The following is a 72,089-nucleotide window of genomic DNA, read 5'->3' as shown; positions in this document are numbered from 1 at the left end:
TCCATATTTCGACTAGGGCCGTAAATATGGACTCCACCGAGTCCGTCAACTCTCTAAGAGTTGGTGCACGTGCCATTCGTGAACATCCATAGTGCTTTTGAAATAAAATGCATGAATCATATAAACAGGATATTGCATGAATTCAAACTATATGATATGCATCCTAGTCTAAGCAGGAAATTAAATCTCTTATTCCAAAATTTACATTATTACATTATTAAATAAATGAAATTGCAGACTTCAGCTCCTTCTTTTGAATGTCCTTGCCAAATCTTGAAACAAGGTTAGCTCAAATATGTGAGTTTTTCCAAGATTTTCCAATAATATTATAAAATTATTGGACTTAATTGGATATAAACCCTATTCTCATGCTTACTTGATATTTGAAATGATGTAAATGCAAGAAATTCAGTAGAAAATAGTTTGAAATTCGAAATGGTGGTCAAAATGACCAAAATACCCCTAATTATAAAGTTGTACCTTTAAAATCAGGGTTTTTTGAAGGAAAACTTGGTAAAATTGAGATTTCGAAATTCAAATTGAATCAAATGATAATGAAATGCAGTATGAGGCATGATGAAATGTTGCTAAACACATTAGGACTGTAAAATCAGAATTTGACATTTTGCAATTTATCCAAAATAACGAATTTCACTTGTTTTTCGCTTGGATCTGGGTCCCGCGGGGCCCTGTTTTGATGATATGGCTAAATCAAACCTCAAATGAATTCAAAATTATACCAAATTCGGTATGAAACATCTACATTCTCTGATAAACAGCCTAGAATGCTAAACATCACGAAATGATATGATTTGAATACTAAAATTTAAAGAAAGTCCTAAAATGGTGGATTTCGCCTACGCACCCGAACCAAATGCAATGCTTAATAAGATAATGCAAAATTTACACCATAAAAACTTTTGATATTTTTCAGACTGCTAAAGGACCCGAAATGGAACATTTTTGGTTTTTACAGCCCCGGGATTTGAGCCATGGTGAGTTCGGTAGCAGGAATTTGGTTCTGACGGAGGTAAATTTGATGTCTTCTTTTAAATTGTTGTAATTTTGAAAAGATTTTTAAATGTAAAACATGTGAAAACCAGACATCAAATAATAAAAACCGGTTCTCACTAGTGGATGAGACCGGGTCGAACTCAGGGAACGGGAATATATCGTATTCAAGTACACAAATCTAAACAATTATTTATTGCCGAATTATTTGAAATGTAAAATGTTCAGAAAAGGTAACAACAACTAACTATTACAACAAATGAATACCCTTCGTAGAGGGCGTAAAGTGCAATATTTACAAACCCAATTAAATTCCTAATTCTAAACTAAAACGTAAAAAGAAGCTTTATTCTTCGTACTTCGTGTCACGTAATCGCTTCCGCTCCAGTCCTGTGCTATCCTGCACAAGTCCAACAAAACACGAGCAGTACACGAAAGAAAAACAAAAACTAACACCTAGTTATCAGAATATAAACATAAAAGCAATCCATGCATCCACCCAAAAAATCTGAAATCATGTCATCAATGGACACCAAAAATTCTAGCTGCAATGAGGATCATTGAACAATGACAGCGATTGGTAGCATCACCGAAAAACTTAACCAATATATCTGGATCAAATAATATCCAAGTCAACTAATCACAAATCAGATTTTTAAATGATCCAGCTCCTCATTTATTCAAAAAATCATTAATTTTCACACTCATATCGGATTCAGACATTCGATCAAAAACATTCATCAAAACTTGAAATCACAAACCGGAAGATATACTATCCAAAATATTAATGAAAATCTTGATCCTCAATTTCAGTACAAGAAATCACAAATTATGCAACAAAGGTTATAGTTCAGCAGTGATTAAATGCTCAACAGCACTCCAGATTACTAGATAGATCAGACAATCTATTGCCTGTAGCAAAGATATCCAAAATTTTTCTCACGGTTGCCGGACTTCATTCATCTTCAGCCACCGAAGTGATATCGCCGGAAAACCTTAAAAATCTCCTTGAAATTTATCAGATTCATTCATGAATCATGGATGAAATTCTCAAGTTTCCTGCTTACGCAGGTGGACTCATTTGGAATTCAAATGTTACACCTCTTGGAGATCATTAAAACACAACACTGAATTGAATTCCAACAATCGATCATTAAGAAAAAAAATCAATAGCCACTGGAAAATCAGAAAATTGAATCACAAAATAGTCACCGGAAAAAAACAGTAAACTGATTCAAAAATCAGTCTCTCTCTGGTTAACGCAGGGGATTCCGGCAACATCTACAGCAAATCCATAGTTTCAATTGCAGGCAACTCTCTTTTAAGACGATTTAAAAAGTGAACACCGGAAAAATTATCGCCGGATAAAAAACAGAAATCGATCCAAATGATCGATCAAAATTTTGAATATTATTGGAATCCGGCAACAAATGTTTAAATCAAAGAAACTATGGATTTCAGAATGTACTGGAATTTAAAATCAATCGTTCATCTAACATCAATTACAGAATTAAAAATCGGGGGAAAAAAAAAATCAGAAACAACAATAATCGAGTTTAATTTTTTTCTTTCTGTTTTTTTTTACTACACAGAAACATTACTTAAATTCCTTAAACGAACCAGAAGAAGAATATTACTGTGGAAAAAGAAGAAGAAGAAGAAGTTGCAGAATACTCACCGTGAACCTGAGGGGTTAGAGGAGAATGGCCGGCCTCCTCCCGTACGTCGCTGCCGTTGCTGGAAGTCTCTCCACCGAAAAACAGGGAAGAAGAGAGAAAGAGGAAGAAGGGGAAGAAAAACTCAGGAGAAGTGGAGAGGAAGGAGAAGAAGAGAGGGTTGTAGCTTCAGGAAGGGGGAGACGCCGATTTTTGCGTTTTTGGGGGATTTTAAAAGAGTTCAAACCGGTTCACCGGTTTGAAACATTTTTATTATGAAAAGCAAACCGGTTAAACCGGTTTGTGTTTATTTTTTTTTTGCAATTTTCAAAAATCAAAAACTATGTACCAGTTTATTATAAAATTTTCAAAGATTTAAAAACCAAACTTATTTATGAATAACTAAAAAAATAAAAAAAACTATTCTAACAATTTATATTTATATTTAAATTTTTTTTCTTTTTTTCTTTTTTTAAAAAAAACAAACACTTAAAATGAATATAAAAATATTTTTCTCTATTTTTTTTTTATTTTTGATTTCATTTTTAATTGAAAACTAGAACTAAACTACTATGAATATAACAAAAACTAAAATATGCATAAAAATGTAAAATGAAACTATTTTTCATGTATTTTCTATTTTTAAATCATTTTATCACATTTACTCGAAAACTAACATAAAATTGAATTTTTGAAACATTATTTCATAAAATCATGCATATTTCAATGTTAATTAACCCTGAATTATATGCATGATCAAATACCCCCATGCTTATGTTTTGCTAGTCCTCGAGCAAACTAGAAAAATGCAAGAAATCAAACTATCACCTAACTCACTTTCGTAGGAATCACGGTTGCATTTAGCTCATGCAACAAGCCCTTTCAACCCCTGGGTTACCCCAGTGGACGAGTAAGGTCTCGTGAGGGTTTGCAGTGATGCTACCCACAAACATCTCTGTCATGTATGCATAATATTACACATCCTCACAATCAGTCGGTAATTAAAGACTTTATTTTCACAAATATTTCCTATTATTTCAAAATCGAAATATAATTAGATTCTTTTATATACCACCACAGAAAAAGAATTTCTTTCACTTTTCTAAATATCACAATTATTTATGTTTTATTCTTAGAAAATCCAATAAAAACATATTATTATTTACTTATCCTCACTCATATGTTTTCTACACAGGTTTTCTCAATCGCACTTCTAAGCACTGAACTTTTCTTTCTTTTTAAGCTCTTTTCTCTCTCTTTTTTTTTTCATTTTTTCACGCTTTTTCTTTTTGCGCACTTATTTTTCTCTTATAGCTTGCGTGTGGTCTGCTTTTATGCCTTGTGCAATGTCAATATCTTCTATACTTTTTCAATACATACCAAAAGATATCAACTAAGACATAAAAGTGACTTCCTTCATTCACCCTTATAACATGAGAGTCAAACATTTCAACTTATATCTGTTCTCAGTTACTTAGGATCACGAAGTTTTCCACTCTCCTTTTCGAAAATGGAATTAAAAGTTTCAACTTACATCTAAGTTCCATCTACTAAGGATTATGGAATTATCCAAACAACCTAACGCATGCTATTTTTTTCTCTTTTGAGCTCATTTTTTTACGCTTTTGTTCATTTGCTTAGTTTTTCAAAAATAGAACTGTGCATATTCATATTTATGATTCAAAATAAATTCTAACATGTATCTATCATCATTTCTTTGAAATCCATATAAACAACCATAATTTTTAGATTTATGTCAGAAAAAAAAATTCATGGGGCTTAAAAATCCTCTAAAAACATCAGATTTGAAATAACATTCATATAAGTTCCAAATATTTCTTTAAAAATCTACTTTTCATGAGAGATGTGTAAACATGTGCAAGAACGTAAACATAAATATCAAGGTGTGCAAACTACACCCTCCCCCATGCTTGAATGACACTGTCCCAGTGGCACTCCCCCATGCTTATATGAAACTAAGTGAATGCACATGAGAGGAAATAAATGAGGGAAAAGAGTAGAATAACCTGACATGAATTAAAAATACACATTCTATGAATGTAATAAATGCAATGTATACATGACAAAACATGAAACTCATACAAAAAAAATAGAAAACGAAAAATAAAACCAAATAAAATCTACAAATCCTAACAACAAATGTAATATTGTACAGAATATGGGTTGCCTCCCATAAAGTGCTAAGTTTCACGTCCCCAGCCAGACGGATCCCTAGAAAACCCTTCATCGTCCATGAGATCAATGGACATGAAGTGAGACTCAACCGGGATCTATGAAGAAAAGAGTGTCATCTGTGACACTACGCACTGTGTTTCCATCCCTTCTACCTCCAAATGTAGTATCATGACTCTCTTGACATGAAGAATGGAGATTAGTCTCATCTGAGAGACTGGTCAAGAATTGAGAGTCTAGGACCGACCGAGTACCAATGAATGCAACTTCAGACAAGTGGTGAATATGATCATGCTTGACTTGGTCAAGCACCTTCTGCATCTGCACCTCTTGCTTACTAAAAACAATCGGTGATCCTAAAGGCTGAGAAAATGGGGCTTTATATGATGATAATGCATGCTGTGAGTAAGGCCCCTTCTGTTGAGGTATCATGGAGATCGACTCGTCAGCAGAAATGATATGAGGTTCATGAGTCGATTCCTGAGTGGAGTGACATGCCTTCCCATACTGAAGGGATGTAACAGATTCGACTTGCTTATGATGTGAATCAGTGGGTTGCAAGTCAAATGACATGGAATCCTCTCCCTTTGAGACAACAGACTGACTATGAAGGTTTCTCTGGCTTTGCCTAGTGAAAGTCTCAACCAACTGTCCCATTTGAGTCTCTAGCTTGGCTATTGACTGCGTATGGGAGCTCAAAAGTTGTAATATCCTATCTTGGAAGGATTGACTAAATGATGGCTCATGAGGATGGGGTTGAGTATAAGCATGTTGGGCTGGGGGATGAACCTGTGAAAAAATGGGATGCGAGTAACATTGTGAAGGGTTACTGGGTCTATACTGTGTCTGGGAGGGCTGATGGGATGAGGAAATAAACTGGTTTTGCCAACCTAGGTTATATGAGGATGTAAATGAATCGGGCATGGGTTTAGCGAAACCTTGGGCAGCATTCACCTGCTCCTGAACGAATTCAGGATATAATGGCGCTGCCGGACAATCTGAAACACAGTGTGCAGGGCTAGCACATAGCTCGCACACTCTTTCTACTGGATTTCTCGAGGAATTAACTAGGAATTGATCTAACTTCCTAGTCAACTGGTCAACCTTGGTACGTAATTCTAACTCGGACCCAACTTCGGAAATCCCAACTTTCCTAGGACCACTAGACAGAGATGTAGTCCTATCGAGCCGTGAAGACAAGGTATGATGCATCGTGTTTTCACTCAAGGTCTCGAATAGAGACCACACCTCGTCCTCACTCTTGAGCATAAAAGTGCCCCCACAAGACGAATCAACCATTTGACGATGCTTTTCAGTAAGCCCGTCATAAAAATACTGCACCAACTGCCAACGAGGCACCTGGTGATGGGGACACTTGCGGAGAAGATCTTTCAATCTCTCCCAAGACTCTTGAATATGTTCTCCCTCAATTTGAGAAAAACTGGTTATAGCTTTACGAAACTGGTTCATCTTACCAATTGAGAAATATTTTTTTAAAAATTCTCTTTGCATTCCTTCCCAAGTAGTAATACGAACCGTCTCAAGAGATTTTAACCAGTGCTTGGCTTTATCTTTGAGAGAGAATGGAAACAAAGTTAACCTCATAGCGTCGTCTCCAAAGTTATTGATTCGCATAGTCGAGCAAATCTCAAGGAATTCGTCGAGATGACGATATGGGTCCTTATTGCTAAGGCCATAAAACGAAGGTAACATTTGAATCACACTGGCCTTAATCTCAAAATGGCTCGCTCCTACATCAGGTCTCGTGATGCAGGAGGCGGGAGTATACGTATTTGGCATGAAGTACTCCCTCAAAGGACGGATCAATTGATGATCGTCAGCCATTGCGTACACCTTAGAGTAGACCGGTGTAGCACCCATCCTAACTTTGGGTTTTCTACCTAACTAACGCACTAAGCGGCCAAACCACGCAAACCACAAAGCGAGTGAACTAAAAACAACAAAAACTAAACAAACACCACGCAGTTACACATAACAAAGATTATGCAAAGAAATATGAAATCTATGTGTACGGTACCAATTGTACACAGTCACCTCTAAGGGGATCCTAATAGGTGGGCTGTGCAGAAAAGTAAGCTCTTCTCTAAGATATGCACATACGTGGTTCTAAACCTAAATGCAACACAAACACTAGGCAATAAAGTGAATACTAATATTACGTCGTTCCCCGGCAACGACGCCAAAAATTTGATGTCTTCTTTTAAATTGTTGAAATTTTGAAAAGATTTTTAAATGTAAAACATGTGAAAACCAGACATCAAATAATAAAAACTGGTTCTCACTAGTGGATGAGACCGGGTCGAACTCAGGGAACGGGAATATATCGTATTCAAGTACACAAATCTAAACTATTCTTTATTGCCGAATTATTTGAAATGTAAAATGTTCAGAAAAGGTAACAACAACTAACTATTACAACAAATGAATACCCTTCACAGAGGGCGTAAAGTGCAATATTTACAAACCCAATTAAATTCCTAATTCTAAACTAAAACGTAAAAAGAAGCTTTATTCTTCGTACTTCGTGTCATGTAATCGCTTCCGCTCCAGTCCTGTGCTATCCTGCACAAGTCCAACAAAACACGAGCAGTACACGAAAGAAAAACAAAAACTAACACCTAATTATCAGAATGTAAACATAAAAGCAATCCATGCATCCACCCAAAAAATATGAAATCATGTGATCAATGGACACCAAAAATTCCAGCTGCAATGAGGATCATTGAACCGTGACAGCGATTGGTAGCATCACCAAAAAACTTAACCAATATATCTGGATCAAATAATATCCAAGTCAACTAATCACAAATCAGATTTTTAAATGATCCAGCTCCTCATTTATTCAAAAAATCATTAATTTTCACACTCATATCGGATTCAAACATTCGATCAAAAACATTCATCAAAACTTGAAATCACAAACCGGTAGATATACTATCCAAAATATTAATGAAAATCTTGATCCTCAATTTCAGTACAAGAAATCACAAATTATGCAGCAAAGGTTATAGTTCAACAGTGATTAAATGCTCAGCAGCACTCCAGATTACTAGATAGATCAGACAATCTATTGCCTGTAGCAAAGATATCCAAATTTTTTCTCACGGCTGCCGGACTTCATTCATCTTCAGCCACCGAAGTGATATCGCCGGAAAACCTTAAAAATCTCCTTGAAATTTATCAGATTCATTCATGAATCATGGATGAAATTCTCAAGTTTCCTGCTTACGCAGGTGGACTCATTTGGAATTCAAATGTTACACCTCTTGGAGATCATTAAAACACAATACTGAATTGAATTCCAATAATCGATCATTAAGAAAAAAAATCAATAGCCACCGGAAAATCAGAAAATTGAATCACAAAATAGTCACCGGAAAAAAATAGTAAACTGATTCAAAAATCAGTCTCTCTCTGGTTAACACAGGGGATTCCGGCAACATCTACAGCAAATCCATAGTTTCAATTGCAGGCAATTCTCTTTTAAGACAATTTAAAAAGTGAACACCGGAAAAATTATCGCTGGATAAAAAACAGAAATCGATCCAGATGATCGATCAAAATTTTGAATATTATTGGAATCCGGCAACAAATTTTTAAATCAAAGAAACTATGGATTTCAGAATGTACTGGAATTTAAAATCAATCATTCATCTAACATCAATTACAGAATTAAAAATCGGGGGAAAAAAAAATCAGAAACAACAATGATCGAGTTTAATTTTTTTCTTTCTGTTTTTCTTTTTTTTTTTACTACACAGAAACATTACTTAAATTCCTTAAACGAACCAGAAGAAGAATATTACTGTGGAAAAAGAAGAAGAAGAAGAAGAAGAAGAAGTTGCAGAATACTCATCGTGAACCTGAGGGGTTAGAGGAGAATGGCCGGCCTCCTCCTGTACGCCGCTGCCGTTGCTGGAAGTCTCTCCACCGGAAAACAGGGAAGAAGAGAGAAAGAGGAAGAAGGGGAAGAAAAACTCAGGAGAAGTGGAGAGGAAGGAGAAGAAGAGGGGGCTGTAGCTTCAGGAAGAGGGAGACGCCGATTTTTGCGTTTTTGGGGGATTTTAAAAGAGTTCAAACCGGTTCACCGGTTTGAAACAGTTTTATTATGAAAAGCAAACCGGTTAAAAACCGGTTTGTGTTTTTTTTTTTTTGCAATTTTCAAAAATCAAAAACTATGTACCAGTTTATTATAAAATTTTCAAAGATTTAAAAACAAAACTTATTTATGAAGAACTAAAAAAATAAAAAAAACTATTCTAACAATTTATATTTATATTTAAAATTTTTTCCTTTTTAAAAACAAAAAAAAAACAAACACTTAAAATGAATATAAAAATATTTTTCTCTATTTTTTTTTTTTGATTTCATTTTTAATTGAAAACTAGAACTAAACTACTATGAATATAACAAAAACTAAAATATGCATAAAAATGTAAAATAAAACTATTTTTCATGCATTTTCTAATTTTAAATCATTTTATCACATTTACTCGAAAACTAACATAAAATTGAATTTTTGAAACATTATTTCATAAAATCATGCCTATTTCAATGTTAATTAACCCTGAATTATATGCATGATAAAAAATCAACCTAATCTAATATAAAATACTAAAAAAATAGAAAACTGCCTTGGAAATTTCTGATATTTAACAGAGCTACTCACGACACCTTTAGGGACAACTTTCATGTTCATGACTTTGGCATTTGATCAACAAAAACATGGATACAAATATAACATTTCATTCCTAAATCGACAGAACAGACAAATGTGATCAAACAGGTGACTGACAAGAAAAATCCGAAACAGATATCACAACTATGCTAAAAATCACAGGCTTTCTGAGGATTATGGAATTATCCAAACAACCTAACGCATGCTATTTTTTTCTCTTTTGAGCTCATTTTTTTACGCTTTTGTTCATTTGCTTAGTTTTTCAAAAATAGAACTGTGCATATTCATATTTATGATTCAAAATAAATTCTAACATGTATCTATCATCATTTCTTTGAAATCCATATAAACAACCATAATTTTTAGATTTATGTCAGAAAAAAAAATTCATGGGGCTTAAAAATCCTCTAAAAACATCAGATTTGAAATAACATTCATATAAGTTCCAAATATTTCTTTAAAAATCTACTTTTCATGAGAGATGTGTAAACATGCGCAAGAACGTAAACATAAATATCAAGGTGTGCAAACTACACCCTCCCCCATGCTTGAATGACACTGTCCCAGTGGCACTCCCCCATGCTTATATGAAACTAAGTGAATGCACATGAGAGGAAATAAATGAGGGAAAAGAGTAGAATAACCTGACATGAATTAAAAATACACATTCTATGAATGTAATAAATGCAATGTATACATGACAAAACATGAAACTCATACAAAAAAAATAGAAAACGAAAAATAAAACCAAATAAAATCTACAAATCCTAACAACAAATGTAATATTGTACAGAATATGGGTTGCCTCCCATAAAGTGCTAAGTTTCACGTCCCCAGCCAGACGGATCCCTAGAAAACCCTTCATCGTCCATGAGATCAATGGACATGAAGTGAGACTCAACCGGGATCTATGAAGAAAAGAGTGTCATCTGTGACACTACGCACTGTGTTTCCATCCCTTCTACCTCCAAATGTAGTATCATGACTCTCTTGACATGAAGAATGGAGATTAGTCTCATCTGAGAGACTGGTCAAGAATTGAGAGTCTAGGACCGACCGAGTACCAATGAATGCAACTTCAGACAAGTGGTGAATATGATCATGCTTGACTTGGTCAAGCACCTTCTGCATCTGCACCTCTTGCTTACTAAAAACAATCGGTGATCCTAAAGGCTAAGAAAATGGGGCTTTATATGATGATAATGCATGCTGTGAGTAAGGCCCCTTCTGTTGAGGTATCATGGAGATCGACTCGTCAGCAGAAATGATATGAGGTTCATGAGTCGATTCCTGAGTGGAGTGACATGCCTTCCCATACTGAAGGGATGTAACAGATTCGACTTGCTTATGATGTGAATCAGTGGGTTGCAAGTCAAATGACATGGAATCCTCTCCCTTTGAGACAACAGACTGACTATGAAGGTTTCTCTGGCTTTGCCTAGTGAAAGTCTCAACCAACTGTCCCATTTGAGTCTCTAGCTTGGCTATTGACTGCGTATGGGAGCTCAAAAGTTGTAATATCCTATCTTGGAAGGATTGACTAAATGATGGCTCATGAGGATGGGGTTGAGTATAAGCATGTTGGGCTGGGGGATGAACCTGTGAAAAAATGGGATGCGAGTAACATTGTGAAGGGTTACTGGGTCTATACTGTGTCTGGGAGGGCTGATGGGATGAGGAAATAAACTGGTTTTGCCAACCTAGGTTATATGAGGATGTAAATGAATCGGGCATGGGTTTAGCGAAACCTTGGGCAGCATTCACCTGCTCCTGAACGAATTCAGGATATAATGGCGCTGCCGGACAATCTGAAACACAGTGTGCAGGGCTAGCACATAGCTCGCACACTCTTTCTACTGGATTTCTCGAGGAATTAACTAGGAATTGATCTAACTTCCTAGTCAACTGGTCAACCTTGGTACGTAATTCTAACTCGGACCCAACTTCGGAAATCCCAACTTTCCTAGGACCACTAGACAGAGATGTAGTCCTATCGAGCCGTGAAGACAAGGTATGATGCATCGTGTTTTCACTCAAGGTCTCGAATAGAGACCACACCTCGTCCTCACTCTTGAGCATAAAAGTGCCCCCACAAGACGAATCAACCATTTGACGATGCTTTTCAGTAAGCCCGTCATAAAAATACTGCACCAACTGCCAACGAGGCACCTGGTGATGGGGACACTTGCGGAGAAGATCTTTCAATCTCTCCCAAGACTCTTGAATATGTTCTCCCTCAATTTGAGAAAAACTGGTTATAGCTTTACGAAACTGGTTCATCTTACCAATTGAGAAATATTTTTTTAAAAATTCTCTTTGCATTCCTTCCCAAGTAGTAATACGAACCGTCTCAAGAGATTTTAACCAGTGCTTGGCTTTATCTTTGAGAGAGAATGGAAACAAAGTTAACCTCATAGCGTCGTCTCCAAAGTTATTGATTCGCATAGTCGAGCAAATCTCAAGGAATTCGTCGAGATGACGATATGGGTCCTTATTGCTAAGGCCATAAAACGAAGGTAACATTTGAATCACACTGGCCTTAATCTCAAAATGGCTCGCTCCTACATCAGGTCTCGTGATGCAGGAGGCGGGAGTATACGTATTTGGCATGAAGTACTCCCTCAAAGGACGGATCAATTGATGATCGTCAGCCATTGCGTACACCTTAGAGTAGACCGGTGTAGCACCCATCCTAACTTTGGGTTTTCTACCTAACTAACGCACTAAGCGGCCAAACCACGCAAACCACAAAGCGAGTGAACTAAAAACAACAAAAACTAAACAAACACCACGCAGTTACACATAACAAAGATTATGCAAAGAAATATGAAATCTATGTGTACGGTACCAATTGTACACAGTCACCTCTAAGGGGATCCTAATAGGTGGGCTGTGCAGAAAAGTAAGCTCTTCTCTAAGATATGCACATACGTGGTTCTAAACCTAAATGCAACACAAACACTAGGCAATAAAGTGAATACTAATATTACGTCGTTCCCCGGCAACGACGCCAAAAATTTGATGTCTTCTTTTAAATTGTTGAAATTTTGAAAAGATTTTTAAATGTAAAACATGTGAAAACCAGACATCAAATAATAAAAACTGGTTCTCACTAGTGGATGAGACCGGGTCGAACTCAGGGAACGGGAATATATCGTATTCAAGTACACAAATCTAAACTATTCTTTATTGCCGAATTATTTGAAATGTAAAATGTTCAGAAAAGGTAACAACAACTAACTATTACAACAAATGAATACCCTTCACAGAGGGCGTAAAGTGCAATATTTACAAACCCAATTAAATTCCTAATTCTAAACTAAAACGTAAAAAGAAGCTTTATTCTTCGTACTTCGTGTCATGTAATCGCTTCCGCTCCAGTCCTGTGCTATCCTGCACAAGTCCAACAAAACACGAGCAGTACACGAAAGAAAAACAAAAACTAACACCTAATTATCAGAATGTAAACATAAAAGCAATCCATGCATCCACCCAAAAAATATGAAATCATGTGATCAATGGACACCAAAAATTCCAGCTGCAATGAGGATCATTGAACCGTGACAGCGATTGGTAGCATCACCAAAAAACTTAACCAATATATCTGGATCAAATAATATCCAAGTCAACTAATCACAAATCAGATTTTTAAATGATCCAGCTCCTCATTTATTCAAAAAATCATTAATTTTCACACTCATATCGGATTCAAACATTCGATCAAAAACATTCATCAAAACTTGAAATCACAAACCGGTAGATATACTATCCAAAATATTAATGAAAATCTTGATCCTCAATTTCAGTACAAGAAATCACAAATTATGCAGCAAAGGTTATAGTTCAACAGTGATTAAATGCTCAGCAGCACTCCAGATTACTAGATAGATCAGACAATCTATTGCCTGTAGCAAAGATATCCAAATTTTTTCTCACGGCTGCCGGACTTCATTCATCTTCAGCCACCGAAGTGATATCGCCGGAAAACCTTAAAAATCTCCTTGAAATTTATCAGATTCATTCATGAATCATGGATGAAATTCTCAAGTTTCCTGCTTACGCAGGTGGACTCATTTGGAATTCAAATGTTACACCTCTTGGAGATCATTAAAACACAATACTGAATTGAATTCCAATAATCGATCATTAAGAAAAAAAATCAATAGCCACCGGAAAATCAGAAAATTGAATCACAAAATAGTCACCGGAAAAAAATAGTAAACTGATTCAAAAATCAGTCTCTCTCTGGTTAACACAGGGGATTCCGGCAACATCTACAGCAAATCCATAGTTTCAATTGCAGGCAATTCTCTTTTAAGACAATTTAAAAAGTGAACACCGGAAAAATTATCGCTGGATAAAAAACAGAAATCGATCCAGATGATCGATCAAAATTTTGAATATTATTGGAATCCGGCAACAAATTTTTAAATCAAAGAAACTATGGATTTCAGAATGTACTGGAATTTAAAATCAATCATTCATCTAACATCAATTACAGAATTAAAAATCGGGGGAAAAAAAAATCAGAAACAACAATGATCGAGTTTAATTTTTTTCTTTCTGTTTTTCTTTTTTTTTTTACTACACAGAAACATTACTTAAATTCCTTAAACGAACCAGAAGAAGAATATTACTGTGGAAAAAGAAGAAGAAGAAGAAGAAGAAGAAGTTGCAGAATACTCATCGTGAACCTGAGGGGTTAGAGGAGAATGGCCGGCCTCCTCCTGTACGCCGCTGCCGTTGCTGGAAGTCTCTCCACCGGAAAACAGGGAAGAAGAGAGAAAGAGGAAGAAGGGGAAGAAAAACTCAGGAGAAGTGGAGAGGAAGGAGAAGAAGAGGGGGCTGTAGCTTCAGGAAGAGGGAGACGCCGATTTTTGCGTTTTTGGGGGATTTTAAAAGAGTTCAAACCGGTTCACCGGTTTGAAACAGTTTTATTATGAAAAGCAAACCGGTTAAAAACCGGTTTGTGTTTTTTTTTTTTTGCAATTTTCAAAAATCAAAAACTATGTACCAGTTTATTATAAAATTTTCAAAGATTTAAAAACAAAACTTATTTATGAAGAACTAAAAAAATAAAAAAAACTATTCTAACAATTTATATTTATATTTAAAATTTTTTCCTTTTTAAAAACAAAAAAAAAACAAACACTTAAAATGAATATAAAAATATTTTTCTCTATTTTTTTTTTTTTGATTTCATTTTTAATTGAAAACTAGAACTAAACTACTATGAATATAACAAAAACTAAAATATGCATAAAAATGTAAAATAAAACTATTTTTCATGCATTTTCTAATTTTAAATCATTTTATCACATTTACTCGAAAACTAACATAAAATTGAATTTTTGAAACATTATTTCATAAAATCATGCCTATTTCAATGTTAATTAACCCTGAATTATATGCATGATAAAAAATCAACCTAATCTAATATAAAATACTAAAAAAATAGAAAACTGCCTTGGAAATTTCTGATATTTAACAGAGCTACTCACGACACCTTTAGGGACAACTTTCATGTTCATGACTTTGGCATTTGATCAACAAAAACATGGATACAAATATAACATTTCATTCCTAAATCGACAGAACAGACAAATGTGATCAAACAGGTGACTGACAAGAAAAATCCGAAACAGATATCACAACTATGCTAAAAATCACAGGCTTTCTGAGGATTATGGAATTATCCAAACAACCTAACGCATGCTATTTTTTTCTCTTTTGAGCTCATTTTTTTACGCTTTTGTTCATTTGCTTAGTTTTTCAAAAATAGAACTGTGCATATTCATATTTATGATTCAAAATAAATTCTAACATGTATCTATCATCATTTCTTTGAAATCCATATAAACAACCATAATTTTTAGATTTATGTCAGAAAAAAAAATTCATGGGGCTTAAAAATCCTCTAAAAACATCAGATTTGAAATAACATTCATATAAGTTCCAAATATTTCTTTAAAAATCTACTTTTCATGAGAGATGTGTAAACATGTGCAAGAACGTAAACATAAATATCAAGGTGTGCAAACTACACCCTCCCCCATGCTTGAATGACACTGTCCCAGTGGCACTCCCCCATGCTTATATGAAACTAAGTGAATGCACATGAGAGGAAATAAATGAGGGAAAAGAGTAGAATAACCTGACATGAATTAAAAATACACATTCTATGAATGTAATAAATGCAATGTATACATGACAAAACATGAAACTCATACAAAAAAAATAGAAAACGAAAAATAAAACCAAATAAAATCTACAAATCCTAACAACAAATGTAATATTGTACAGAATATGGGTTGCCTCCCATAAAGTGCTAAGTTTCACGTCCCCAGCCAGACGGATCCCTAGAAAACCCTTCATCGTCCATGAGATCAATGGACATGAAGTGAGACTCAACCGGGATCTATGAAGAAAAGAGTGTCATCTGTGACACTACGCACTGTGTTTCCATCCCTTCTACCTCCAAATGTAGTATCATGACTCTCTTGACATGAAGAATGGAGATTAGTCTCATCTGAGAGACTGGTCAAGAATTGAGAGTCTAGGACCGACCGAGTACCAATGAATGCAACTTCAGACAAGTGGTGAATATGATCATGCTTGACTTGGTCAAGCACCTTCTGCATCTGCACCTCTTGCTTACTAAAAACAATCGGTGATCCTAAAGGCTAAGAAAATGGGGCTTTATATGATGATAATGCATGCTGTGAGTAAGGCCCCTTCTGTTGAGGTATCATGGAGATCGACTCGTCAGCAGAAATGATATGAGGTTCATGAGTCGATTCCTGAGTGGAGTGACATGCCTTCCCATACTGAAGGGATGTAACAGATTCGACTTGCTTATGATGTGAATCAGTGGGTTGCAAGTCAAATGACATGGAATCCTCTCCCTTTGAGACAACAGACTGACTATGAAGGTTTCTCTGGCTTTGCCTAGTGAAAGTCTCAACCAACTGTCCCATTTGAGTCTCTAGCTTGGCTATTGACTGCGTATGGGAGCTCAAAAGTTGTAATATCCTATCTTGGAAGGATTGACTAAATGATGGCTCATGAGGATGGGGTTGAGTATAAGCATGTTGGGCTGGGGGATGAACCTGTGAAAAAATGGGATGCGAGTAACATTGTGAAGGGTTACTGGGTCTATACTGTGTCTGGGAGGGCTGATGGGATGAGGAAATAAACTGGTTTTGCCAACCTAGGTTATATGAGGATGTAAATGAATCGGGCATGGGTTTAGCGAAACCTTGGGCAGCATTCACCTGCTCCTGAACGAATTCAGGATATAATGGCGCTGCCGGACAATCTGAAACACAGTGTGCAGGGCTAGCACATAGCTCGCACACTCTTTCTACTGGATTTCTCGAGGAATTAACTAGGAATTGATCTAACTTCCTAGTCAACTGGTCAACCTTGGTACGTAATTCTAACTCGGACCCAACTTCGGAAATCCCAACTTTCCTAGGACCACTAGACAGAGATGTAGTCCTATCGAGCCGTGAAGACAAGGTATGATGCATCGTGTTTTCACTCAAGGTCTCGAATAGAGACCACACCTCGTCCTCACTCTTGAGCATAAAAGTGCCCCCACAAGACGAATCAACCATTTGACGATGCTTTTCAGTAAGCCCGTCATAAAAATACTGCACCAACTGCCAACGAGGCACCTGGTGATGGGGACACTTGCGGAGAAGATCTTTCAATCTCTCCCAAGACTCTTGAAATTGTTCTCCCTCAATTTGAGAAAAACTGGTTATAGCTTTACGAAACTGGTTCATCTTACCAATTGAGAAATATTTTTTTAAAAATTCTCTTTGCATTCCTTCCCAAGTAGTAATACGAACCGTCTCAAGAGATTTTAACCAGTGCTTGGCTTTATCTTTGAGAGAGAATGGAAACAAAGTTAACCTCATAGCGTCGTCTCCAAAGTTATTGATTCGCATAGTCGAGCAAATCTCAAGGAATTCGTCGAGATGACGATATGGGTCCTTATTGCTAAGGCCATAAAACGAAGGTAACATTTGAATCACACTGGCCTTAATCTCAAAATGGCTCGCTCCTACATCAGGTCTCGTGATGCAGGAGGCGGGAGTATACGTATTTGGCATGAAGTACTCCCTCAAAGGACGGATCAATTGATGATCGTCAGCCATTGCGTACACCTTAGAGTAGACCGGTGTAGCACCCATCCTAACTTTGGGTTTTCTACCTAACTAACGCACTAAGCGGCCAAACCACGCAAACCACAAAGCGAGTGAACTAAAAACAACAAAAACTAAACAAACACCACGCAGTTACACATAACAAAGATTATGCAAAGAAATATGAAATCTATGTGTACGGTACCAATTGTACACAGTCACCTCTAAGGGGATCCTAATAGGTGGGCTGTGCAGAAAAGTAAGCTCTTCTCTAAGATATGCACATACGTGGTTCTAAACCTAAATGCAACACAAACACTAGGCAATAAAGTGAATACTAATATTACGTCGTTCCCCGGCAACGACGCCAAAAATTTGATGTCTTCTTTTAAATTGTTGAAATTTTGAAAAGATTTTTAAATGTAAAACATGTGAAAACCAGACATCAAATAATAAAAACTGGTTCTCACTAGTGGATGAGACCGGGTCGAACTCAGGGAACGGGAATATATCGTATTCAAGTACACAAATCTAAACTATTCTTTATTGCCGAATTATTTGAAATGTAAAATGTTCAGAAAAGGTAACAACAACTAACTATTACAACAAATGAATACCCTTCACAGAGGGCGTAAAGTGCAATATTTACAAACCCAATTAAATTCCTAATTCTAAACTAAAACGTAAAAAGAAGCTTTATTCTTCGTACTTCGTGTCATGTAATCGCTTCCGCTCCAGTCCTGTGCTATCCTGCACAAGTCCAACAAAACACGAGCAGTACACGAAAGAAAAACAAAAACTAACACCTAATTATCAGAATGTAAACATAAAAGCAATCCATGCATCCACCCAAAAAATATGAAATCATGTGATCAATGGACACCAAAAATTCCAGCTGCAATGAGGATCATTGAACCGTGACAGCGATTGGTAGCATCACCAAAAAACTTAACCAATATATCTGGATCAAATAATATCCAAGTCAACTAATCACAAATCAGATTTTTAAATGATCCAGCTCCTCATTTATTCAAAAAATCATTAATTTTCACACTCATATCGGATTCAAACATTCGATCAAAAACATTCATCAAAACTTGAAATCACAAACCGGTAGATATACTATCCAAAATATTAATGAAAATCTTGATCCTCAATTTCAGTACAAGAAATCACAAATTATGCAGCAAAGGTTATAGTTCAACAGTGATTAAATGCTCAGCAGCACTCCAGATTACTAGATAGATCAGACAATCTATTGCCTGTAGCAAAGATATCCAAATTTTTTCTCACGGCTGCCGGACTTCATTCATCTTCAGCCACCGAAGTGATATCGCCGGAAAACCTTAAAAATCTCCTTGAAATTTATCAGATTCATTCATGAATCATGGATGAAATTCTCAAGTTTCCTGCTTACGCAGGTGGACTCATTTGGAATTCAAATGTTACACCTCTTGGAGATCATTAAAACACAATACTGAATTGAATTCCAATAATCGATCATTAAGAAAAAAAATCAATAGCCACCGGAAAATCAGAAAATTGAATCACAAAATAGTCACCGGAAAAAAATAGTAAACTGATTCAAAAATCAGTCTCTCTCTGGTTAACACAGGGGATTCCGGCAACATCTACAGCAAATCCATAGTTTCAATTGCAGGCAATTCTCTTTTAAGACAATTTAAAAAGTGAACACCGGAAAAATTATCGCTGGATAAAAAACAGAAATCGATCCAGATGATCGATCAAAATTTTGAATATTATTGGAATCCGGCAACAAATTTTTAAATCAAAGAAACTATGGATTTCAGAATGTACTGGAATTTAAAATCAATCATTCATCTAACATCAATTACAGAATTAAAAATCGGGGGAAAAAAAAATCAGAAACAACAATGATCGAGTTTAATTTTTTTCTTTCTGTTTTTCTTTTTTTTTTTACTACACAGAAACATTACTTAAATTCCTTAAACGAACCAGAAGAAGAATATTACTGTGGAAAAAGAAGAAGAAGAAGAAGAAGAAGAAGTTGCAGAATACTCATCGTGAACCTGAGGGGTTAGAGGAGAATGGCCGGCCTCCTCCTGTACGCCGCTGCCGTTGCTGGAAGTCTCTCCACCGGAAAACAGGGAAGAAGAGAGAAAGAGGAAGAAGGGGAAGAAAAACTCAGGAGAAGTGGAGAGGAAGGAGAAGAAGAGGGGGCTGTAGCTTCAGGAAGAGGGAGACGCCGATTTTTGCGTTTTTGGGGGATTTTAAAAGAGTTCAAACCGGTTCACCGGTTTGAAACAGTTTTATTATGAAAAGCAAACCGGTTAAAAACCGGTTTGTGTTTTTTTTTTTTTGCAATTTTCAAAAATCAAAAACTATGTACCAGTTTATTATAAAATTTTCAAAGATTTAAAAACAAAACTTATTTATGAAGAACTAAAAAAATAAAAAAAACTATTCTAACAATTTATATTTATATTTAAAATTTTTTCCTTTTTAAAAACAAAAAAAAAACAAACACTTAAAATGAATATAAAAATATTTTTCTCTATTTTTTTTTTTTGATTTCATTTTTAATTGAAAACTAGAACTAAACTACTATGAATATAACAAAAACTAAAATATGCATAAAAATGTAAAATAAAACTATTTTTCATGCATTTTCTAATTTTAAATCATTTTATCACATTTACTCGAAAACTAACATAAAATTGAATTTTTGAAACATTATTTCATAAAATCATGCCTATTTCAATGTTAATTAACCCTGAATTATATGCATGATAAAAAATCAACCTAATCTAATATAAAATACTAAAAAAATAGAAAACTGCCTTGGAAATTTCTGATATTTAACAGAGCTACTCACGACACCTTTAGGGACAACTTTCATGTTCATGACTTTGGCATTTGATCAACAAAAACATGGATACAAATATAACATTTCATTCCTAAATCGACAGAACAGACAAATGTGATCAAACAGGTGACTGACAAGAAAAATCCGAAACAGATATCACAACTATGCTAAAAATCACAGGCTTTCTGATGCAAACATAGGACATCTCGGACATAACATTCATTTTTTACAGATTTGGATTTGGATCAATACCGAAAGAGAACCCGTCGACCTAAGTCAATCCAAAGTCTCAGAGGCCCAAATCAGGCTCTGACACGTGTCCCGCACTCTCGGATTTTTGTCAGACATTAACAAAAATCCAAAAAATCAGAGAAACTCATGTTAAAAACTAGACATCCTCTTGAGTTCCGAACATCTTTCGGATCGAAAATAGGACCTCTCACAAGAGAGATCTCGATTTTATAAATCGGCAAAGACATTTTAAAATGCATTCCAGGTAATAAAACCCGACTCACCTTTTTGAACGTTTACCGCAGTAAACGAATTCAAATCTCTCCTAATTTTTGGCACATTTTTAGGGACACCTAAAGGCGCATTCCATGATTTTTTTGGATTTTTTAAAGGAAAATAAATGCATGAAATGACGTGTGGACTGACTGACAAAAACAGAGAGCTACTGAAATTGAGCAGAATTGAAATAAATGCTTAATTAAACCTAATTAACCTATAAAACATGCTAAATTAATGAAATAAAATACAAATTAAATCTAGCTAAATGCATGAATGCTAAAAATCATCAAGGAAGCATAATTATGTATTTTTATATTTGTCATTTTATGAGAATAGCTCAATCCATCCCTCGGATGAGCTCTTTCTTCAAACGACACCCGAATCAAATCATGATATGAAATCAAGATGAAAAGAGGTGCACCTTGCTTCGTTACGCAACTTTGAAACTCTTGAAAGGGACTGCTAACAAGGGCTTCGTTCGCCCTTCGATCCGGGCTTCGGATGATTCACCAAGATCGACCCACGCTTGAATCGAATTGGCCACAACACGAGCAATGTAGGTACTTCACTGCACCTTCTACACTTAGCCCAAGGGGGGCGTGAATTCCAAAGTTCAAAATCGTGTTCTTAAGAAAGTCTAGGTTGAATTTCAAAGTTTAAAAAAAGCTCCTCTAGGCTGGGCGTGAAGCCTTGTTTTTATAGAATTTTTCTGAAAATTTTGAATTTCAAACAGGCTCATTCTGAGCCCTCCATGTGGCGCCATCTTAGGGGGTGCTATTTGGGGTTTGAAATTCAAATTCTGCTTTATTCTGGAAGGAGGAGAGACTGCCATGTGGCGCCATCTCAGAGCATCCACGTTGACATGTGTCAGAAGGAAAGGCAGAGGATTCAGATGGTGCCACCTCATAGAGAGTTTGAAATTTAAATTTCAACTTTTTCTAGAGGAAAGGACAGACTGACATGTGGCGCCACCTCAGGGTGGCTTCACATTGACATGTGTCAGGAGGCAGGAGCTGAAGAAGCAGAAGACGCTACCTTAGAGGGGAGTTGTTCCTACTTTTTCTGATGCAGGGAGGTCTGGACATGAGGCGCCACCTTAGGGTGGCTCCTACAATGCCATGTGGCAGGAAGGAGGAACAGGAGGGAAAGGGACACGTGGCACCATCTCAAAAAATGAATTTAGGGAGGAAACTTCAGGATTTGCGCCACCTCAGCCTGGAGTTTGAATATTTGAATTGTTGCTTTTTCTGAAGGAGGCAGAGAGAGACACGTGTCCCTTGCTTTTTCTGAGAAGAGCAGAGGGTGACATGTGTCACTTGCTTTTTCTGAGAAAAGCAAGGAGTGACATGTGTCACTTGCTTTTTCTGAGAAGAGCAGAGAATGACACGTGTCACTTGCTTTTTCTGAGAAAAGCAGGGAGTGACATGTGTCACTTGCTTTTTCTGAGAAGAGAAGAGAATGACACGTGTCTGCTGCAGGAGAGAATACCTCAGATGGCGCCACCTCAGAAGGAGACAACTCTACTTTTCTGGAGGAAGCTAGGAGTGACACGTGTCTCCTACTTTTCTGAGAAAAGTAGGGAGAGACATGTGTCAGTCTACTTTTCTGAAGGAGGTGGAGGTTGACACGTGTCCTCTGTAGGAGACACACTCCAAATGGCACCACCTCAGAGGAGATAAGTTTTACGTTTTCTGGACAGGACAACATATGACACTTGGCATCTCAGGGTGAACTTGGAATGACACATGGCACAGGGTGAAGATGGTGGATACTGACACATGGCATGGAATGACATGTGGCGGCTTCTTAAGGTAGCCCCACACTGACACTTGGCAGATAAATGGGAGGAGAGAGAAAAGAAAAGTGGCGCCAATCCAGAGGACAAGGCTCCTATATTTTTGGGTTTTTCAAAATTCAGGTTTTTCAAAAGAAAAGCCTGTGTGACACCACCTCAGTGTGGGTCCCACATTGCTTCTTTATTGAAATAAGGACAAAACAACAACCTCTTTTTGGAATTTTCATAAAATCTGGACTAATTGGTAAAACAGAAATTTTTGGAAAGAGTTGGCCCCTGTAGGGCGATTTTGTAAAAGAATGATAGTTGAAATAGCTGATAAAAGGGCAAAATCTGAGGTGAAGTGGCTGAAATTCATATTGAAAACTATCCAGATCGTTTTCCTGAGGAAATATTTTGAAATTCAGAGCCCTGGGGGTAAAATGGGAAGAATTGATAATTTTGAAGACCTAGGGTTTTGAAATCAATTTTGAAAAGAGTTGAAATTCAAATCTGGATTGACAATTTTGAAAATCGAGAGTTCTGGACCTCGAAATGACATGTTGTGCAGTGCAGTGATTGTTGAGAAACTCTGTTTTGATGTCACACAATATGATACACTGTCGTATTTGATTTTATATGATATGATAATATGTCCTCTTGAAAAATGTTATATTATGACTGAATATGTTTTGCCATAAATCTAACGAGTATTTGATGCAAGGATATCTCACCCAAAAAGGTTGGAGACTTCCTGTTCAAGTACAACTATGGTGCAATCATACTCCTTGAAGAAAAAGCTTGATGAGCCATGCATTCCTAAAGATCAACTGAAGAGATCGGCTACCTCAAGATGAAGATTTTTTCTTCTTTAGAGTCATATGTAACAGAACCTTCAGGAACATGCATATTGCATATTACATACTCATTCATAAAAGCTATATCATAAAGTATACGATAATTTCAAAAAGCTCCTTTTTGAAAACTAATAATTGTACCTTCTTACAACCATTTATGAAAAAGGTATTTTGACATGATTTCAAAATGTAATAATTGTACCTTATATCATATACAAGACAACTTGAAAAGTAATGTTTTTAAAAGTAGGAAAAAGACAAAACATGAAATCGGCTACACAAAGAAAACAAATATAATATGTTTTGAAAAGACTCTAGTTACCCTCTTTAAAGAAATGATTTCAAATATAGGAAAAAGACAAAACATGAAATCGACTACACAAAGAAAACAAATATAATATGTTTTGAAAAGACTTTAGTTACCTTTTTACAAACTCATAGAATGTCGACTTACTTAAAGTCATCATTCTCTTTGTATAGCATTAAATACCTTCTGTAAAGAATCCTTGTTAAATATCCTTCTCAAGAATGTTGACTTACTTGTAGTCTTCATTCTCTCTGTAGACTTTGAAATACACAACATAAAGAAAACACTTGACATGACTATGTACAAATAAATATCTTAAAGCACTCATTGTACTTACACTCATTTAAAGTAAAGAAGTACTTATGTACCTCAAATCATTAATTAGAATAAAGACTAAACTACATAATAGCCTACAATCCAACGTTCAATGTACTATTGTAAGAAATCGACTTTTTACATAAAATATGTATTACCTAAAATATTACAACGACTAGTGTACCCTACATTTTACTTTCATGGAAAGAAGACTTTCTCGAATTTCTCTAAAGATGTTTTTGAAATGACATAACATTTCACATCTCAAAAAGGCTACGATTTCAAAAAGTAACGACTACTTTTTTAAAGCTATATAAACACACTCAAATAAACTATTCAACATGGAATGGACATGTGAGCTTACAACGAGAAAAATTCCTATTCAATATTTGAAAAGAGAGCCTTGAAAAAGAAAAAGAAAAAGAAAAGAAAGAAAAGAGAAAAAGTCAAGTCTAGCTCTTTGACAAAGATTATCCTCTGAGTGACAAACAGAACATTCTGAGAATCCTTTATTCGTGCATTCATATCATTCTGAAGGTTCTATAGGAAGTATTGTAACTCTGTTATTCACTGTTTTCGTTCTTTGTTGAAAGAAGTAGACCTCTGTGAAAGAGGGTGTTGCCCTTCTCTGTTGAGAGAAGAAGACCTCTGTTAAAGAGGGTGTTGTCCTTCTTTGTTGAGAGAAGAAGACCTCTGTAGAAGAGGGTGTGCCCCTTCTCTGTTGAGAGAAGAAGACCTCTGAGGAAGAGGGTGTTGTACTATTTATCCGGTGACTCGGATGTTATAGTGAAAAGCTCAAGTGGTTTGCTTGGGGACTGGATGTAGGTCTGGGTTTTGACCGAACCAGTATAACTTCTGTGTTTGATGTGTTGTGCCTTATTGTCTGATTATTTTATTTTATCGATCTGCATCGTATTTCACTATTCACCCCCCCTCTAGTGGAATTTCATTTGGTATCAGAGAAGGTTTGCTGGTTTCGACATAACAAGTCTTCCAGCACAAATGGCATCTACTTCTTATGCTCGTGATATTGAAGGTCAACACGCATCTCGTCCTCCTTTCTTCAACGGCTCCAACTATGGATACTGGAAGTGCAGAATGGCTATATTTCTCAAATCCATAGATTTTGCTGTATGAAAAATTGTTGAGCATCCATACACATCTCCATCCGCAGACTATAACTTATGGTGTGATGAAGAAAAGAAAATGGCAAACCTAAATGCAAAGGCTATGAATGCCTTATATTGTGCCATTGATCAGAACGAATTCAATAGAATATCTATATGTGAATCTGCATATGATATTTGGCATTCTTTAGAGGTTATTCATGAAGGAACCAACAAAGTGAAAGAAGCCAAAATCTCATCTCTTGTTGGAAAATATGAGTTGTTCAAAATGAACAAAGATGAACCCATCACAGAGATGTTTACCAGATTCACCAACATCACCAACGATCTGAAATCTCTGAGTGTAACATATTCCCAGACAGAAAAGGTGAAGAAAATCTTGAGATCTCTCATAACTGATTGGGAGAAAAAGACTACAGCTATTGAAGAAGCTCAAGATTTATCTAAGCTTACTCTGGACGACTTAATAGGCAATCTTATGGCCTATGAAGTCCACATGAAAGAAAGAAGGGAAGAAGAACAACTGATAAAGAAAACTATAGCTTTCCTAGCTCTATCTGAGAATGAAGACTCAGATAAAGAATCCGAAATTGCGCTACTAACCAGAAAATTCCAGCGCTTCATGAGAAGGAACCAGCTTCCAAACAAGCACAAGGAAAGAAAAGATCCAAAGGAAGATCCCATGTGCTACCAGTGTAATAAGCCAGGTCACTTGAGGCGTGACTGTCCCCTTCTCAAAAGAAAGTCCAAGACCAAGGAACCAAAGAAGAGGTTCTTCAAGAAAAAGGCTCTGCATGCTCAATGGGATGACTCAGAACCATCCACCGGTGAAGAGTCAAGTGATGATGAAGCCGAAACTGAAAACATGTGCTTCATGGCAAACGAAAGTTCTGTAAGTGAAATTTTTGATTTTTCCTTTGAAGAACTTCTAGATGCTTTTCAAGAACTATTTTAGAATCTAGAAAATTAAGCTTCAAAAATAAAACTTTAAAATCTGAAAATTTAGAGCTTTCCCAGAAAAATGAAAAACTCAGCAGTGAAAACTCTGAGTTGAAAAAGAAAAATCTTCTTATTACTTCTGAAATCTCATCTACTAGCTTCAAGACTAAAAATCTGCAAGGAGAAATTTCAGAATTAAAAAGTAAAACTGAAAACCTTATGAAAACGGTTTTCAAGTTTACTAAAGGAAAAGAGAACTTGGATAAACTTCTATCTTCTCAAAAAGTCTCTTTCTACAAGAATGGTATTGGCTACTCTCATTTCAACAAGCCTTCTTGTATGAATCAAAAGACCACTTTTGTGAAAAGTTCGTCTGAACCAAATAAGGAGTATTATAATTTTAATTTTTTTAACTCCTCTAAAGCTGTAGACAAACCCAAATCCAAATGGATATGGGTTCCAAAGTCTAACAAAAAGGGACCCGATTGGGTACCAAAAAGAAATTTTACTTAATGATTTGCAGGCTCCAAACAAGAAGAACAGATGGATTCTAGACAGTGGATGTTCAAAACACATGATTGGACATTCAGACCTCTTTGTTGTTCTTCATAAAAAGGAAGGAGGAACCGTCACCTTTGGAGATAACAACAAAGGTTTGATAATAGGTATTGGTAATATTGGAAATATAGATAAACCTCTTATCAAAGACGTTCTCCTAGTTAAAGGCTTAAAACATAACCTTCTAAGTATTAGTCAAATGTGTGATACAGGTTATAATGTTAGCTTTAATCATAATGCCTGTCTTATAGCAGACACCAACGAAAATATTATCTTAAAAGGCATAAGAAAAAATAATATATATGAACTATACCTAGAAAACATCACAGAACATTGCCTCATAGCTAATAATGACTCTCAACATCTATGGCACATGAGAATGGGTCATGTCAATTCTAAATACATGTCTAAATTAGCTAAAGGTAAGTTAGTACGTGGGTTACCCAAAATATCTTTTAAAAAGGATTATTTTTGTGATGCATGTCAATTAGGAAAACTGTCCAAATCATCTTTTAAATCAAAAAATATCATTTCAAGCAAAAGACCTCTAGAGCTTCTCCACTTGGATCTCTTTGGTCCTTCTAGAGTAGCTAGTCATAATCACAATAAATACGTTTTTGTCATTGTAGATGACTACTCAAGATTTACTTGGGTGATATTTTTGAAAAACAAAAGTGATATGTTTTGTCAATTTGAAATTTTATGTAAAAAATTACAAAACGAAAAATCCTGTTCTATTGTTAAAATCCATAGTGACCATGGAGGAGAATTTGAAAATGAACTTTTTGAAAATTTTTGTAACTTGCATGGTATTTCTCATAACTTTGCCTTTCCTAGAGCTGCACCTCAAAATGGTGTAGTAGAAAGAAAGAATAGAACCCTTCAGGAATCTGCTAGAACTATGCTCCAACACAATAATCTTGCTAAATCTTTTTGGGCAGAAGCTGTTAATACTGCATGCTACATAACAAATAGAGTTCTCATTAGACCCTTATTAAATAAAACTCCCTATGAACTATTCTATGACAGAACTCCAAGAATAGACTATTTCAAAGTCTTTGGTTGTAAATGCTTTATCCTAAACACAAAAGATAGCCTAGATAAATTTGATGCTAAATCTATTGAAGGCATATTTTTAGGATATTCAAGTCATAGTAAAGCATACAGGGTTTTCAATAAGTGTTCTAAGTCTATTGAAGAATCTATGCATGTTAGTTTCTGTGAATCTATTGATCAATCTGTTCATAAGCAAACTAACGATGATGATATTGAAAGTACAAATTTATTTTTAGATAACATAGCTAAGTCTAATGAAGATGATCATCAAAGAACATTTGTCGATATCAAAGATCATCCTCAAAAGCAGATTTTAGGAGAACTGACAAAGGGGGTTCAGACTAGAGCTCAGCTAGAACGGATTGCAAATATGACATTCATTTCTCAACTTGAACCAAAGAAGATTGATGAAGCCATCATCGATGAGTTCTGGATGCTAGCCATGACTGAAGAACTGAATCAATTCCAAAGGAATGAAGTTTGGGATCTTGTACCAAGACCAAAGGATCATTGGGACAAGATGGATCTTCAGAAACAAGCTAGATGAAACAGGTAATGTTATAAGAAATAAAGCAAGACTAGTAGCTCAAGGATACAACCAGGAGGAAGGTATTGATTTTGATGAAACATTTGCTCCTGTTGCTAGACTTGAATCTATTAGAATGTTTTTAGCATATGCAAGCTATATGGATTTCAAATTATATCAAATGGATGTTAAAAGTGCCTTTTTAAATGGTTTTATAAATGAAGAAGTTTATGTAAAACAACCTCCAAGATTTAAAAATGAACAATATCCAGATCATGTTTTCAAACTCAAACGTGCTTTGTATGGATTAAAACAAGCACCTCGTGCTTGGTATGATAGACTTAAAACCTTTTTATTAAAAATTGGTTTTTCTGTAGGCAAAGCAGATTCTACTTTATTTGTGAAAATAGTGAATAATCATACCCTAATTGTTCAAATATATGTGGACGATATCATCTTTGGATCTTCTAACAGCACTCTTTGTGAAGAATTTTCTAAGTCCATGCAGAAAGAATTTGAAATGAGTATGATGGGAGAACTCACCTACTTTCTTGGACTGCATATTAAGCAAACCAAAGATGGAGTTTTCATCAATCAGTCTAAGTATGCTCGTGAACTTCTGAAGAGGTTCAACATGAACTCAACTGCTTCAAAATCTACTCCTATGAGCACTACTACTGTTTTGGACAAAGATGAAGATGGTAAATCTGTTGATACAAAGGTATACCGAGGTATGTTAGGATCACTTCTCTATTTAACTGCTAGCCGTCCAGATATTATGTTTAGTGTGTGCTTGTGTGCTAGATTTCAGTCAAATCCAAAAGAATCACATCTTAAGGCTGTAAAAAAAATAATGAGATATTTAAAAGACAGTTGATTTTGGATTATTCTATTCAAAATCCTCTACATTTGATTTAATCTCATACAGCGATGCTGACTTTGCTGGAAGTAAATCTGACAGAAAAAGCACAAGTGGAACATGTCATATGCTAGGGCACTCACTTGTATCATGGTTCAGTAAAAAACAAAATTGTGTATCCTTATCAACTACTGAAGCCGAATACATTGCTGCTAGCCTAGCCTGTACACAAGTTATCTGGATGAAACAAACCTTAAAAGATTTTGGTTTAAATTTTGAAAATACAACTATTTCTGTGATAATACTAGTGCTATAAACTTATCTAAGAATCCTATTTTACACTCACGAACTAAGCACATTCAAATAAGACACCACTTCTTAAGAGAACAAGTCTTAAACAACATAATTAAACTCGAATTCATACCCACTAATCAACAGTTAGCAGACATATTCACTAAACCATTGAAACATGAAGACTTTACACGAATTAGAAGAGAACTAGGAATATGAAAACTAAGTGACTTATAAATTAATCACACTTATTATAATACTTCTTATAAGTTTTGTTAAAATCTTATTTTAAAAGTTTTTTTTCTTCTTATCGATTTTTGTTTAGTCAAACTAGATTTCCATATTCACGTATACTCTAAAAACTCATATAAGACACATTCTTAATGTCTTTCAACTTGTCATCTTTCAAGTACACATCCATTATGACTCCTTGTCCTATCTCCTTTCACTCATATCCATAAAAACTAATTATATTAAAAGCTATCATGACATTGTTCACATCACTCATCTCATAACTCCTTTATTATTTTTGTCCTTTTGTGAAAACATCTCTTACGATAAATTGATTCACCTTCAACATGATAACATATTAGTTTATGAGAAATCTTGCTTTTCAAATTGTTAGTTAAAATCGAATGATTATTTTTTTTTTGGTTCTTTTACCTTCTTCTAAAGATCTAGTTGCTATGTTCTCACGTAAATTTTTACTATATCATTTGATATATCATATATTACGTACACTCTATTATATCTCACGTAAATTTTTACTATATCATCTTTTATATCATAGCCTAAGAACAATCTATTATCATCTCTTCATGCTTTACATCTTTTACAAAAAGTATTGTAAAATTCTCTTTTCAAAACACTTGTACTCCACTCATTAGCACGTTTTGTATCACCTTTTTATCTCTCTCTCTCTCTCTCTACATTATACGAAGTTCCTTTTCATCCATGACCATGACTCTCTCATATATTTTATATCTCTCTCCAATCGAGACTCATTAAAACCTTGTCCTTCATTTTTTATTATTCTCATTAGTACTTTCTCTCTCTCATACGAATTGAGCCTCCATTCTTGTCAATCCGTGTTTTTGACTCCTTTACTAGTTTAAAACTTAACTTTATTTTCTAAAAACTATGAACTTCCTCCAATCGAGTTTCTTTAAAAATATGTTTATCAAATAAACATTAATTCATGTCAATCATAACTTTATTTTATGTCTTTTATCTCATATCAATCATGAATTTTTTATTATTCCTATCCTACTCGAAAATCCATATATGTCATCTCACTTTTCTCTATGACTACTCTCACTCCTTCCACGCATATCCACAAAAATAATTCTTATATATGCAATTATTTCTCTTCACTCATGAATATCTTTTTGTCTCATCATCTCTCTTACCACTATTCATAGTCAAAGTGTGTCCTTCTCATATTTATGTATACTCATAAAAATTACAAATGTGAAGACACATTAATCATGACACATTTTTTAAGTCATTCTTTTCTTTCAAAAATGTCATATCTTTCAAACTACATATCCGTATCACCCTTCTTTATGTCTATTCATTCTTCTTCCACGCATATCAAAATATACACTTATTAAATAACAAATTATTGCCTCTCACTCACTTATCTTTGTTTGTCTTATTCCAAAATCACTCTTCACGAATTTAGAATGCTTCCACATAAAGTAATATCTTGTAGAAAAAGTTGTTTGTTTTATTAGGCCATTATTTTATTTCACTCTCTTCAATATGACACTCCATACTCAATTCATGACACTTCTCACTACTCGATAAACTCTCCCGTAGTATATTTGTTCAAAACTATGTCCTTCTTAACATACATACCAATATAATACACTATCTTCCACCATTGATTTGATTTGTCATTCACAAGCCCCTTAACTTACAACTCACGAATTTTCTTATTCAAACTACAATCCAAAAATCATTCACTTCCATTGTCATTCAATTCTTATCACAATTATTTTCTTTCTTCTATTTAATAGATTGATTCATATCTCATTCCCACGATTTTCTCTATTCTCTTACAAACCCTTACTCTTTCCAAGTCTTTTTCTCTTGCCTGTTCTTTCTAAGCTCTTGCCATGGCTTCCTCCTCCAACACTGCTATCACTGCCGCCAACCTAAGGTATCCAGATCTTTTTCACGACTACAACTTACTTTGCTCTCGCCCAATTCATGAAGGAAAGTTGGCTCACTATGAAGACTTCATGTTATTTGACCTAGACAGCTCTCTCCCCGAACTCAAACACCTACTAGGATCTTCATCCCAAGCTGCCTACTATCCTGAACTCGTTCGACTATTCTACACAAATTTTTCCTCTGATCATGAACAAACTACCATCACCACCAAAGTACGCGGACGCCTGATGTTCTTCGATGCTTCCGACCTAGGTAGAATTCTAAACCTTCCTTCCACCGGCATAGACCTCAACAACATAGTACCACTCGAACGGTCGGTACTTCGAAAAATTCTTCTATGCACCAACTGCTTACAACTTCCCTGACACATGAGGAATCTCCAACCTCATGCTCAACTGCTTGCCCAGATTCTTCTCCACAATATCTATCCCAAGCCTCCACGCAAGGGATTAGTACCAAGAAAAATCTCTCTCCTCTATGCAATTTTTTCTTCTACTCCGATAAACTGGTCCAACATTCTTTTCGACCTTTTTATTCGTTATCAAAAATTCCAGCCTCTTCTTTTCGGGTGTTTTATAACTCCCATTCTAAAATACTTCAAAGTACCCCTTCAAAACGAAGTTATTCTCCATCCCTCTCAGGTCCTCGATGCTACTTCTTTCAATCTAAGGTCCCTGCACCTTCCCGGCTCTGATGAAGAAGATCCAACATCCAACTTTGATTACTTCTCCGCACTGATGGATGTCCAGCGTTCTCAGGATCGTATTCTTTGCCGTCAAGCCTCGTTGCAGCAAACTCTACAGACCCTCCAGCCGGATCAAGTCAATGTGAACACCCCAAATTTTCCAAAAAATCCAAAAATTCCAAAAATTCCTTCTTTGCCTCTGACCTCCGTCCTCTGAATAATCGGGTAAATTTTTAACCAAAAATTCCATTCATTCCTTGGATTCGTTAGAATTCGGACCCAAAGTCTTATCTCTAACCCAATTTTGATCCAAATCGGATTCGATCCAATCTTTGAGAAAAATTTCAAAAATAAGAACCCGAATTCTCAAAAAACTCTCTTTTGTAAATATTTTTGCAAAACCACAAAAAAATCAGTTTTAAAATCTTTATTTCTCGTAAATCTTAGGATTTTTATACAAAAAAAAAATTATATAGAAAAATAAAACAAAAACCCAAAAAAATGGAAAATTTCAAGAAAAATGAATGAGTTTAAACCTTTTTAAGTCGATTTTGCTGAAAAAATCATTCTTAAACCATTTTTTATGAAAATTTTTGTTAAGGGAGCCTCTTTTTGGAAAAACCAAAAAGTTTTCAGAAATAAACCCTAATCGCCCCCCTCTCGTTCACGCTGGGAAACCCTCATCGCCCAGCCGCCCTCTCCTTCTACAGGCTCTCGCCCTCCACCTTCACCTCCTCCATGTGCGCACCCTCTTTCCCCGTCGTTGATCTCTAACGACCCCATCCTTCCCGAATCTTCTCCATCTTCTTTAAAATCGGCAAAAGAAGAAAACCCTAGGCATCCGTCTTCACCACACCACTGGTCTCCTTCTCTTCTCTCTACTTCAGAAATCCATCTTCTACCTCCCCATCTTCTTCTCATTCACGATCCGTTTTCACCCTACCACTGCGCCTCTCTTCTTGGATGGCTTCCTCTCTTCCTCTCCACGGAATCGCCCCTCTTCTCCCATTAGCCCCTCCCGCTGGTGCTTCCCCCCTCGACCGAAGCAAGCTCTCTCAATCCTCTGGCAAAACCTCTGCAAAAACAAAGGAATGAGCTTCCAAAGCATCAACAATCCCGCAAAAGACTTGCAGTCGAAGCCTCACCCGAATTATCTCCAAGCTTCAGAGTCTTTATAGAGCTATGATCAATCAATCTTCCGGCAATCCAGTAAGAGCTACTCTTCTCCTCTATGCCTTCTCTGATTTCCTTAGTTTTCATCATTCGGTATTTTGTTAAAGCACTCCTTGTGGTAATTGCTTTGCTGATAGCAAAACCAATCCACATACGTGCGATATTGAAGGGAACATACATGTTCCGATATTTTTTTTTCTTTCTCCAGATTATTCTTGTTTTGAGTATCTATTGTATGTTAGATTCAATAGTTCTTTATCAATTTTGGAATTTATAATGCATTTTTAGTTTCTATTAGCTATTGTTGACATCAGTTCTTTAATTAGTTTCTTTGCGTTTTGTTTATAGCATTATACTCCTTTCTTTGCCAGATTTATATACTTTTGATTTCCATTACGTATCTTCATTTTAACTATATAGCAATGGAATTTCTGTACTTGATCACTACATATTCATCCATTCCCTCCCCCTGTGGTCGCCGTGGGTTTATCCCTTGATTAGTCGGTCCAATCAGGTAATCCCACCAATTGTTTATCTGATCCATTAGCTTGGTTCTGTCTGATTGTCATGTCGGATATGTGCCCAAGTCACTGATCCTCTGTAGGATCACTATGTGTTCGGTTGAGTCACTAACTACCGTGTGTAGACCACAATCCTGTCATGGTTTGCATCTTGAACTTGGCTTCACCTGCCTCTCAGGCATGCCATACATCTCATTCATCTTTAGCATCATTTTATCCCCCTTTTTGCAGTTATGTCATTTTGTCCAAAGGAAGAAGCACAGGAACCTTCAGTGAGGAAGAAAACATATGAATAACTTTTCAAGTCATCCATAATATGTGTTTTGATGAATCATCCTTCCATATAAGTTTCATAACTCAAACTGCTTCAGTTGAATGTGTTTCAGAATGATACGGTGAATGTTAGTTTTTCTTTTTTTTCTCTTCTTAGTTACTGTGGTAGACGTTGATATCGTGTGGTAAATGAACATCCTGAGGCTGTCATATTCTTTGCTTTATGCGTACATAATACCCAATAGTAGACAGGGTGTAGCAGCTGGCTTCATTGTGGAAAATGGTAGTGAGTTGCCTCATAACTGATGGCAGGAGTCACCTGATAGCTATAACCTACAGGAAAGAAATTATAGAGATCAGAGATTACATCTCTGGTTAGGTTGCAAAAAGCCAACAGTTTCTGACCGAAAATTTTGGGTCGGCCAAGGCTCTGTTCCAGATCAAGATCAAGCGTGGTGGCCCATATGGTGGGTCGACAGAATTAGCCTTGCGTATCTGGTAGAGACCAATTTGCATCACGCCAATGAATCTGTCAAAGGAGATTGCCTTCAGGAACCCATCCTGAATGAAGGTTTTGGCTGTATAATTGATATTTGGCAAGGATATGGATGTCTCAGCTATTATCCCCAGCAAGGTATGTAAATAAATCTTACAAATGTTGAAGGTATTGTCATCGACAATTTAAGAAATTCAGGTGGTCGTCTATAGCAAAATAATCAGGATGTTATCACAGAAACTGTAGTATTTCAGTTCAAGATCTCCACACCCATGAGAGGTTTTCTTGGACTTACTGTTTTTATTTATTTATTTGTGATGGACCATACATTTGTTGTTTAATCGTTGCTTTCCCATTTTTGCTTTTGGCTTGGATTTCTGTCAATATTCTGGTTTTCATAATCTGATTTCGCCTTTCTCTCTAATTCCTGGTTTGTGTTCCATGTTGCTGCGTTCTACATCATACATATACTTGCATACCTTCTCTCAAATATTCACATGCTTTGATTGACTGCAATATTAATCATCAATTAAGTCTTGCCTTTTTTTTATCCCTGTTTCAATCAACCTAAAAATAACTGAATATTAGCATTTCATGGCTCCCTGCGTTCATGTCATGATCTGATGGTTTAACATCAGATTTACATCTGACTTATCAGGAAAACCTATTTCTGGTTTTAATACTTAGTAGCTCTGGTGTAATTCCATGCTATATTGGTCTGTCATGAAGGCCAATATCGGATTATCACAAATCAGTCATTTCAATTTACACAGTCACTGCAATTCCTGCAATAAAAGGGTCGGTTTGATGATTTCTAGATGCAAGTATAGGAACGTGTTTGATGCAGTTCATCATCATTTTGATGAACATCGCCGCGAATTTGGTTATGAAGCTCATGCTCGTAATGCCCTGACTAAAGCCAAAATCCTGTGGTTTACGGTTGAAAGCTGGATAAAAAAAATTCGACCTCATTTGCTCGTAATATTTCCTGAAGAAAAGTCAAGAGGAGCCAGGCTTAAGGTTGAAGGTAGATTGTGTTAGGTATTTTTGTGGTTATTGTACAATTTTCTTTATCTTTTATATGCTGAAATTGCCCATTGTGTTCCATCCCGTTACCTTCACCACCTGTACATTTTCAATCATCTGCATATTGACATCATTCCCTGCACCTGAAGGTAAGCAACAATGATATTTTGAAATTTTTGCCTCTCTTTAAATGTATTTTTGTTGGAATCTAAAGGGTAAGCAAGCTCTAGGCCAAATTATGTTTCCAATGACTGGTCAAGAATCGATTAAAACCATGGATGGACCATCCTGGAATAAGTAAAGGGAAATGCAAAGTAGACTGGGGAGAAAAAGGGTCAGAGATGGCGTCAAGAGCAGGACCCCTCTCAAATTCCAGATTTGTCTGGCTGTCAATAAACTTGATTCCAGCAATCTGATTCAGACTACAGGAGGCTACTGTGCAAAGACATAAGTCGGCAGGCTGATGCAGGATATTATTTCTTCATGACACCATACTTAGTTATCTTTTCATGTCACTAGGCAATCCACTTACCTGCCATACACTTATGCCCACCTTGTAAATCCATTCCTTTACCCACAGCTAGCCATTCCATCACCCTGTTGCTACAGTGTTGTTGGCAGCAACCTGTGCATATGCCATTTCCTGCACCTTGCACTAAACTCCATTTAGCCTTCCTCACATCCACAGCCTCACACAGCCACTATCTTCAAATATCTATATAATATGTACCCCACTTGTTGCCACTATTGAAACTTAGCTTGTCGATATTATTTTAAATTGATTTCTGATTGGGTATTGATTCATTGCAGGTTGTCAGCAAACTCCTAACTGCGTTAGCTTATACAGGTTTGAAACTTTTCTTCCAGCACCCATTTTATCAATTGCTAGATCTAACTTGAATTCCAGTTGTAGAGATCTTGTTTAAACTTTCTCATGAATTGTGTAAAAAAATATTTTCTTTCCTTTCTTTCTCTCTCTGTAAATTGCCTATCATGAGATTTATTTAGGTCCATCATACCACTGCCACACCAAATCTGAATGCTACGTGAAACTCTTTAGGACAGGGAAAATGAATATGGACACTAAAATATATATATATATATATATATATATATATATATATATATATATATATATATATATATATATATATACATATATATATAATATAGAAAAGACTGATCCCCACCACATGTGATTGCATATTTCTAAAGTCATGACATATCAAGTAGGATCACTTCAACCTGGCTGATTGAGTTTGGTTCGATGTGTTAGCTGAAATGTTTTTGCTGGATCGGTTCAGACTGCCTAGATCCACTCATTATTAGGTCACACCCCTCCTGTATTATGCCCCAGCATGCTCACATTTTCCTTGTAACACTAATTGTGATCTACCTCACGTCACTCACATGTATTGTTTGCTAACAAAAGCACCATCCTGCTTACAACATTACCACTCTCATCCATTTTATAGAAAGTACATAAGTGGTATGCATATATAGATATGTACATATATGAATTTATGCATATATAAATATATGTATACATAATATATTCAAGTATGTATGTAGGTATATACATCATTCTGTCATAAGAGTGAGCAATTTCTCTTACCATTGGCATCTTTTGAAATCTAGGTGATGTGTATAATTCCCTTCCATTTTGGCTTAACCAAGTATTTTGCAGGGGAACATATAGAAAATGCCATCACTTGGAGTTGTGCCTTCAATTGTATATATTGTAATAAGTTAAGACTTAAATGAGAATATTTATACTTCTAGTCCAAGATAGAATGAATGAGCATATAAATATCATAGATCCCTTGCTCTCATGTCATTTTCATCTTACTTCTTAAAATTTCTCACAAATGGTGAAACACGAATGACACGTGCACCATTTCGTAAGAGGTAAATTAATCCTAAGTTGATGATCCATATCAATGGCCATAGTCAGGGTGTGGACAAAACTTAGTATTTTTATCTTTTACGGAATAACACTGGATCCACACTGGATCCATTTTCAAAATTAATCATAATTCCTTAAATATTTTCTCCTTTTATTAGAATTTAACTTAAAATTGACTGAAAATATATACCAATGGCCATAGTCAGGGTATATTGAGAGTTAATTTCATTTTAAATTCTATAAAAGCACCAAATGTGTTTCATTCTTCATCTGAATTTAAATATAGATTATTATATAATACATTCAATGACCATAGTCAAGGATGTATTATATCTTCAATCTTATTTTTAATTCATCTAAAGAACGGAATAGCTTTTCAAAAATCCAATTCTAAAAAAAAAAAATTCATTCATTATTTAGGATAAAATTGCATCATGTTTATAAAATTCTTTTCATAAATCCAAGTGATTCTTTCCTTCATTTCTCAGATCAAAACCTATTCGTGAATTCAAATTTCTCAAAAGGGATTCAAGAATTCAATTTCAAGGTCCCATTTGACTTTGAAAACTTCAGAATCAGCTTATATCCAAAATTCAAATTCTAAATTCAAAGTCCAAATCGACTTTGAAATTCATTTTATATTCAAAACTCCAAATCAAATCCACAGTTCAATTTAACTTTGAGATTCTCTTCAGCTTCTAAAATTCAAATTCAAACTTCAAAATTCAAAAGTCTAAATTGACTTTGAAATTCATTCGTATATTCAAGATTCAAATTATAAATTTCAAGGTCAATTCAAATTCTTGATTCATCTTCTAAATTTAAACAACTCCGAAAATCCATTTTAGGATCCAGGATTCAACATTTACATCGGGTCTCCGAATTCAGATCCAAATCCGTGTTAGGATCCAGAATCCAACTCTACATTAGATCTCAGACTTCAGATCCAAATCCATGCTAGGATCCAGAATCCAATTCTACATTGGATCTCAGACTTCAGATCCAAATCCATCTTAGAATCCAAAACCCAATTCTACATTGGATCTCAGACTTCAAATCCAAATCCATCTTAGGATCCAGAACCCAATTCTACATTTTGATCTCAGACTTCAGATCCAAATCCATCTTAGGATCCAGAACCCAATTTTATATCGGATCGCAGATTTCAGATTTTAAATCCATCTTTAGATCCAATTCCATTCCCAATTCTAGATTTCAAAACCAATTCCATTTTCAGATCTCATCCAAAACTCCCTAAATCCATTTCTATTCTTAAATACCATTTGATTATCTCAGATCCATTCCAAACTTAAAAAATCCAAATTCAATTTCATTTCCTTCCCTAAATTCAAATTCAAATTCAAAGTCCATTTTGACTTTGAAACTTCATTTCCTTTCATTTCAAAGCTTCAAGTCATCCTTTCTCATTTATTCTTCCAATCCTGATTTACTTCAAAAACCTAGAACTTCGCTGATCTATCTCAAATTTTTAAGTTAGATTAAATCATTTCTTCACTCCTTATCAAATTCATCTAAAAAATGCTTGGAGGTTTTCAAAACATCTTTCAAAAGGAGCATACATTCTTGCATTGCACAAGCATGATTCTTTGTGCATTTTAGAGTTAGAATAAATTCTTAGATTATATTTAGGCAAAGCAAAAGGCATAGATTCAATCCTTGGTTCGATTACCCCTGGTAAAGGCGCCAGGAACGGTCGAACCTCGTACCGACGAGCGGATCCCGTCTCTCATTTCCCGCACATTTTCAAAAACGGAAGCGAGTAATCTTTTAAATCTTTTTCAAAAATCAAGGTCAAGTGAGACCGCGCAAAAGAGTCCCTCTTCTTTTTTTTCTTTCTTTCTTTTCTCCTTTCTTTCTCGTTTTTATCTTTTTATTCTTCTCCCTTCAAAAAGGAGGAAAATAGAGGTTAGAAAAGAGAAAGAGAAGGAAGAGAGAGTGAAAACCAAGAGAGAGGAAAAATTTTGCGATGATCACAGAAGTGGCGACCGTGATGGGAATCGTCTTCGTCCGGTTGAATCTATGCCTTTGCTTTGCTTTAATATTTTCTAAGTCTTTATTCTATAAATGTCAGCTTCACTTCCATGCAAACCTTAGGAAACCTAGATTCTGTCCTAAGCTGACATCATCGCATATAGGATTTAAGTATGGTTTGGTAGGACCATATTGAGGAGATTATATCCATGTTCACATTAGACTTAGGTCTTAAATACAACTCTCCTCAATTCTAGGGATTGAATGCAAACAATGTATGCAAGTGTATGCTTCTATTCATTTAAATTCTATCTCTGTAGGACTTGCATTAGAACCTTCTGATTTTATTGCATGTTGATCATATTTTGAAAACATCACTACCTATATTGTCCCGGTCTTCACGTTGCTGGGCTGTCTCACTGAACCATAGTTCGGGAGAGAGCCTCACAACTGGGTCACTTATTTGGGTTCGCGCCCCCCTACCACGTACCTAAGGGCCATAGTCCGAGGTATATCGGTAGGTGCTCAAGGATGTTGGGAAGCCATTACCTTAGAACCAGAGAAATAATTCTTATGCCACGTACTTTGAGCTTCAGCTTGGGTATATCGGCGTATCTTGATTGGAATCAGATGATCTAAACCTTAGAGTTAGGATTAAGGTCCTATGAGCCTTTTCAAAAATTACATTTAGAGTCAGCTTCTAGGGAATGCTATTCTGTGCATCATTGCTTGTATAAATTGATTCTTTTGTAGATATTATCTTGAAAATTCTTATATTTCAAAAACCTGGATATTTATTTCATAAAAATTCTTTTATTTTCTCAAAAGTTCAGGATGGTATATTTCTTATTTCTTCATTCTCTCATAAATTTCTTAAACCCTGGACATTCTTTTAAAATTCTTTCCCTTATCTCTGAAAAGTCCAGGCATATTCTTCTTCTTCTGAGTTATTTAAATTCTTTTCATTCTGCCTGCAATTTTCAAAAATATTCGAGGTCTTGTCATCTTCAAAGATACTCTTCCTCATATATTCCATCTTCTTTATATAAAAACCTTTTTATCAAGAAATTCTCTTTCATTATCTCTTTTCTTTTCAAAATTTCTTTGATCTGAACCTTTCATTTATTCAATAGAAAACATCAACAGTTCCAATCATGGTTCAAACGAGAGCAGAGAGAAGGGCAGCTCAGCAGCGCGATAACAGCGAAGTGGAAGAGATGAACTCTTCCAGATTGTCCCGAAAACATGATTCAGATGAGGATGATGTCGACCCGGCGATGTATAAAATCTTTCAAAAGATGATGGCAAAAATGATGTCCGAACAAGCTGGGGCAGGTTCGAAGAAAACATCCTCTAAAAACAAGGTAAAAAAGAAGCCAGTGAAGAAGCATGTCAGGATCGGCAAGAAGAAGGTTCAGCAAGACAGCACCTCTGAAGGTACAGAGTCAGGAGATGAGGATTCCGAGGAAGAACAGTTTGTATTCGTCCCGAAACATCTGCGACAAGTCAAGAAGGTGGCAGAGGAACCTGAATCAGTCAACAAGCCTAAAGATGGAGTCCCAACAGAAGACTCAGTTCAAATATTAACAAAGATGGTCAAAGACCTACAGATCTGAGATAAGGGAAAGAGGGTATATACCAGACAGGACTTCTACCTTGGTTTAGATGGAGACAGCAGCCTGGAAGATCTTCCCCAAAAATTTATTAAGTTCGATGGGTCCGGCAATCCAAAGGCCCATCTCGCGATGTTCTTCGCCGAATGTGCCAGATTCAGTGAAGACAATCGGGCCCTTTTCTTGTGCTTTCCTCGCAGTCTAGAAGGCGTAGCAGCTAAATGGTATGCGGAGCACATCAACCCCGTCGAGCTGCAAAATTTTGACAAGGTTGTTAATCTGTTCGTGGAAAGATTCATGTTCAACACTGAGGCACTTCCAACCCTCAATCACCTGTATAACCTGAAACAAGGAGATAAGGAAAAAGCTGTAGACTTCATTCAGAGGTGGAGGGATACCTGCAACAAGATGAGAACCCCCATTTCAGAGGAGCACGCCCTCCAAGTTATCCTGAACAATTTTTCTCAGCCTCTTAGAAGCCTCATTTCCACTTACCCATCAAAATCATTCATAGAGCTTATCGAACGAGCTGAGTGGCTCGAGATGGGGATGGACAATGAGAATTATGAAGGCATCACTCTCGTCAAGGGCGGCCAAAACCTCAAAAAGAAAGTGAATTATACCTTTTCAGCTAACTCTGGGGGCAGCGGCAGCAAAGATAACAAAACCAAGCAGATGGGTCAGCAAAAGGAACCCTTCAAGCAGAATGACAAGCCAGTTCTCGCCAAGCAGAAGGAAAAGATAAAACGTGAAGGTTGGGGTTATGACCGCCAATTCTCTGCTCTTGAACAATCCCTTGAGAAAATTCTGGAGTATATGTTGAGCAAAGATATGATTAAACTCCCGAGAGTTGTTGATCCTCCGGTCTCCCTGGGAAAATGGAAGGACAAATTCTGCAAGTTCCACCGGGCAGTGGGGCACGACACCGAGCACTGCTTCTTCCTAAAGAACATCATCCAGAACTGCATTGATAAAAATCTTCTGATAGAGGACGAAGAAGAAGAGCAGCCCGCCGTCCTGACCAAGCCTTTCCCAGATCACTCAAAGAACTGATGATATCAAAATTTTTCTTGCTTTCTTCCTTTTGCTCTTTCCCGTCGTCTTGTAGGGGCAAGTCAGCCCTAGTCTTTTGTGATCTTTTTGGTCATATGCGTGTAAATAGTCAAGTTCTTGTTTTCAATAGTCACTTATAAATGAAATATCAATTTCCTTCATACCTTTGTGTTCAAATTCTTACTTCTTTCACACTATTGGGGCATCTTTTGTTAAAAAAAAAAATTTAATTACATTTACACTTCAAAATATTCTTTTGTCATTAAATTCCTATTCTTTTTCACAATGCGGGACAAAATCCTGACATCATTCATGAGAGAAATGATATTACCTATGAGGGTTTTTCCAAAAATCATGAAATTTCAAAAATCTTCATTATGATGACCAAAGAGTTCAAATACTCTTTGGTCCAACCTTTGTCAATATCAACCCCCGAGTTGATCATGTTTTCAAAAATAAGTTTTCGAACCATCGCATTAAAAGGTCAACCCTTGTGTTGGTCTTACCTTCCAAGATTGATTCTGAAACATTTATATCTAAAGATCAACCCTTGTGTTGGTCTTATCTTCCAAAATGGGTTTCAAATCATTTGTGTTCAAAAGATCAACCCTTGTGTTGGTCTTATCTTCCAAGATTGGTTTTGAAACATTGCATTTAAAAGATCAACCCTCGTGCTGATCATATCTTTCTCGAATCATTGCATTCCAAGGATCAACCCCTGTGTTGATCTCATTTTCAAAAAATCGATTTCATTACATTCAAGCATCAACTCTTGTGTTGATCATATTGATTCAAATATCGACCCGTGTGTTGATCATCTTTCTAAAAATTGGTTTCGAATCATTACATCCAAAGATCAACCCTCGCGTTGGTCATATTTTCTAAAAATTGGTTTTAAAATCGTTTGCTTCAAAAATTAACCTTCATGATGATCTCTCATGAATGATCCCCTTTCAAAGATTAGCTCTCGTGGTTAATCCTTCTTTCCAAAAAAATGATTTTCCCATCTTCTTCTCTCATTTTAAAAAATCCCACATGCAGGCAGGATCAAACAAAATTCTTTTTCTTCTCAATCAACTCTTTCTTTTTATTATTTGTTTGTCAATTTTATCAGTCTTATCAATTTTTATTCATCTCTATCAATTTTGTCAATTTTATTGATCTTCATTGATTTTGTTAATTTTTCTTGTCAAATCCTTATTTTCAAAAAATTACCCTTTCAGGTTAAGGGATAAACCTGATGACTCTTTCCCATGAGGTATTCTTTTTTTTCCTTCTTCATTTCCCATTCAGAATAAGGGATAATCCTGAGACCCCTCATAGGAGCACCAATGCTACCTGTGAAAATTCTTGTTTAAAATAAATTCCTTTAAATTCTTCCCCATTTTTATAAATTTTATTCAATTTCCCACTCAGGTTAAGGGATAAACCTGAATTCCTCCTCAAGTTAAGGGATAAACCTGAACCTCGTCCTACGAGGTCCTTCTTCCTTCAGGGTAAGGGATAGTCCTGAAGTCTTTTATCATCTTTTCAAGCATTATCGATTCTCCTTCAATTCTCACCAATTTGTGCCAGATTTTTACCAATTCTTTATTAATTCTTATTCTTTATCAACTTTTATCAATTTTATTGATTCTTTGTCATTCTTTATCAATCCTTTCAATCCTTTACCAACCTTTTGTTAATTTTGTTAAATTTGTCAATTTTTATTCATTTCCCTTTCAGGTTAAGGGATAAATCTGAATCATCTTTTAATTATCTTTTATCTTTTCCTTTTAAAGATTCGGGTTCCGACTCGGGTCTTCCTTTTATCTTTTCTTTTAAGGTTTCGAGTTCCGACTCGGGCTTTCCTTTGGTTCTGATTGGACAAATTGTTTTCTTTTATCTTTTATCTTTTCATTTTAAAGATTCGGGTTCCGACTCAGGTCTTCCTTTCATCTTCCTTTTGAGGTTTCGAGTTCCGACTCGGGCTTCCCTTTGGTTCTGATTGAACCAATTGTTTTCTTTTATTTTTTATCTTTTCCTTTTTAAGATTCGGGTTCCGACTCGGGTCTTCCTTTTATCTTTTCTTTTGAAGTTCCGAGTTCCGACTCGGACTTCATTTTGAATCCAATCCTCGCATTGGAAAATCAATCATTTCTTTAGAAAACCGAGTTCCAGCTCGGGTTTTTCATCTATTATTTTTCATTCGAAGTTTCGAGTTCCGACTCAAACTTCCTTTTGAATCCAATCCTCGCATTGGAAAATCAATCATTTCTTTAGAAAACCGAGTTCCAGCTCGGGTTTTTCTTCTATTATTTTTCGTTCGAAGTTTCGAGTTCCGACTCGGACTTCCTTTTGAATCCAATCCTCGCATTGGAAAACAATTATTTCTTTAGAAAATTTAAGTTTTCAAAAACTCAATTTTCTCTTTCATCTTTTATCTTGAAAAATCTGGGTTCCGACTCGGGTTTTCCCTTTTATATATTCCATCTCTTTGAATATCCAAATTGAGTTTTATTCTCTTTAAAATCCCTTCATTCCCGTTCAGGATAAGGGATAATCCTGAAACCATTCATAGAAGCAGCGCAACCTTCTATAATGGTCCTTCCAAATCCAGTCTAACACTGGTCCTTCATCAGAATCCTTCACCAAATCCAATTCTCGTGTTGGTCCTTCAAAATTCCAGTTTTACACTGGTCCTTCAAAATTCCAATGTTTACATTGGTCCTTCCAAAATACCAATTTTCATAAATTGGTCCTTCCAAATCCCAATGTTTACATTGGTCCTTCCAAATCCCAATGTTTACATTGGTCCTTCAAAAATTCCCAATTTTCATAAATTGGTCCTTCAAAATCTCCAATTTTCACAAATTGGTCCTTCCAAAATACCAATTTTCACAAATTGGTCCTTCAAAATTCCAGTTTCACGCTGGTCCTTCGAATTCCAATTGGGCCTTCATCAAATTCCAATGTTTTCATTGGTCCTTCCAAATCCCAATTCTATGAATTGGTCCTTCCAAAATTCCAATGTTTACATTAGTCCTTCCAAAATACCAATTTTCACAAATTGGTCCTTCGAATTCCAATTGGTCCTTCATCAAATTCCAATGTTTTCATTGGTCCTTCCAAATTCCAATTCTATGAATTGGTCCTTCCAAAATTCCAATGTTTACATTGGTCCTTCCAAAATACCAATTTTCACAAATTGGTCCTTCAAAATTCCAGTTTCACGCTGGTCCTTCGAATTCCAATTGGTCCTTCATCAAATTCCAATGTTTTCATTGGTCCTTCCAAAATTCCAATGTTTACATTGGTCCTTCAAAATTCCAATTTTCACAAATTGGTCCTTCAAAATTCCAGTTAACACTGGACCTTACCAAAATCTTCCTTTACCAAAATCTTCCTTTATCAAAATCCTTCTCAAATTCCGGTTTAGCGCTGGTCGCTTGCCAAAGTCTTTTTACCAAAAAAAAAAAAAACCTTTACCAAAGTCTTTTACCAAGAATTCCTTTACCAAAATCCTTCTCAAATTCCATTTTAGCATTGGTCCTTCACCAAAGTCTTTTTATCAAAAGTTCCTTTACCAAGTTCTTTTACAAGATTCTTTACCAAAATTTCTTTACTTAAACCTTATTCTTTAAGTTGGTCTCGTAAAACCCAGTTTTACTGATCAAGATTGCCAAAATAAAAGATCTTCAGCCCGAGGTCCTATCAAAATCTATATTGAGTGATTATTTCACAAAGGATTCTCGAAAACTTTGCCAATCTGCTAAAATATGTCTTGATTCCAATATTTTACTGCACAAAAGAATCGCCTCAGATTACCTCTAGTATTCTTTTCAAAAGGGTAAAGCCTTTTTGCAAAAAGGAGTGAAAATTCAAATCTTCTCTTTGTTGGTCAACCAAAAGGATGCAAGAAAGATCCTTGGCATGATTAGCAAAAGAAATATTCAATGATGTTGAAAAGCTAGAAGCGAATCGATATTGATCATAGCTATGACGCATGTTTTTAGACGACTTTCGGGCAATCAGGCAGTGAAAATATCCTGAGCAATAAGAAGAATCCACTCAATCCACATCTCCTCACTTATTCATTTAAGCCTCAATCAAATATCCGCAAAAGGATTCTCTCAATTGTCGTCAAGATGAAGGCGAATTAAGCGAGTAGACCCCTGGGGCCAAAGAAGATTTGAAACATCTCCAAGATGACGGAGTTTGTGACGGATCCTTCCAGGGAAAGTTCAGATCACCGTCGAGATGAAGGCGAGTGTGATGAACCTACCGACAAACCCTAAAAGATATTTGATTGTTGCTGTCATTTAGAGATTTTTACCACTGAGCCAATATAATTCCTGAGAAAAAGAAGGATCGAAGCATCTCCACGATGACGGAGTTTGTGACGTACCCTTCCCCGAAAAAGAGAGAAAAGTCAGGAAATATCCAAATGAAGGATGATGTAATAAACTTCCCCTGAAACCCAAGAAAGCTCAATATCCTCAAAAGAATGCCGAAAGATCATTATGGGAAAAGCCTCAGGATATCAAACTGCCATAATTGCCAGGAATCATCTTTTCTTATGTGAAATCCTTTAATCAATGTCTTTTCACTACCTGCTTTTATGAAATTAAGAGTATTTCTTTTCTACTCATATCAAGGAAATGGATAACTTCCTTGAAGAAACTGAACAACTTTGAAATTTGAATCTAACTCTAGAATCCAAGGAGTTAACCTCATTTTGGAGGAAATACTCTAGGTAAAAGAGGGAACATCTTTTCCACATACGTGCACACTTTCAAGTATTTGAATCATTTACAATTTCATCTTATTGGCAAAATTTTCTAGTTATCCGAAAATGAAATAAATGCTCAATATCTATTTTGATTCAACCTAGCGTTGTTTGTATTTTTTTTAAAAGAGAATTGCCTCATTCTGGTAAGGCATTTCTCCCAATCCCATCATGGTTTTCCCCATCAAGGAATCCATGCTTTGTATATCCATTCAAATAAAGATTATACCTAAAAACCTCGTCCCACGAGGTATTTTTCAAAAGCATCCCATCCAGGTTAAGGGCTAAGCCTGTGTCTTTTCAAAAATCCTTATCCTTGTCTCAACCTTGAAACTTCTTTAAAAAATCCCTCATTTTACTTTTCTTCGGGATCTTTATCCCAAAGTCCCATCACGATTTCCTCATTTTCTTTTGTCCAAATTATTTTCATTCTCGAGGATTTCGTTCACTTCCCAAAACCCTTTCAGAATAAGATACAAAACCTGAAAAATAAAACTTTTTAAAAGCCAATTCTTCCATACCCAGTTTAGACCATTTGACTGGGGCATTTTTTTTTAAAAGAAAATTTGGCGTGTCTTCTTTGCCGCTAAGCTCGGCTTACAACCGGCTTACCAGCAAAGATGGGCATCTGTGAACACCCCAAATTTTCCAAAAAATCCAAAAATTCCAAAAATTCCTTCTTTGCCCCTGACCTCCGTCCTCTGAATAATCGGGTAAATTTTTAACCAAAAATTCCATTCATTCCTTGGATTCGTTAGAATTCGGACCCAAAGTCTTATCTCTGACCCAGTTTTGATCCAAATCGGATCCGATCCAATCTTTGAGAAAAAATTCAAAAATAAGAACCCGAATTCTCAAAAGACTCTCTTTTGTAAATATGTTTGCAAAACCACAAAAAAATCAGTTTTAAAATCTTTATTTCTCGTAAATCTTAGGATTTTTATACAAAAAAAAAAATTATATAGAAAAATAAAACAAAAACCCAAAAAAATGGAAAATTTCAAGAAAAATGAATGAGTTTAAACCTTTTTAAGTCGATTTTGCTGAAAAAATCATTCTTAAACCATTTTTTATGAAATTTTTTGTTAAGGGAGCCTCTTTGTGGAAAAACCAAAAAGTTTTCACAAATAAATCCTAATCGCCCCCCTCTCGTTCACGCTGGGAAACCCTCATCGCCCAGCCGCCCTCTCCTTCTACAGGCTCTCGCCCTCCACCTTCACCTCCTCCATGTGCGCACCCTCTTTCCCCGTCGTTGATCTCTAACGACCCCATCCTTCCCGAATCTTCTCCATCTTCTTTAAAATCGGCAAAAGAAGAAAACCCTAGGCATCCGTCTTCACCACACCACTGGTCTCCTTCTCTTCTCTCTACTTCAGAAATCCATCTTCTACCTCCCCATCTTCTTCTCATTCACGATCCGTTTTCACCCTACCACTGCGCCTCTCTTCTTGGATGGCTTCCTCTCTTCCTCTCCACGGAATCGCCCCTCTTCTCCCATTAGCCCCTCCCGCTGGTGCTTCCCCCCTCGACCGAAGCAAGCTCTCTCAATCCTCTGGCAAAACCTCTGCAAAAACAAAGGAATGAGCTTCCAAAGCATCAGCAATCCCGCAAAAGACTTGCAGTCGAAGCCTCACCAAAATTATCTCCAAGCTTCAGAGTCTTTATAGAGCTACGATCAATCAATCTTCCGGCAATCCAGTAAGAGCTACTCTTCTCCTCTGTGCCTTTTCTGATTTCCTTAGTTTTTAGTTTTCATCATTCAGTATTTTGTTAAAGCACTCCTTGTGGTAATTGCTTTGTTGATAGCAAAACCAATCCACATACGTGCGATATTGAAGGGAACATACATGTTCTGATATTTTTTTTTCTTTCTCCAGATTATTCTTGTTTTGAGTATCTATTGTATGTTAGATTCAATAGTTCTTCATCAATTTTGGAATTTATAATGCATTTTTAGTTTCTATTAGCTATTGTTGACATCGGTTTTTTAATTAGTTTCTTTGCGTTTTGTTTATAGCATTATAATCCTTTCTTTGCCAGATTTATATACTTTTGATTTCCATTACGTATCTTCATTTTAACTATATAGCAATGGAATTTCTGTACTTGATCACTACATATTCATCCATTCCCTCCCCCTGTGGTCGCCGTGGGTTTATCCCTTGATTAGTCGGTCCAATCAGGTAATCCCTCCAATTGTTTATCTGATCCATTAGCTTGGTTCTGTCTGATTGTCATGTCGGATATGTGCCCAAGTCACTGATCCTCTGTAGGATCACTATATGTTCGGTTGAGTCACTAACTACCATGTGTAGACCACAATCCTGTCATGGTTTGCATCTTGAACTTGGCTTCACCTGCCTCTCAGGCATGCCATACATCTCATTCATCTTTAGCATCATTTTATCCCCCTTTTTGCAGTTATGTCATTTTGTCCAAAGGAAGAAGCACAGGAACCTTCAGTGAGGAAGAAAACATATGAATAACTTTTCAAGTCATCCATAATATGTGTTTTGATGAATCATCCTTCCATATAAGTTTCATAACTCAAACTGCTTCAGTTGAATGTGTTTCAGAATGATACGGTGAATGTTAGTTTTTCTTTTTTTTCTCTTCTTAGTTACTGTGGTAGACGTTGATATCGTGTGGTAAATGAACATCCTGAGGCTGTCATATTCTTTGCTTTATGCGTACATAATACCCAATAGTAGACAGGGTGTAGCAGCTGGCTTCATTGTGGAAAATGGTAGTGAGTTGCCTCATAACTGATGGCAGGAGTCACCTGATAGCTATAACCTACAGGAAAGAAATTATAGAGATCAGAGATTACATCTCTGGTTAGGTTGCAAAAAGCCAACAGTTTCTGACCGAAAATTTTGGGTCGGCCAAGGCTCTGTTCCAGATCAAGATCAAGCGTGGTGGCCCATATGGTGGGTCGACAGAATTAGCCTTGCGTATCTGGTAGAGACCAATTTGCATCACGCCAATGAATCTGTCAAAGGAGATTGCCTTCAGGAACCCATCCTGAATGAAGGTTTTGGCTGTATAATTGATATTTGGCAAGGATATGGATGTCTCAGCTATTATCCCCAGCAAGGTATGTAAATAAATCTTACAAATGTTGAAGGTATTGTCATCGACAATTTAAGAAATTCAGGTGGTCGTCTATAGCAAAATAATCAGGATGTTATCACAGAAACTGTAGTATTTCAGTTCAAGATCTCCACACCCATGAGAGGTTTTCTTGGACTTACTGTTTTTATTTATTTATTTGTGATGGACCATACATTTGTTGTTTAATCGTTGCTTTCCCATTTTTGCTTTTGGCTTGGATTTCTGTCAATATTCTGGTTTTCATAATCTGATTTCGCCTTTCTCTCTAATTCCTGGTTTGTGTTCCATGTTGCTGCGTTCTACATCATACATATACTTGCATACCTTCTCTCAAATATTCACATGCTTTGATTGACTGCAATATTAATCATCAATTAAGTCTTGCCTTTTTTTTATCCCTGTTTCAATCAACCTAAAAATAACTGAATATTAGCATTTCATGGCTCCCTGCGTTCATGTCATGATCTGATGGTTTAACATCAGATTTACATCTGACTTATCAGGAAAACCTATTTCTGGTTTTAATACTTAGTAGCTCTGGTGTAATTCCATGCTATATTGGTCTGTCATGAAGGCCAATATCGGATTATCACAAATCAGTCATTTCAATTTACACAGTCACTGCAATTCCTGCAATAAAAGGGTCGGTTTGATGATTTCTAGATGCAAGTATAGGAACGTGTTTGATGCAGTTCATCATCATTTTGATGAACATCGCCGCGAATTTGGTTATGAAGCTCATGCTCGTAATGCCCTGACTAAAGCCAAAATCCTGTGGTTTACGGTTGAAAGCTGGATAAAAAAAATTCGACCTCATTTGCTCGTAATATTTCCTGAAGAAAAGTCAAGAGGAGCCAGGCTTAAGGTTGAAGGTAGATTGTGTTAGGTATTTTTGTGGTTATTGTACAATTTTCTTTATCTTTTATATGCTGAAATTGCCCATTGTGTTCCATCCCGTTACCTTCACCACCTGTACATTTTCAATCATCTGCATATTGACATCATTCCCTGCACCTGAAGGTAAGCAACAATGATATTTTGAAATTTTTGCCTCTCTTTAAATGTATTTTTGTTGGAATCTAAAGGGTAAGCAAGCTCTAGGCCAAATTATGTTTCCAATGACTGGTCAAGAATCGATTAAAACCATGGATGGACCATCCTGGAATAAGTAAAGGGAAATGCAAAGTAGACTGGGGAGAAAAAGGGTCAGAGATGGCGTCAAGAGCAGGACCCCTCTCAAATTCCAGATTTGTCTGGCTGTCAATAAACTTGATTCCAGCAATCTGATTCAGACTACAGGAGGCTACTGTGCAAAGACATAAGTCGGCAGGCTGATGCAGGATATTATTTCTTCATGACACCATACTTAGTTATCTTTTCATGTCACTAGGCAATCCACTTACCTGCCATACAATTATGCCCACCTTGTAAATCCATTCCTTTACCCACAGCTAGCCATTCCATCACCCTATTGCTACAGTGTTGTTGGCAGCAACCTGTGCATATGCCATTTCCTGCACCTTGCACTAAACTCCATTTAGCCTTCCTCACATCCACAGCCTCACACAGCCACTATCTTCAAATATCTATATAATATGTACCCCACTTGTTGCCACTATAGAAACTCAGCTTGTCGATATTATTTCAAACTGATTTCTAATTGGGTATTGATTCATTGCAGGTTGTCAGCAAACTCCTAACTACGTTAGCTTATACAGGTTTGAAACTTTTCTTCCAGCACCCATTTTATCAATTGCTAGATCTAACTTGAATTCCAGTTGTAGAGATCTTGTTTAAACTTTCTCATGAATTGTGTAAAAAAATATTTTCTTTCCTTTCTTTCTCTCTCTGTAAATTGCCTATCATGAGATTTATTTAGGTCCATCATACCACTGCCACACCAAATCTGAATGCTGCGTGAAACTCTTTAGGACAGGGAAAATGAATATGGACACTAAATATATATATATATATATATATATATATATATATATATATATATATATATATACATATATATAATATAGAAAAGACTGATCCCCACCACATGTGATTGCATATTTCTAAAGTCATGACATATCAAGTAGGATCACTTCAACCTGGCTGATTGAGTTTGGTTCGATGTGTTAGCTGAAATGTTTTTGCTGGATTGGTTCAGACTGCCTAGATCCACTCATTATTAGGTCACACCCCTCCTGTATTATGCCCCAGCATGCTCACATTTTCCTTGTAACACTAATTGTGATCTACCTCACGGCACTCACATGTATTGTTTGCTAACAAAAGCACCATCTTGCTTACAACATTACCACTTTCATCCATTTTATAGAAAGTACATAAGTGGTATGCATATATAGATATGTACATATATGAATTTATGCATATATAAATATATGTATACATAATATATTCAAGTATGTATGTAGGTATATACATCATTCTGTCATAAGAGTGAGCAATTTCTCTTACCATTGGCATCTTTTGAAATCTAGGTGATGTGTATAATTCCCTTCCATTTTGGCTTAACCAAGTATTTTGCAGGGGAACATATAGAAAATGCCATCACTTGGAGTTGTGCCTTCAATTGTATATATTGTAATAAGTTAAGACTTAAATGAGAATATTTATACTTCTAGTCCAAGATAGAATGAATGAGCATATAAATATCATAGATCCCTTGCTCTCATGTCATTTTCATCTTACTTCTTAAAATTTCTCACAAATGGTGAAACACGAATGACACGTGCACCATTTTATAAGAGGTAAATTAATCCTAAGTTGATGATCCATATCAATGGCCATAGTCAGGGTGTGGACAAAACTTAGTATTTTTATCTTTTACGGAATAACACTGGATCCACACTGGATCCATTTTCAAAATTAATCATATTTCCTTAAATATTTTCTCCTTTTATTAGAATTTAACTTAAAATTGACTCAAAATATATACCAATGGCCATAGTCAGGGTATATTGAGAGTTAATTTCATTTTAAATTCTATAAAAGCACCAAATGTGTTTCATTCTTCATCTGAATTTAAATATAGATTATTATATAATACATTCAATGACCATAGTCAAGGATGTATTATATCTTCAATCTTATTTTTAATTCCTCTAAAGAACAGAATAGCTTTTCAAAAATCCAATTCTAAAAAAAAAAAATTCATTCATCATTTAGGATAGAATTGCATCATGTTTATAAAATTCTTTTCATAAATCCAAGTGATTCTTTCCTTCATTTCTCAGATCAAAACCTATTCGTGAATTCAAATTTCTCAAAAGGGATTCAAGAATTCAATTTCAAGGTCCCATTTGACTTTGAAAACTTCAGAATCAGCTTATATCCAAAATTCAAATTCTAAATTCAAAGTCCAAATCGACTTTGAAATTCATTTTATATTCAAAACTCCAAATCAAATCCACAGTTCAATTTAACTTTGAGATTCTCTTCAGCTTCTAAAATTCAAATTCAAACTTCAAAATTCAAAAGTCTAAATTGACTTTGAAATTCATTCGTATATTCAAGATTCAAATTATAAATTTCAAGGTCAATTCAAATTCTTGATTCATCTTCTAAATTTAAACAACTCCGAAAATCCATTTTAGGATCCAGGATTCAACATTTACATCGGGTCTCCGAATTCAGATCCAAATCCGTGTTAGGATCCAGAATCCAACTCTACATTAGATCTCAGACTTCAGATCCAAATCCATGCTAGGATCCAGAATCCAATTCTACATTGGATCTCAGACTTCAGATCCAAATCCATCTTAGAATCCAAAACCCAATTCTACATTGGATCTCAGACTTCAAATCCAAATCCATCTTAGGATCCAGAACCCAATTCTACATTTTGATCTCAGACTTTAGATCCAAATCCATCTTAGGATCCAGAACCCAATTTTATATCGGATCGCAGATTTCAGATTTTAAATCCATCTTTAGATCCAATTCCATTCCCAATTCTAGATTTCAAAACCAATTCCATTTTCAGATCTCATCCAAAACTCCCTAAATCCATTTCTATTCTTAAATACCATTTGATTATCTCAGATCCATTCCAAACTTAAAAAATCCAAATTCAATTTCATTTCCTTCCCTAAATTCAAATTCAAATTCAAAGTCCATTTTGACTTTGAAACTTCATTTCCTTTCATTTCAAAGCTTCAAGTCATCCTTTCTCATTTATTCTTCCAATCCTGATTTACTTCAAAAACCTAGAACTTTGCTGATCTATCTCAAATTTTTAAGTTAGATTAAATCATTTCTTCACTCCTTATCAAATTCATCTCAAAAATGCTTGGAGGCTTTCAAAACATCTTTCAAAAGGAGCATACATTCTTGCATTGCACAAGCATGATTCTTTGTGCATTTTAGAGTTAGAATAAATTCTTAGATTATATTTAGGCAAAGCAAAAGGCATAGATTCGATCCTTGGTTCGATTACCCTGTCTCCATTATTGGAGAAATACTCTCTTTAAACATTTTTCAATATCTTATAATATTATTATTTCTATGCATAATGTCTTTTTGACAGGGGGAGCATATTTTGTCATCATCAAAAAGGGGGAGAATGTTGAGAAACTCTGTTTTGATGTCACACAATATGATACACTGTCGTATTTGATTTTATATGATATGATAATATGTCCTCTTGAAAAATGTTATATTATGACTGAATATGTTTTGCCATAAATCTAACGAGTATTTGATGCAAGGATATCTCACCCAAAAAGGATGGAGACTTCCTGTTCAAGTACAACTATGGTGCAATCATACTCCTTGAAGAAAAAGCTTGATGAGCCATGCATTCCTAAAGATCAACTGAAGAGATCGGCTACCTCAAGATGAAGATTTTTTCTTCTTTAGAGTCATATGTAACAGAACCTTCAGGAACATGCATATTGCATATTACATACTCATTCATAAAAGCTATATCATAAAAGTATACGATAATTTCAAAAAGCACCTTTTTGAAAACTAATAATTGTACCTTCTTACAACCATTTATGAAAAAGGTATTTTGACATGATTTCATAATGTAATAATTGTACCTTATATCATATAGAGGACAACTTGAAAAGTAATGTTTTTAAAAGTAGGAAAAAGACAAAACATGAAATCGGCTACACAAAGAAAACAAATATAATATGTTTTGTAAAGACTCTAGTTACCCTCTTTAAAGAAATGATTTCAAATATAGGAAAAAGACAAAACATGAAATCGACTACACAAAGAAAACAAATATAATATGTTTTGAAAAGACTTTAGTTACCTTTTTACAAACTCATAGAATGTCGACTTACTTAAAGTCATCATTCTCTTTGTATAGCATTAAATACCTTCTGTAAAGAATCCTTGTTAAATATCCTTCTCAAGAATGTTGACTTACTTGTAGTCTTCATTCTCTCTGTAGACTTTGAAATAAACAACATAAAGAAAACACTTGACATGACTATGTACAAATAAATATCTTAAAGCACTCATTGTACTTACACTCATTTAAAGTAAAGAAGTACTTATGTACCTCAAATCATTAATTAGAATAAAGACAAAACTACATAATAGCCTACAATCCAACGTTCAATGTACTATTGTAAGAAATCGACTTTTTACATAAAATATGTATTACCTAAAATATTACAACGACTAGTGTACCCTACATTTTACTTTTATGGAAAGAAGACTTTCTCGAATTTCTCTAAAGATGTTTTTGAAATGACATAACATTTCACATCTCAAAAAGGCTACGATTTCACAAAGTAACGACTACTTTTTTAAAGCTATATAAACACACTCAAATAAACTATTCAACATGGAATGGACATGTGAGCTTACAACGAGAAAAATTCCTATTCAATATTTGAAAAGAGAGCCTTGAAAAAGAAAGAGAAAAAGAAAAGAAAGAAAAGAGAAAAAGTCAAGTCTAGCTCTTTGACAAAGAGTATCCTCTGAGTGACAAACAGAACATTCTGAGAATCCTTCATTTGTGCTTTCATATCGTTCTGAAGGTTCTATAGGAAGTATTGTAACTCTGTTATTCACTGTTTTCCTTCTTTGTTGAAAGAAGTAGACCTATGTGAAAGAAGGTGTTGCCCTTCTCTGTTGAGAGAAGAAGACCTCTGTGAAAGAGGGTGTTGTCCTTCTCTGTTGAGAGAAGAAGACCTCTGTGGAAGAGGGTGTGCCCCTTCTCTGTTGAGAGAAGAAGACCTCTGAGGAAGAGGGTGTTGTACTATTTATCCGGTGACTCGGATGTTATAGTGAAAAGCTCAAGTGGTTTGCTTGGGAACTGGATGTAGGTCTGGGTTTTGACCGAACCAGTATAACTTCTGTGTTTTATGAGTTGTGCCTTATTGTTTGATTATTTTATTTTATCGATCTGCATCGTATTTCACTATTCACCCCCCTCTAGTGGAATTTCAGTGATATGAGATGCTCATGCAATGATATGCAATGCCATGTCTTATGCAACAGAATCTTGAACCAAGACTTGAAGATGCCTGTCTCCTGTCAGAAATAAAAATTTGAACATCTGAGCTAAAAATAGAGAAATTTTGAGAGTTCCAGTTGAAATTTGGACTTTTGCAAGGTTCGGGCTCAGAAAATGACCATTTTGCCCTCAGATGATTTTAGAGGCTGAATGATGATGCTTGGTGGAAATGCTGGAGATGTGAATGAAAATTTGGGGTGTTTACAGATGCCCCTCTTTGCTACTAAGCCGGCTTGTGGCCGAGCTTAGTGGCAAAGAAAAACACACCAAATTTGGGCTATATATATATAAAAAAATGCCCCTGTTAGAAGGATCTGACTGGGTGTGAAGAAATTAGCCCGAGGAAGATGGTATATATGAAATGGAGAATGAGGAGGAATGATTCACTCTTTGACAACGAAGTTCAGGTTTTTTCCCTTTGACCTGGATGGGACAGAAATACTTTGTATAGAAATACCTGGAGTTTTGAAAGAAATTGGATATTTTGAGAAGTCATCCAGGGTTTGAGAAAGTAAAGGGAAAGGATGAGAATATGGAAATTTGAAAATATTTTTGGGAAAATATAAGGAAATAGAGGTAACCAACAAACAATCACATCCTGCACAAACATTTATGCCTATTCAGTACTCCCTAAAAGGCTGACTCTAGATGTATCATTTTGAAAACAACTGTAGGACCTTAATCCTAACTCTAGGTTCAGATCATCTTTGTCCAATCTAGTTATGCCGATATACCCGAATTGAAATCCGAGGTACGTGGCATATAATCTCAACTCCGGTTCTAAGGTAAGGTTTTCCAACATCCTTGAGTGCCTACCGATATACTTCAGACTGTGGCCCGCGGTACGTGGTAGGGGGGTGTTAACCAAAATAATTGGCCCAGTTGTGAGGCTCTGTCCCGAACTAGGGTTATGGAAGAGAGCCCAGCAACGTGAAAACCGGGTAATGATAGCTAAGGGAGTTTCGAAAAAATGATCACATGCAAGAAATAGAGGGCTCTAAATCCTAGAGAGATAGATTTTGAAAACTTTGAAGAAGCATACATTGTTTGCATTCAGATCCTAAATTGAGGAGAGTTGTATTTAGACCTAAGTCTATGTGAACATGAAAATATCTCCTCAATCTGGTCCTACCAAACCATGCCTAGTCTATATGCAGTCAATGTCAGCTAGGTCAGAATCTTGGCTCCTAGGTTCACATGATATCAAAAGTAAAAGAGTTGCAATTTTGTGAACACAGTTTCGATAATTGAACTAAGTCAAACACACTTTTGATCAGACGAGGACAAGTCCCATCACGGTCGTCAAACCTGTTATCATCGCAAAATTTTTCCCGTCTTCCCTTCCTTGCGGAAGAGAAAGAGAGAAACGCTTTCGCGATTCAAACTTGACCGGATTTTGGAAATTGTTTTGAAATACTCGCCTCCGTTTTGAAAATTGCGGGAAAATCCATGGGATGGGGCTCGACCTGTCGGTACGAGGTTCGATCGTAACTGCCGCCTTTAACAGGGGTAATCGAACCAAAAACCAAAATTGTGCTTGACTTAGCTAAATTACCAAAATCATGTTCTATCCTAAATGCACAAAGAATTCAGGCATGTGCTATGAGACTTTGGAAAATGTAAGTTGGAAAACATGATGTATGCTAAGAAAACCTTTGGAGTTGAAAGATATTTCTCAAGGAAAAGGTCAATTTCTCAGGATACTCAGATGAAAAAGGGTTTTTGAAATCACGAGAAAGTTCATAAAGATGTGGGAAAATCATGAATAGTTGAAAATCCTGGGAAAATAGAAGTGATTCTTGAGAAAAAGGTGAACATTTGAAAATGGAAACACTTCTCAGGAAAACTCAAACTTTGGGATTTTTCTTAGAAAAATGATGGAAAATTTATAGGAAAACTCATTGGACAAGAAAAACTGAACTTGGGAAATTGAAATCCTGGGAATCTTACCCTTGAAATACTCGGAAATCGATTTTGATCTTTGAGAAAGATGAGAGACTCCTTTTGAAAATCTTGAGAAAATAACATTTTCCCTGGAAAACTGTGGAAAAACTTACCTTGGGAAAACCAATTTTGAAAAAATCTCAGAGTTTCTTGAGAAATCGATTTCTTGAGAATGAAATTTTCTTAAGAAAATCATGAGAAAACCAAGGATTTCATGATGCAAATGATATGAGTGAATGAATGCATTTTGGAAGATTTTCTAAGAAATTTGTTGGAAAAATGTATATTAAGTCAAAATAAATCCTTCACATATCCTGACTGTGGCCATGAATATGTTCAGACTTTAATTGATTTAATGCACATTACTTTGAAAATTTGGAAATATGGTGTGCATTTTTAAGATAGCCTAAGAGTGTAGGCTCAATGTGACTGGTAGAAAGATGATGAATCTGGGTCTCGTCCATATTCCGACTAGGGCCGTAAATATGGACTCTACCGAGTCCGTCAACTCTCTAAGAGTTGGTGCACGTGCCATTCGTGAACATCCATAGTGCTTTTGAAATAAAATGCATGAATCATATAAACAGGATATTGCATGAATTCAAACTATATGATATGCATCCTAGTCTAAGCAGGAAATTAAATCTCTTATTCCAAAATTTACATTATTACATTATTAAATAAATGAAATTGCAGACTTCAGCTCCTTCTTTTGAATGTCCTTGCCAAATCTTGAGACAATGTTAGCTCAAATATGTGAGTTTTTCCAAGATTTTCCAATAATATTATAAAATTATTGGACTTAATTGGATATAAACCATATTCTCATGCTTCCTTGATATTTGAAATGATGTAAATGCAAGAAAGTCAGTAGAAAATAGTTTGAAATTCGAAATGGTGGTCAAAATGACCAAAATACCCCTAATTATAAAGTTGTACCTTTAAATTCAGGTTTTTTTGAAGGAAAACTTGGTAAAATTGAGATTTCGAAATTCAAATTGAATCAAATGATGATGAAATGCAGTATGAGGCATTATGAAATGCTGCTAAACACATTAGGACTGTAAAATCAGAATTTGACATTTTGCAATTTATCCAAAATAACGAATTTCGCTTGTTTTTCGCTTGGATCTGGGTCCTGCGGGGCCCTATTTTGATGATATGGCTAAATCAAACCTCAAATGAATTCAAAATTACACCAAATTCGGTATGAAGCATCTACATTCTTTGATAAATAGCCTAGAATGCTAAAAATCATGAAATGATATGATTTGAATGCTAAAATTTAAAGAAAGTCCTAAAATGGTGGATTTCGCCTATGGACCCGAACCAAATGCAATGCTTAATAAGATAATGCAAAATTTACACCATAAAAACTTTTGATATTTTTCAGACTGCTAAAGGACCCGAAATAAAACATTTTTGGTTTTTACAGCCCTGGGATTTGAGCCATGGTGAGTTCGGTAGCAGGGATTTGGTTCTGACGGAGGTAAAATCAACCTAATCTAATATAAAATACTAAAACAATAGAAAACGCCCATGAAAATTTCTGATATTTAACATATCTACTCACGACACCTACAGGGACAACTTTCATGTTCATGACTTTGGCATTTGATCAACAGAAACATGGATTAAAATATAACTTTTCATTCCTGAATCGACAGAACAGACAAATGTGATCAAACAGGTGACTGACAAGAAAAATCTGAAACAGATATCACAACTGTTCAAAAATCACAGGCTTTCAGATGCAAACATAGGACATCTCGGACATAACATTCATCTTTTACAGATTTGGATTTGGATCAATACCCAAAGAGAACCCGTCGATCCAAATTCTCAGAGGCCCAAATCAGGCTCTGACACGTGTCCCGCACTCTCGGATTTTTGTCAGACATTAAAAAAAATCATAAAAATCTGAGAAAATCATTTTAAAAACTAGACATTTTTTTGAGTTCAGAACATCTTTCGGATCGAAAATATGACCTCCCACGAGAGCGATCACGATTTTAAAATTCGGAAAAGACATTTTGAAATGCATCCCGGGTAATAAAACCCGACTCACCCTTTTGAGCGTTTACTGCAGTAAACGAATTCAAAGCTCTCCTAATTTTTGGCACATTTTTAGGGACACCTAAAGGCGCATTCCATGATTTTTTTTTTATTTTTTGAAGGAAAATAAATGCATGAAATGACATGTGGACTGACTGACAAAAACAGAGAGCTACTGAAATTGAGCAGAATTGAAATAAATGCTTAATTAAACCTAATTAACCTATAAAACATGCTAAATTAATGAAATAAAATACAAATTAAATCTATCTAAATGCATGAATGCTAAAAATTATCAAGGAAGCATAATTATGTTTTTTTATATTTTTCATTTTATGAGAATAGCTCAATCCATCCCTCAGATGAGCTCTTTCTTCAAACGACACCTGAATAAAATCATGAAATGAAATCAAGAGGAAAAGAGGTGCACCTTGCTTCGTTACGCAGCTTTGAAACTCTTGAAAGGGACTGCTAACAAGGGCTTCCTTCGTCCTTCGATCCGGGCTTCGGATGATTCATCAAGATCGACCCACGCTTGAATCGAATTGGCCACAGCACGAGTAATGTAGGTACTTCACTGCACCTTCTCCACTTAGCCCAAGGGGGTCGTGATTTCCAAAGTTCAAAATCGTGTTCTGAAGAAAGTCTAGGTTGAATTTCAAAGTCCAAAAAAAGCTCCTCTAGGCTGGGCATGGAGCCTTGTTTTTATATAATTTTTCTGAAAATTTTGAATTTCAAACAGGCTCAATTTGAGCCCTCCATGTGGCGCCATCTCAGGGGGTGCTATTTGGGGTTTGAAATTCAAATTCTGCTTTATTCTGGAAGGAGGAGAGACTGCCATGTGGCGCCATCTCAGAGCATCCACGTTGACATGTGTCAGAAGGAAAGGCAGAGGATTCAGATGGTGCCACCTCATAGAGAGTTTGAAATTTAAATTTCAGCTTTTTCTAGAGGAAAGGATAGACTGACATGTGGCGCCACCTCAGGGTGGCTCCACATTGACATGTGTTAGGAGGCAGGAGCTGAAGAAGCAGAAGACGCTACCTCAGAGGGGAGTTGTTCCTACTTTTTCTGATGCAGGGAGGTCTGGACATGTGGCGCCACCTCAGGGTGGCTCCTACAATGCCATGTGGTAGGAAGGAGGGAAAGGGACACGTGGCACCATCTCAAAAAATGAATTTAGGGAGGAGACTTCAGGATTTGCGCCACCTCAGCCTGGAGTTTGAATATTTGAATTGTTGCTTTTTCTGAAGAAGGCAGAGAGAGACACGTGTCCCTTGCTTTTTCTGAGAAGAGCAGAGGGTGACATGTGTCACTTGCTTTTTCTGAGAAAAGCAGGGAGTGACATGTGTCACTTGCTTTTTCTGAAAAGAGCAGAGAATGACACGTGTCTGCTGCAGGAAAGAATACCTCAGATGGTGCCACCTCAGAAGGAGACAACTCTACTTTTCTGGAGGAAGCTAGGAGTGACACGTGTCTCCTACTTTTCTGAGAAAAGTAGGATTAGACATGTGTCAGTCTACTTTTCTGAAGGAGGGGGAGGTTGATACATGTCCTCTGCAGGAGACACTCCAAATGGCACCACCTCAGAGGAGACAAGTTTTACTTTTTCTGGACAGGACAACATATGACACTTGGCATCTCAGGGTGAACTTGGAATGACACATGGTGCAGGGTGAAGATGGTGGATACTGACACATGGCATGGAATGACATATGGCGGCTTCTTAAGGTAGCCCCACACTGACACTTGGCAGATAAATGGGAGGAGAGAGAAAAGAAAAGTGGCGCCAATCCAGGGGACAAGGCTCCTATATTTTTGGGTTTTTCAAAATTCAGGTTTTTCAAAAGAAAAGCCTGTGTGACACCACCTCAGTGTGGGTCCCACATTGCTTCTTTATTGAAAAAAGGACAAGACAACAACCTCTTTTTGGAATTTTTATAAAATCTGGACTAATTGGTAAAACAGAAATTTTTGGAAAGAGTTGGCCCCTGTAGGGCGATTTTGTAAAAGAATGATAGTTGAAATAGCTGATAAAAGGGCAAAATCTGAGGTGAAGTGGCTGAAATCCATATTGAAAACTATCCAGGTCATTTTCTTGAGGAAATATTTTGAAATTCAGAGCCCTGGGGGTAAAATGGGAAGAATTGATAATTTTGAAGACCCAGGGTTTTGAAATCAATTTTGAAAATAGTTGAAATTCAAATCTGGATTGACAATTTTGAAAATCGAGAGTTCTAGACCTCGAAATGACATGCTGTGCAGTGCAGTGATATGAGATGCTCATGCAATGATATGCAATGCCATGTCTTATGCAATAGAATCTTGAACCAAGACTTGGAGATGCCTGTCTCCTGTCAGGAATAAAATTTTGAACATCTGAGCTAAAAATAGAGAAATTTTGAGAGTTCTAGTTGAAATTTGGACTTTTGCAAGGTCCGGGCTCAGAAAATGACCATTTTGCCCTCCGGCGATTTTAGAGGCTGAATGATGATGCTTGGTGGAAATGCTGGAGATGTGAATGAAAATTTGGGGTGTTTACAGATGCCCCTCTTTGCTACTAAGCCGGCTTGTGGCCGAGCTTAGTGGCAAAGAAAAACACACCAAATTTGGGCTATATATATAAAAAAAAATGCCCCTGTTAGAAGGATCTGACTGGGTGTGAAGAAATTAGCCCGAGGAAGATGGTAGATATGAAATGGAGAATGAGGAGGAATGATTCACTCTTTGACAACGAAGTTCAGGTTTTTTCCCTTGACCTGGATGGGACAGAAATACTTTGTATAGAACGAAGCTCTGGTTTTTAACCCTTAACCTGATTGGGGAATGAAATATCTCATCGAAATGAGACTCAGGTTTGTACCCTTAACCTGATCGGGCGGAAAATGAAATACCTCATCAAAGGAGGCTCAGGTTTATACCCTTTTCCTGATCGAGCGGAAAATAAAATACCTCTTTGAATGAGGCTCAGGTTTATACCCTTATCCTGATCAGGCGGAAAATGGAATACCTCTTTGAATGAGGCTCAGGTTTGTACCCTTATCCTGATCGGGCGGAAAATGGAATACCTCTTTGAATGAGGCTCAGGTTTGTACCCTTATCCTGATCGGGCGGAAATTGGAATACCTCTTTGAATGAGGCTCAGGTTTGTACCCTTATCCTGATTGGGCGGAAAATGAAATGGAATCCTCGAAGGAAGAGACCATGATGGAACCTTCGGATTTTTGCACAATAAATCCGACAGAGGTTTTGCAAAAGAAAGGAAAATGGGGTCCCTAAAGCTTGAAAAGGGGTTGATTTTGGGGCATCTCATTGCTGAGTCTAAATAGCTTTTGAAATTGCCTTTTGCGGGAAATGATTGGTGGTTCGACCTCGAACCGAAATGGGACTGTCTATGGTAGGACAGTGGGGACACAGGGAAGTGTGCGGATCTGAGAGCTCACGCTCTCAAAGAAGGGAAGGAATCAAGTCCTTAAGAGGGATTTAAAATTGGTGTGAGGATGTATCAAAGACGAATATCAAGCTCTCACTTCACGTCAAGATAGCTAGAAAATATTGAGAATTCTGTTGTTGATTCAAAGTTTTTGAAAATGTTGCACATTATTGCAGAGATATTTTTTATTTTCTACCCAAAGCATTACCTCCAAACAAGGTTCACTTCGTAGAATCGAGACTTGAAATCCAAATCGCTTGCAATTGACCTTCTTCAAGGAAGCTATCAATTTCCTTGATATGAACAGGAAAGAGAGAATTTAATATTATGAAAACAATTGATGAAAGAGTATTGATAATAGAATTTCACGAATTTAAAGAGGATTCTTGATAAATGTGGCAGTTTGATATCTTGGGAGCTTCTCTCATGATAATCTTTCTGCACTCTTTTGATTCTCTGGTGTTTTGGCTACATTCTCCTTCATTTTGGAGTTGTTCTGACTTTTTTTTTTCTCTTTCTTTTTCCTTTCTTTCTCTCTTTTGGAAGGGTACGCCACAAACTCCTTCAACTTGGAGATGTTTCGATCCTTCTTGGACGATGTTGGCTCATGGGTTTAAAATCTTTGGATGATAGCTGAAATTAAATATCTTTTAGGGATTGTCGGTAGGTTCATCGCATCTGCCTTCATCTCGACAGTGCTTTGGACTTTCCCTGGAATGATCCGTCACAAACTCTGTCATCTTGGAGATGTTTCAAATCTTATTTGGCCCCGGGGGTTTATTCGCTTAATTTGCCTTCATCTTGACGACAAGTGAAAAATCCCTTTTGCGGATATTTAACTACAGCTTAGGTGATTCTGAGGAGACAGGGCTTGGGTGAATGCTCTCTTTTCTAGCGCTCAGGATATTTTCACTGCCTCATTTTACAAGAATAATCTTTAAAGATGTTCCATTGACTGTGATCAATATCAATCATTTATGGCTTTGCAATAACATTGAATCTTCTTTTCTGGCCATATCGAGGATTTATTCTTCATCCTTTTGGTTGGCCAATAAAAGATTTTGAATCTCTTTTCGCAAAAGCTTCACTCTCTTGGAAGTAATGCTAAAGGTAAACTGAGGTAAAATTTGCAAGACAAAGTTTTTGGAATCAACAAATAATTTGGTTGACAAATTGACAAAATTTTCTTGAAATCCTTGGTGAAAGAGAGCGTTTGAAGTCCGGCTCAACACCTCCGTGACAAAAATTCTCCTCTCCTTTCCCCAAAGGAGGCAACTATCAGTTCACTAGGAATAATATCAGTTCTATTAAGAACGACTATCGGTTCGTGGGAAACAATATCAGTTCAATTAAGAACGCCCATCGGTTCGCTGAGAACAATATCAGTTCAATTAAGAACAATCATCGGTTCGCTGGGAACAACTATCAATTCGCTCGAGAATACTATCAGTTTAATTAAGAACGACTATTAGTTCACTCGGAACATTATCAGTTCAATGAAGAACAACTATCAGTTCACTTGGAACACTATCAGTTTGATGAGAATGACTATCAGTTCGCTTGGAACACTATCAGTTCGATGAAGAACGACTATCAGTTCGCTTAGAACACTATCAGTTCGATGAAGAACGACTATCAGTTCGCTTGGAACACTTATCAGTTCGCTTGGAACACTTATCAGTTCAATGAAGAACGACTATCAGTTCCCTTAGAACACTATCAGTTCAATGAAGAATGACTATCAGTTCGATGAAGAACGACTATCAGTTCGCTTGGAACACTATCAGTTCAATGAAGAACGACTATCAGTTCACTTGGGAACACTATCAGTTCAATGAAGAACGACTATCAGTTCACTTGGGAACACTATAAGTTCAATGAAGAACGACTATCAATTCACTTGGGAACACTATCAGTTTAATGAAGAACGACTATCAGTTTAATGAAGAACGACTATCAGTTCACTTGGGAACACTATCAGTTTAATGAAGAACGACTATCAGTTCACTTGGGAACACTATCAGTTCAATAAAGAACGACTATCAGTTCACTTGGGAACACTATCAGTTCAATGAAGAACAACTATCAGTTCACTGAAGAACGAGGACCATTATAGAGAGTTGGATAGCTTCTATGAATGGTTTCAAGATTATCCCCTTATCTTGAACGGGTAATGAAAATTGGATGACCTGGCGGTCGAAATTGAGAATTTTGGTAATTTGAAAATTGGAAATTGGGTGACCCGGAGGTCGAAATCGAAGAATTGGATGACCTGGAGGTCGAAATTGAAGAATTATGGAAAATGATTCAGGTTTATCCCTTAACTTGAAAGGGAAATCTCAGGTTTATCCCTTAACCTGAAGGGGGAGGAAATGGATGCAAATTTAATGCAAAATGAAATGCAAATGCACATGAAATGTAAATGAATGCAAAATTAATGCAAGTGGGTGCATATACATGCAAAATGAGAGATTGGTTTATCCCGCCTGCATACAGAATGTTTGAAAACAAATTTTCAAAAGATGCCCCAGTGTAACTAGGAAGAGGGAATAAAATTTAAAGAAGGCTCTCTGCAGGGCAAAGACAGGATCAAATTTTGAGGAACTTTTTTGGATTTTTGGAGGAAAATGTTGAGGAAAATATGGTAGACCATTGGAAGAGTATCCTATTACTAGGGATTGAGTCGTCATAAGGATTATGACAATTGTGTTGTCATTCTTTTGCAAGGAAAATAAACAACGGAAAATGTGCCTTGTTACCTAGGCGAGGTCGTCAACCACGAGGAAAACACCATTTTTGAAGGAAAGAGATATCTCTTGGAAAAACAATCCGCAAACGAATTTAGAATAAGGAGAAGGCAAGTGGGTAAACAATTTCCTCCGCAATAATCAAAGTATGCATAAGGAAAAGAAGGTGAAGAATTTTGCAAATAGACAAAAGGATTGAAAATCCAATAAGAGAAAACATATGATTTTGAAAAATTGCAGGCAGGATAAAAATGCAGCTGGAAATTCGAGATCCAGTAGAAAGGGAGAATGGAAAATCACATGGAGTTTTGAAAGAAATTGGATATTTTGAGAAGTCATCCAGGGTTAGAGAAAGTAAAGGGAAAGGATGAGAATATGGAAATTTGAAAATATTTTTGGGAAAATATAAGGAAATAGAGGTAACAAACAAACAATCACATCCTGCACAAACATTTATGCTCATTCAGCACTCCCTAAAAGGCTGACTCTAGATGCATCATTTTGAAAACAGCTGTAGGACCTTAATCCTAACTCTAGGTTCAGATCATCTTTGTCCAATCTAGTTATGCCGATATACCCGAATTGAAATCCGAGGTACGTGGCATATAATCTCAACTCCGGTTCTAAGGTAAGGTTTTCCAACATCCTTGAGCGTCTACCGATATACTTCAGACTGTGGCCCGCGGTACGTGGTAGGGGGGTGTTAACCCAAATAATTGGCCCAGTTGTGAGGCTCTGTCCCGAACTAGGGTTCTGGAAGAGAGCCCAGCAACGTGAAGATCGGGTAATGATAGGTAAGGGAGTTTTGAAAAAATGATCACATGCAAGAAATAGAGGGCTCTAAATCCTAGAGAGATAGATTTTGAAAACTTTGAAGAAGCATACATTGTTTGAATTCATATCCTAAATTGAGGAGAGTTGTATTTAGACCTAAGTCTATGTGAGCATAAAAATATCTCCTCAATCTGGTCCTACCAAACCATGCCTAGTCTATATGCAGTCAATGTCAGCTAGGTCAGAATCTTGGCTCCTAGGTTCACATGATATCAAAAGTAAAAGAGTTGCAATTTTGTGAACACAGTTTCGATAATTGAACTAAGTCAAACACACTTTTGATCAGACGAGGACAAGTCCCATCACGGTCGCCAAACCTGTTATTGTCGCAAAATTTTTCCCGTCTTCCCTTCCTTGCGAAAGAGAAAGAAGGAAACGCTTTCGCGATTCAAACTTGACCGGATTTTGGAAATTGTTTTGAAATACTCACCTCCGTTTTGAAAATTATGGGAAAATCCATGGGATGGGGCTCGACCTGTCGGTACGAGGTTCGACCGTTCCTGCCGCCTTTAACAGGGGTAATCGAACCAAGGACCAAAATTGTGCTTGACTTAGCTAAATTACCAAAATCATGTTCTATCCTAAATGCACAGAGAATTCAGGCATGTGCTATGAGACTTTGAAAAATGTAAGTTGGAAAACATGATGCATGCTCAGAAAACCTTTGGAGTTGAAAGATATTTCTCAGGGAAAAGGTCAATTTCTCAGGATACTCAGATGAAAAAGGGTTTTTGAAATCACGAGAAAGTTCATAAAGATGTGGGAAAATCATGAATATTTGAAAATCCTAGGAAAATAGAAGTGATTCTTGAGAAAAAGGTGAACATTTGAAAAGGGAAACACTTCTCAGGAAAACTCAAACTTTGGGATTTTTCTTAGAAAAATGATGGAAAATTTATAGGAAAACTCATTGGACAAGAAAAACTGAACTTGGGAAATTGAAATCCTGGGAATCTTACCCTTGAAATACTTGGAAATCGATTTTGATCTTTGAGAAAGATGAGAGACTCCTTTTGAAAATCTTGAGAAAATAACATTTTCCCTGGAAAACTGTGGAAAAACTTGACTTGAGAAAACCGATTTTGAAAAATTCTCAAAGTTTCTTAAGAAATCGATTTCTTGAGAATGAAATTTTCTTAAGAAAATCATGAGAAAACCAAGGATTTCATGATGCAAATGATATGAGTGAATGAATGCATTTTGGAAGATTTTCTAAGAAATTTGTTGGAAAAATGTATATTAAGTCAAAATAAATCCTTCACATATCCTGACTGTGGCCATGAATATGTTCAGACTTTAATTGATTTAATGCACAATACTTTGAAAATTTGGAAATATGGTGTGCATTTTTAAGATAGCCTAAGAGTGTAGGCTCAATGTGACTGGTAGAAAGATGATGGATCTGGGTCTCGTCCATATTCCGACTAGGGCCGTAAATATGAACTCCACCGAGTCCGTCAACTCTCTAAGAGTTCGTGCACGTGCCATTCGTGAACATTCATAGTGCTTTTGAAATAAAATGCATGAATCATATAAACAGGATATTGCATGAATTCAAACTATATGATATGCATCCTAGTCTAAGCAGGAAATTAAATCTCTTATTCCAAAATTTACATTATTACTTTATTAAATAAATGAAATTGCAGACTTCAGCTCCTTCTTTTGAATGTCCCTACCAAATCTTGAAACAAGGTTAGCTCAAATATGTTAGTTTTTCCAAGATTTTCCAATAATATTATAAAATTATTAGACTTAATTGGATATAAACCCTATTCTCATGCTTCCTTGATATTTGAAATGATGTAAATGCAAGAAATTCAGTAGAAAATAGTTTGAAAATCGTAATGGTAGTCAAAATGACCAAAATATCCCTAATTATAAAGTTGTACCTTTAAAATCAGGGTTTTTTTAAGGAAAACTTGGTAAAATTGAGATTTCAAAATTCAAATTGAATCAAATGATGATGAAATGCAGTATGAGCCATGATGAAATGCTGCTAAACAAATTAGGACTGTAAAATCAGAATTTGACATTTTGCAATTTATCCAAAATAACGAATTTCGCTTGTTTTTCGCTTGGATCCGGGTCCCGCGGGGCCCTGTTTTGATGATATGGCTAAATCAAACCTCAAATGAATTTCAAATTACACCAAATTCGGTATGAAGCATCTACATTCTTTGATAAACAGCCTAAAATGCTAAAAATCACGAAATGATATGATTTGAATGCTAAAATTTAAAGAAAGTCCTAAAATGGTGGATTTCGCCTACGGACCCGAACCAAATGCAATGCTTAATAAGATAATGCAAAATTTACACCATAAAAACTTTTGATATTTTGCATACTGCTAAAGGACCCGAAATGGAACATTTTTGGTTTTTACAGCCACGGGATTTGAGCCATGGTGAGTTCGGTAGCAAGGATTTGGTTCTGACAAAGGTAAAATCAACCTAATCTAATATAAAATACTAAAACAATAGAAAACAGCCATGGAAATTTCTGATATTTAACAGAGCTACTCACAACACCTACAGAGACAACTTTCATGTTCATGACTTTGGCATTTGATCAACAAAAACATGGATAAAAATATAACTTTTCATTCCTGAATCGACAGAACAGACAAATGTGATCAAACAGGTGACTGACAAGAAAAATCCGAAACAGATATCACAACTGTTCTAAAAATCACAGGCTTTTAGATGCAAACATAAGACATCTCGGACATAACATTCACTTTTTACAGATTCGGATTTGGATCAATACCCAAAGAAAACCCATCGACCTAAGTCGATCCAAAGTCTCAGAGGCCCAAATCAGGCTCTGACACATGTCCCCCACTCTCGGATTTTTGTTAGACATTAAAAAAAATCATAAAAATCTGAGAAAATTATTTTAAAAGCTAGACATTCTCTCGAGTTCAGAACATCTTTCGGATAAAAAATATGACCTCCCACGAGAGCGATCACGATTTTAAAATTCGGAAAAGACATTTTGAAATGCATCCCGGGTAATAAAACCCGACTCACCCTTTTGAGCGTTTACCGCAGTAAACAAATTCAAATCTCTCCTAATTTTTGGCACATTTCTAGGGACACCTAAAGGCGAATTCCATGATTTTTTTTATTTTTTAAAGGAAAATAAATGCATGAAATGACATGTGGACTGACTGACAAAAACAGAGAGCTACTGAAATTGAGCAGAATTGAAATAAATGCTTAATTAAACCTAATTAACCTATAAAACATGCTAAATTAATGAAATAAAATACAAATTAAATCTAGCTAAATGCATGAATGCTAAAAATCATCAAGGAAGCATAATTATGTATTTTTATATTTGTCGTTTTATGAGAATAGCTCAATCCATCCCTCAGATGAGCTCTTTCTTCAAACGACACCTGAATAAAATCATGATATGAAATCAAGAGGAAAAGAGGTGCCCCTTGCTTCGTTATGCAGCTTTAAAACTCTTGAAAGGAACTGCTAACAAGGGCTTCGTTCGTCCTTCGATCCGGGCTTCAGATGATTCACCAAGATCGACCCACGCTTGAATCGAATTGGCCACAACACGAGCAATGTAGGTACTTCACTACACCTTCTCCACTGAGCCCAAGGGGGGCATGAATTCCAAAGTTCAAAATCTTGTTTTGAAAAAAGTCTAGGTTGAATTTCAAAGTCCAAAAAAAGCTCCTCTAGGTTGGGCGTGGAGCCTTGTTTTTATAGAATTTTTCTGAAAATTTTGAATTTCAAACAGGCTTAATCTGAGCCCTCCATGTGGCGCCATCTCAGGGGGTGCTATTTGGGGTTTGAAATTCAAATTCTGCTTTATTCTGGAAGGAGGAGAGACTGCCATGTGGCGCCATCTCAGAGCATCCACGTTGACATGTGTTAGAAGGAAAGGCAGAGGATTCAGATGGTGCCACCTCATAGAGAGTTTGAAATTTAAATTTCAGCTTTTTCTAAAGGAAAGGACAGACTGACATGTGGCGCCACCTCAGGGTGGCTCCACATTGACATGTGTCAGGAGGCAGAAGCTAAAGAAGCAGAAGATGCCACCTCAGAGGGGAGTTGTTCCTACTTTTTATGATGCAGGGAGGTCTGG

Source organism: Nuphar pumila, chromosome 8 (genome assembly GCF_984573655.1).
Source record: "Nuphar pumila chromosome 8, dmNupPumi1.hap1.1, whole genome shotgun sequence".
In the NCBI taxonomy this organism is placed as follows: Eukaryota; Viridiplantae; Streptophyta; class Magnoliopsida; order Nymphaeales; family Nymphaeaceae; genus Nuphar; species Nuphar pumila.
This window is presented reverse-complemented; position numbering follows the sequence as displayed.